We start from the raw sequence: 72,089 nt of genomic DNA on the forward strand, positions 1-72,089 counted from the left end.
GTTAGACGAGGTCTAACTCTTTCGAACGTGGTATGAAGGGATACGTAGTTAGACGAGGTCTAACTTCTTCAGACGCAGTCTAAAGGGATATGTAGTTAGACGAGGTCTAACTCCTTCAGACGGAGGGAAGCGTAGTTAGACGAGATCTAACTCCTTTAGACGGAGTCTGAAGAAGAACGTCTGATGCCTTGCTGTAGTAGCTGCCTAAAGGAAGCATCCATCTACCCATGATTTATTAGCTGCCTGCTCCACTATCTTCTGCTCCACTACCTTCTGCTCCACTTCTTTTAGTAATTTGACAAGCCAGCTAATTCCATCAATGAATGAACGTCACGTATGCAAATATCCCTCAATTATATTTCCAATATAAGATAAGATTAGAGGATATTTGGCGCACTACTCGTTCAGTACGACCACGATCAAATTATTCAGAGCCTAATGTACTCTCGTACTATAGGCGGTCTTCCAATGGACACATGCCACGTGTCCTCAAAGAATATTCGACCGTTAGAGTTTTTCTACTATATATGGAAGCCAAAGGACAACGGTTGAACTGCCAGTTTTCACACAAGTTTGAAATACACTCTACTTAACACTTACTGTCTAGCTGTGAATACATTGTAATTTCATATTGTCTTTTTTTGTGAGAAACTTCAGTGTTGTAAGTTGAACAAATGTTGTTTTGTTCAACAGAGAGTTAGCTAGATCAGTGAGCTATATTTTGTTTCAAAGTATTTAGTGGATATCTTTCTGGTTGTGGAAGAAGGGGTGACGTATGAGTTTTATCTCCGAACATCCATAAAATTCATTGTGTTCTTTATTTCTGCCATTTACATTCAGTTGTCTAAAGCTTCAAATCCGACGAACACTTCTGCACTTGAATTTGTTTTAAGAGTTTGGAGGATTTGCGAAGAATAAAAACAGATAATAATCCCCCACAAGATTATTAACGAAGAATTTATCATAAGCTGCTAATAATAGTTAGACCCTAGTCTCTATTGGTAGCACCGATCCCATCACAATCATAACAAAAAAACAAATTGTGACAAACGGTGTTAATATTTCATTTTTTATTATTAATTGTGTTTTTTTTTTTGGGAAATTTGATGAAATAACCCTAATAATAGGGTTATTTTTAAAAATAATATGGGGAATTATTTTTTTACAAAATTGACCTTTTTCCCATGACAAGTTCGACATGACCTTCATGAAATATTTCATGGGTGATGTTGAGAGATTCATGACTTGTTGGAATAATGTAGATATCATATATATTTCTATGAGCCTGAAGTTGAAACACTAGGTCCTATTCTAGGGGCATCTATAAGATTGGTGCATCAATATATATGACTGCGAACAAGGACTTTTCAAAATGTTCATTATGACAAGTTCATGAAACCACTATGTGAAATGCTTCCATATTTGTTTGAACATGGAATGACCCATGTTGACAAGTCTAGGTATCCTCGGTTCAAAATGGAAAGTCTACCATATATTGTAATACCACACTCAACAGTCCCAAAGTGCACTAAGAGTGGAGACTATGGTGTTTTTACAGTTATGTATATGGAGTACGTTACTGCCTCAATGGATGTATTAACCGTGATCACAGAAAACATGAATTTTTGGAGAAATAAATGGGCAGTAAGTGAGTGGAAAATATGAACTGCAATTGATAAAAATTCACAAAAGTGAGTGGAAAATATACTAATAGTTTGCAAAGTGCAGTTTGCGCCGGCGCAAAATCCACAAATAGCAATTTGAGACGATGCAAAGTGCAACAAAGTGAGCAAAGTGCATCTTGCGCCGACGGAGATTATACTTTGCATCGGCGCAAGTGCACTTTGCGATCCCAATTGATTAATAACAAATATTTTCAGCTATAACCAATCAATATCAAACTTGTGTTTGTTAGAAATCTAGCTTGATGGAATCGTCGGGGGCTACAGTTCGGCGTAGATGCTACAATCGTCGGGGGATAACAGACGTCGGGAGGGGAAACAGAAGAAGCAGACGTTCGACGTGCTTTGCTTGGACGACTCGTTGCTGGGGGAGAAGAAGAGAGAAAGTAGAAAGTAGCCGAAGAGAAAGAAGAAGATATTTATTAGAAGGGTAATTTGGTCTTTTGCCAGGTCAATTTTGCAAAAAATTAATTTAAAAAAATAAATTTTAAAAATAAATCTGTTATCAGGATTATTTAATGAAAAAACAAATACAGTCATAAATATGTTATAGGTGCCCGGACATCAATCTGCGTCCGGCGCAGATCTAATCGCCAGTTTAGGTTTCCAGCTCCTTAGTTGAATTTGTGATCATTTTTGACCTAGATTCTTTGAATTTATTTGGACTTAGAGAGAGGATAGTGAATCTCAGCGTTTTCCCTTTCGTGCCACCATCTGCGATCTTTGGTAACACATTCTATTCTCACTCCTCCAGCATGATTGCTAATTTTTTGTTAAATATCTTTGATTGCCTCTGCTAGTTTAAATCTTTATCTCGTTGATTCCCACTAAAGGGATAAGCCCCGATTTGGCCGATCGATGTTGATTTGGGTTTCATTGATTGGTGTGTCATTTGTTTCTTCATAATTTCTCAGACGAAAATCTTTCGGCGGGACAATGAGTTTTCTGCTGCGGTCATATCAACCGGCCGCAGTAGCATCATCTGGAATTGCATCGGAGTATCGTCCTACTGATGCAGTACTCAGTAGGTTGAACACTCTGGATGGTCTTACTGGTCAAGATTCAGTTTTGCTGAATTCAAATGAGGAAGATCAGGTTGCGGTTGAAAATGAGGTAGAGGGTGAGGATCAGGACGATGGTATGGGGATACATAGTTCTACTAATGATGTCTCTCCCGCTGTTCAAAATCACATTGAGGTCACTGAAGATGAAGGATTTATAACTATTCCAAAGAGTGAGTTTTTTCTACTGCTTTGTTCTCAGTTCTCACTCTGTTTAAGTGCAATTAGTGACGGTGGACTCATGCATAGGAGCATTTGATTTATGATCAGATGGTATTAACAGTTGAGTGGCAATCTAAGAAGTAGTAATTTTATATTCATGTATGAACATCCAAACATAGCATTTGATCAATAGATTCTGTTTTCCAAGCTTTCCTCTTAACCATGATTGTTGTTTGTAGATTCCAAACCCAATATTCTTAATGAAAAACTAAGTTAATAGATCCATCAGTTCGTTAATAAAATTTGATCTTACAGAAATGTATTCATTACTTACTTTAGAGCTTATTCATATTGGACCGTTTTGTTATAGATCCCTTTCCATGTTGATCATGAAGAAAAAATACATTTGTTATTTTGCTAAAATTCACTATGATCTAGAAAATAAAATGGATTAGTATAAAAAACTAATCTGATCATGATCGAGACAATGAAATATATACCAAATGAAGCAAAAATTTATACTATAATTTGGATCTTGATTAAGTAACTTGTATGTATACCAATTGAAACAATAAAAATCACACAATAATTTGGATCATGATCCAAAAATTATTTTGGATCTTAGAAAAACACCAATGTCCAAATAGGCGGCTCATTAGTATCCAGATTCTTTTGTTCCTTGCAGTCACTTGCCTTGAAATTGTCTGCATACACTCTGTAATTTTATGCTATTTTCTTACCCTCCATTTATTTGTAGCGGGTATGCCTAAACTGATGAAAGTTCCTTACTTCTCGATGTTCCTCTTAGAAAAAGTGATATTATTTTTCATTGATCCACGATAAACGTGAAATCACATTTACTGTGGAAAAAGTAAACCATTACAAAACAGGTTAGGACATTAATCAAAGAAGATGATTAGAAAAGGAAAACATCAAAATTAAGAGTCCCTAAAAAGACTCAAAGCTCTAAATCAAAGGAGCTTGGGACAACTTGAAGATCAGCTCTCTCGGAGGATGCTTCAGCATGATCAGCCTTGGCTCTCTTTTGACCGTCGTAGTTCACGTTGTTGTAGAGTTTGTTCATCTCTTTATCTAGCTTAGATAAAGTGATTCTAGCACTTGGATTGCTCACATAGAATTATCACCATATGATTTGTTTAGGTTACTCAGTTGAAGCAAAAGCTATGGATTGGATCAACTTATTTTATTTTCTAAATTTCCCGCTTTCATATGATTTATTTTCTAGAGGAACTACCTGATGATTGGATGGAGGCACTGGATATACATTCTTTTCACTCGCTAGATCGTGGTTTTGTTTTTCCTGGTAGGCTTTCTTCATTTTCTTTTGGGTGAACCATCCAGAATCATCGGATTTGAAATTTATGGAACTATATTTCCCCAGGTGAACAAGTCCACATTTTGGCATGCTTGTCGTCTTGTAAGCAGGATACAGAAATTATTACACCATTCAAGGTTGCTGCTATTATGAGCAAAAATAGAATTGGGCCAGGAACCAAGAAACAAAATGGTGATACAGGCTCTGAAAGTGACCTTGTTCCTGATACTGGAGAAAAACTTGATCATATTGGTGACAATGCGACAAAAGAGAAGATTGATAAGCAAAATAATGTCTCCGATGGTGAAATGCTCCTTAGAATGGAAGTCCAGAGAAGGAAGACAGAGACTTTGTTGCAAAAGATTGAAAACTCCCATTTCCTAGTTCGTATAGCAGAATTTGATGAACCACTTTGGGAAAAACGAAAAATTCCAAGAACTCCTATGGATGGTGCAGAAACTAGAACGACTACTAAAAATACAACCTCTATAAGTACACTTATTGAAAGACGGAACTTTGATCCAAGTGTTTCTGGTGGATTGGCTAGAAGTCTGAAGTGTTGCTCATTATCTAACGGAGATATAGTGGTATGCTTTCTGTGATCTTAAATGCCTTGAAAATTATCTTGTCTGTTTCCTTCATATGATTTCTTTGCCTTACATGCAGTAGGAATTTATTTTTTGTGACTCGGGTTTATTCCCGGGGTGGCTAGCATGACCCATCTCGGTCATGACCACCTTTAAATCAGAGTATTCTTAGGGAGAATTGAACCTGACACCTTTGATCTCTTAAGTATGATTTATTTCTCTCCATATCATTTCTTAAACTTTTGTAATTAGTTGTATTTTCATGCTTTAAATCTTTGACTACAGATCTCCTATTTCTCCTTGGAGGGCCGCCTATCAAAGAAATTGGAGAAAGTAAATAAGTAATTGATTCTAATATATTTTTCAAGTGGTAGAGTTCTGTGAAATGTGATTCCCCTATTGATTAGTTACTACAATTAGTACAATACACACGTGCTATTAAAACCTTTTATGTAACTGCTTATGGTCGGGCACTTGTAGGCTAAAATTTTCTTGTATATATTTGGAACTTGTAACTGGACCTCATTCTGATTTTTTATATTCTAATTAATTGGTTCATCAAGGGTAAAAATGTATCTTAGTTGCATGCCACTTCATTTAAATTTAATCTAAATAATTAAGTGCTTATTTGAATTGAGTTGATTTAATAATTATTATTTAATATCACTTAATTATTTAGATTCAGATCAAATTAAGCTTAATTTTTTGACATAATTCGGTAAAATATGAATGACATAACTCGGTAATATAATAAGAGCACACAAAAGACAACTTAAACCCCTCCGTACAAATCAAGACTAATATGCCTTGATTTGTCAAATAGATACCAAACCCTATCAAGAAGAAGAAGAGAGCACTTTAATTCATAAAAAAGTAGAAGTTACAATGTCTTTGGGTCGGTGATATACCCGACTCTGATATGTTTGGACTAAAAGTTTACTGAGGTTCCTATATTATTACAAATCATTCAATAAGTATTTAAAAATAAAGTACTGTCTAATTTAAACCTGCAATAACCAAATAGCTGCAATAATACCCATAATTGGTCAAATTAAACATATAGAAGTATTAAATCATACTTATCTTACTACTTCCTCTTCAAGATCAAAATCTTTCAAATAAAGTTTGGACCTGAGATAGTTAAACTGAGGAAAGTCCAAAGGCTTAGTAAATATACCATCAATCTGTCTTTTGGTTGCCAAGTATTTTAAACAAATAAAATCCACAAGAAATTGATTCCTTATTACATGACAATCAATGTCAAGATGCTTTGTCTTTTAATTATAGACAAAATTGTCAGTAATGTAGATAGCACCTTGATTTTCACTGTAAAGAGTGATAGGTAATGGAAGGATTATATGGAAAACCTTTAGTATGTATGGCATCCATTTGATTTCACAAACTGTTGCAGCCAAACTCCTATATTCTCATTCTGCATAAGAACGTGACACAATAGTTTGTTTCTTGGTTTTCCAAGAAACAATAGAAGAACCAAGTTAAGGCAATATCCAGAAAGTGATTTTCAGGTTCTGGAATGAAGCCCAACACAATTAGAATATGCTTCAAGTGTAATGTCATTGTCCAATGGATAGAAAATTCCCAGAGACACGGTTCCTCTTAAGTATTTTACTAAGTGAAGAGCTGCATCCCAATGGCAATCTATAGGATTATTTACAAACTGAGACAAATGTGATACAAGGGGAAAGAATATTAGGGCTATTACACTATGGTGGAAGTGACAGTTATTGATAGAATAGTATAAATATAATATTGGTTGTTAAGAATAGATATGAAATGATTTAGTTAAAACTTAAAAATTATTGTTAGAAATTCTCTCTCTTCCTTATTGTATTCTCCCTATCAGTTAGGGTTCTTTCTCCCTTCATCAATTCTTCACTCCTCATCTCAATATAATTCTTCTATCATTTTATATTCAAGATTTATACTTTTTTCCACTATAAGGTATAACAAAATGTTGTACGACAAATGTTATGTGTGGTCTAGTATAATTCAGATAAAGAAGTCTCCGAACGAGTCTTCTATATTTCGTAGAATCCACAATTAAAGTTTGAAGATCATTTGTAAATTTCATACCTTTGATCATGGGTGTTTTGGGTGGTTTACAATCCATATGACCAGCATCACAAACAAGATCAAGGATGTATTTTCGCTGGTTAACATAAAAACCATTATTAATTTGTGCTATTTTAAGGCCAAGAAATAATTTTGCTTTCCCAGGTCTTTTATAGGGAATTTAGAGTCAATAGACTTTTTAATAAAATAATTTTCTTTTAGATTATTCCCAGTAATAAGCATGTCATCGGCATAAATAAGAATTGCAGTTACATTTAAATCAATATGTTTGATATACAAACTTAACAAAACCAGTTTCAACGAGACTTTATGAAATCTCAGAATGCCACAGTCGCGAGGCTTGTTTTAAAACATGTCTTCCTATTAAGTCTACAAACTGGATCCTTTATATCAGAATTATAGCCTTCAGGAAGTTTCATATAGTTGTCCATGTCCTCATCCAGATGAACATTAAAAAATGCATTATCAACATCAATTTGATGTAAATGCCACCTTCTAGATGCAGCTAAGACAATAAATAATCTTACAGTAACCTGACTTTGCAACATGGGCAAAATATTGGCAGTGAGTAAAGAAAATGGCCAGAATTTAATAAGAAGTCCAGATTGAATCATTAGTGCTCTGGTCACATATGTTAATGCTTATATTTTCTCTCCACAACTCCATTTTGTTGTGGAGTATATATGTACAAGTTTTTTGGTGAATAATGCCAAGTGAGTTAAAAATCAGCACATTATGAGTTCACACACTCAGTGCCATTATCACTTCTCATTATCTTACACTGGAGTCAAATTGATTTTTAACCATAATAACAAAAAAAATTACTTTCTCAAAGACAAAATTTGTCTTTGAGAAGAAAAATCCATGTACATTTAGTATAATCATCAACTAAAGTCAACATGTAAAAAGTATGAATTAAAGAATGTTCTTTGTAGGGGTCCCCAAAGGTCTATATGAATCAAACAATTTTTAGAAATAGAAAAACTACTAGGAAGGTAATCTTGACATTTTAGATAATCAGTAAGTCTCACAATGCTTCATTTTACTGTCCATGTCAGGATAAATGCTATTCATGACTTTATTTGATGGATGCCCAAGTCTTTGGTGCATTCTAATACCGTCAGTAGCACAAAAAGAACTTTCACATGAAGTCATTGCAATATCTAAGGGAATATAAAGTAATTGATTCATCGATCCATACTAAAATGATCTCATTCTTTGTCATTGTTGGGAAGAATACAGGTGCTTTTACAGATCAATATTGGTGTTGATTTTGTTGAAGATCCTTTTCTGGAAATTTACCAGTTTGAGAAATTGCAAGACAGAAATTTATTAAGCAAGGATCATTCAAGTTTCTCATCTGTAAATGAAGACCCTTGTGGAGATCTATTAAAATGGTTACTTCCTGTGGATAATTCTATTCCTCCTCCTGCTCATCCTTTGGCACCATCTACCGCCCCAACTTCCAATCAATCCATGCGCAGCACCTCTACTAGATCCAATTTTTCTTCCACATCGAGCTCTCAGCTGTTTTCTTTTGGTCATTTTAGAAGTTATTCAATGTCTACTACATCCCCAACTGAGTTACAACCTCCTGCAGCAACCCATAGTATTAGACCAGATATTGAACTAGACGATTGGGACCTTTTCCCTACTGATAAGTTTCTGAAGAGTTCAGAACATGGCATTGATAATATTCTATCTTTCCGGGGTGTGACATTAGAACCAGATAGATTTTCTGTTCAATGCGGATTAGAAGGAATTTTCACTCCTGGAAGAAGGTGGAGGAGGAAAATTGAAGTTATTCAACCCATAGAGATTCATTCTTTTGCTGCTGATTGCAATGCCGATGACCTTCTTTGTGTACAGATAAAGGTGGGATTACCGTTGTTCTTTTGTAAATGGTATTCTCCTAGAGTTAGCAATTTATAAAGTATTTTTATTTATTTTTGCTTGGCAGAATGTAGCTCCTGAGAATGTGCCTGATATTGTGATATATGTTGATTCCATATCAATTGTTTATGAAGAGGCATCGAAAGGCGGGCCTCCGCCTTCATTACCAATTGCATGTATTGAAGCAGGGGATATGCATAGTCTGCCAAATCTCACCCTCAGGTTTTTAATCTCTGGACACGTTTTGCTTAATAACATGAGATTTCTTGACTTTGATGGTGTTTGATAATAATAACAACTTATCACTTAATCATTATATCACTTAATCTAAATGATTAAGTGCTTATTTGAATTACTTTCATTTAATAGTTGTTACTTAAAATCACTTTTTGATCTAGGTTATTTGAATAACCATGTGGTTATTCTAATTAATCTTGTTTGATGTATGTTATTAAAAAACTGTTTTTTTTTGGGTAAAATGACATTAGTTTTTTTTTTAAATAAGGAGAACTAGCATGACACCCCACAACCATGGTCCCCGTTTTCATTCAAAGCGCTTTCAGATGGAATAAAAAGACATTAGTGGTATAAATATATAATAATTTTTATTTAAATAGAGATACTTTGATATTAGTTGATGATTTGAATAATGTTATTGATGAGTAGATTGTTGATTGATGGATAGTGAGTTATTTAAAATTAGACTCAAATAACCCATATCGGACAAGGCCTTAAGATTCATCTCAAATTCAGCTAAAAGAGATTTAAGCTAAAAATTATGTCTTAATTCGGTAACTTATAAAAGACTTAACTCGGTAATATATTAAAAGCATCCAAGAGACAACTTTAACCCTGAAAATTAATAAACTAACTTATAAGGGTAAATGTTAAGTTTTTTTCCACATTAATTTCACATTTTATTAAATCAACTAACATATCAACTACATAAATTTTTATATTTATTATTTATTTTTTTTAACATTTATTTTTCTAATACTTGTTCATTCGACACTTAAAATTCAGTATTTGACATCTATCACTTTCTTTCCAGTTTATCTAACGCATCCTGTATATTATATTTTTCACTTGGCAGTTGGCATGCACATCAAAATGATGTAATGAGAATAATGAAGTATTTCCCATCATCTTGTGATGTTGAGATATCAATCACCATGCTCTGTTTTTAGTTTTATCAAACTTGGAACTTGATAGTGTAATTGTAGGATATCAATCGCCATGATCTTTTTATTTGGTCAAAGCACTATCAGCTGATTTCAGTATATTTAATTCTCTCTAATCTTGTCCTGTTTACGATTCATCATCCTTTTCTTACAGGAGAGGTGAAGAACACTCTTTTATTCTTAAACCAGTAACCTCAATGGGAATGACTGGCAAGGGTCACGGTCAAAAGATATCTCAGTTGTCACACTTGCATGAAGGTTCAATTTCCCGCATATCTACAAAAAGTTCTGAACTAAAAGAAAATTCTCCAGCGTTAGATCAGTTTGCTATTCTAGTCTCATGCCGGTGCAACTATACTGGTAAGAATGCTTCTATCTTTTTGCCAATTATTTCATTTCATTTCATTCAATAGGTTGTTTGAGCAACTACGACAAATAAAAGAAATATTTAATAAAAAAATTAAAAATCAAAGCACCAAGAGATAGACATAGCGAGGTACTCTTATACAAGACTCCTCTTGAGATGGTTATTGGGACAAACTGGGTTATATGTATCTCATACTAGGTGGGTAAATTATCTCGCTCTAAAATCTTCCAAAAACATGTGACTAAAAACGCATGGACATGTAAAAGATGTGCCAAGAGGCTTACACGTCGTTTATGTATAATTTTTTTATTAAAAGGGTGAACGAAAAATAGCATAAAGGGTTGTTTAAGCAAAACAAAAAAGAAACAAAGGACAAACAAAAGCGAAGGGAGACTGTCCCAAGAAAAGGCTATCTCGCCCTAAGGTCCACCAATAATTAAGTTAAAGCCCCTTTATTTAAAAAAGAAGTCAATTCAGGACATCACAATGGTCTTTAATAATTTGCTGAGGGCAAAATAGGAGAATGCAGATAACTGATCATGAAAAAATTAAGTTCTAGGCCTTTATTAAATCTCCATTGCAACCTACCTAGTTTAGCTGAAGTAAAAAAAAGAAAAAAAGAAAATGAGACCACTGGATTAAGCACATAACCCGCAAACACACTTAACCAATTAACCAGGCGAGCGGAGCTTGTCGCCTGACGGGTTCGAACCCAAGACCTCAGGGAGGCCGGGGAAAGCTCAAGTAGTAAGAGTGTTAAACTAAAGGTTGGAGGTCTGAAGTTTTTTTTGTTGAGAAAATGGAGGTCCGAGGTTTTACCCACCTTGAACGAAGTGGGGGGATCACGTGAAATTTTGTACTAGCCTTTTCATGTGAAACAAACCTTGGTCTCAAAAAAACTAAAGAATCGCCATTATAAATCTGATCCTTTTGTTTTATCATCAATGCAGAGTCAAGGTTATTCTTTAAGCAGTCAACGAGTTGGCGACCACGAATCTCCAGAGATCTTATGATATCGGTTGCGTCCGCGATGTCGAGTAAAAATCTTGTTTCTGATGGAATTGTTCCTCAGCTTCCTGTCCAGGTCTCATATGAGTAAATATTAATTCCTTAAGTTTCTTTTATAGGGTCTTGACTGAATTGTTTATATTGTCAGGTTTTAACTCTTCACGCTTCTAATCTGTCATCTGAAGACTTAACAATTACGGTTCATGCTCCAGCCTCATTTACATCGCCTCCTACAGTAGTATCCATAAATTCATGTCCATCTACACCCATGAGCCCATTTATTGGCCATTTTGATCCCTCAGGAAGATTGAGAAAGAATGGAGAAACTGATCCTCATTCAGTCGCCTTAAATGAAAATGGCATACCTAGCACAGACTCCAGCTGTACGCATTTGTGGTTACATAGTAGAGTCCCGTTGGGGTAAAAATGCAACTTTGTCCCCTTATCATGCCATTTTTTTTTCTGGTATTTGGATGTCCATGACAAACTTATTGTGATTTTACAGGTGCGTTCCTGCAAAATCTATGGCTACAATCAAGCTAGAGTTACTTCCTTTAACGGATGGGATCATCACACTGGATTCCTTGCAGATTCATGTTAAGGAAAGAGGTATCTATTATTGTTAGTATTTGTTTCTTCATTTATCTTGTCCCAGTTATTATTAGACTTAAGCTCCAACCATTTCAATGTTTATTTCTTTATTTTTTTGGTACTCTTTGAAACCCATTGAAGAAGAAAAAAAAGACCCTTTCCTGCCTTGAGCCTGTGATTTGAAAAAATTGACTCCATTTGGAAATGGAAAATCTTAGTGATATTTATCAAATTCAAATTAAAGCTTACACATGTCAATTTATTTTTCAATAATTGCTTCTCACACTCTAACCTTTTTTTTTTTTTTTTCATTTTAAACATGATCTAATATTTTTTACTTATATTTGTCAAAAAAGCACAATGACCTATCCAAAAAATAATTTGATCAGAATGGAGAAAAGAAAAAATTTCCAATAACTTTGGTGATTTTTTAATGAGATCGTAATTGTGACAAAATGCTAGTTTTCAAATGGGCTATATTCATTTGCACCATACTTTAGAATCAAACATACTTTATTTTACCCACCACAGGTAACATAGATGGTAAGAAACTGATACTAACCCTCAGTTGAGTTTATAGAAATTTTGAGAAAAATAGCAAAGACTTGAAGAATTTAGAAGGGAGAAAGCCAAAAAAACGCTACTCTTTATTATTCAAAACTTATCTTGCTTACAATGGTTCTATCTATCTATTTGCTAATATTATATTCTAAACATTCTTCTTGCATGTACTTGTCGCATTACTTTTAAACAATCAACCTTCCAATCTAAGTAAAGTTTAATAACCTTTCCTTAACCCCACCAAGGTAGCCCAGTGGTAAGAGTCGGCTTAAGAGACCAAAAAAGGGGTCACGGCTTCGATTCCATTTGAAAGTGCTTTGAGTTTAAGCGGGGGCCATGGCTAGTTCTCCTTTAGTTCCCCCCAAAAAAAACCTTTCCCTATTCCATGTGATAGACTTGGACTGAGGATTTCCGATTTCCCTCCCTGATCAAGTTCATTTCCCATTGAAAACACAGGTATTAAAGTGGGGTTCATGGCAGTGGGTTGTTGTGCTACCCTCTTTTAATGATTAGTCGAGGTGCCCAGACACCCATGCCATCCAAAAAATGAGAAAAATATCAACCTTTTTTCAAAATGGACTCAATGATGTGTAAAATAGTAGAATTTGTGGTAGGATATATTGATCTAAATTAGTAATTAACTTGACTCTACTAGAAGACAGCCCCAGACTTTGTATTGTTCTTACAGAAGGCAGTGGTTACTTATTTTACCAATTTGTTTCCCTTTAGTTATGATATACCGGATTCGGGACAGATAAATTAGAAGCACCTTAATTAATTTTTGCAGGATTGATCTATGTGCCAGAGCAGTCTCTAAAGATAAATGCAACTTTCAGCATCGCTACTGGGATCATGTAAGATTGCTGTTGCCAAGTTTCAAACAGATTTGCTCGGATTGCAGCAATCCTACTACAAACAGGTCTTGTGGTTGCCAGTTGTGTTGTATAGACAAGGTTACAATGCCATTTCCAATCCTCCTTTACTTTGAACAGAGTCTTCCTAGTATATTATTACTGCAGAATCTATGCAATTGAACCCTTTTTGTAAATCTGGGTTGTAAAAGTTTGTGAAAGTTGCTTAGTTTATTCATTTAGGCTTCTTTTAGCAACCATGCCAAAGGTGTCTTAACGTCGGCGGAGTCCCTGACGACAATATTATAGAATTATTGCAAATTTTGTTGCTTTTCGGGTTTCTGTTTGTACTATGATGAAAATTACACGTCATAGAGGGTCTTGTCAGGTATTGTAAGTTAGCTTGATTCAGAATCTTTGTTGATCAACAATTTCATGTTTGAGTGAGCAGGTTCACATAAAACCAATAATTTGTATTTGGGTGTGAGTTTTATGTAATGTTTTTATTTCAAAAAACTAGTTTTTGGAGGGTTATTGTATTCCCAAAGGAACAAAAAGATATAAAAATGGAAGTCAAACTCAATAGAATAAATCTATTGGTGGATTTTGTTTTGTAGATCCATAAACATTCCAAATAGTTATAATATTTTGTGTACTTCTAACAGTGTCTATGAAACTTGACTTATAGGATCAAAGAGTTATAGTTTGGTAAAAACACCTTAAAATTTTGAAAGTGGTCTAATTGAATAAATGATGTTTGGTTATTTTATCTTAAGCTTTGGTGGTTTTCTAGTGGTGGGTAAGATTATGAATATATGTTTTGGTGACACTTTGTTAACAATCATTATATTTTTATTTATTTTGAGTTGTTGGAAACTAGTATGACTTTTCATAGCTACCTTATTAGGTTAACAATTATTACAAAGTGTGAATATGAATAAAAGAATGATTAATAGTGTAATAGATTATTACTATTGTGCTTTTTTAAGATAAAATTTTTATTCAATGCAATTTTTTTTATATTAAGTTTGAGCCACTAAATATTTTCTTAAATTATATTTAAACTCTCTAACTCTACCTTCTGGCTCTTGAAATACTCTAATAAATTAAATATTTTTTTAAAAGGAATAAATACCCTTTTCTCTCTACTTTTAAATAAAAACAATCTCTGAGGATCCTCTAAGGTTTCTTTATCTTTCTATCTACAAATAAAAATATAAAATTAGAGATTTAATTATAATTGGATTGGGATAACATTTTCTAAATTAAATCTAGTTAGTTTATATTTTAAAATATTTATTCTCCTATAAAGACTAGATGTATCAATGTTATAAAAATAATATTATCAGTGACCCTAATCCTATTTCTCAGTTGAAACAGACTGTTTTTTCTATTTCTGTATTTCATCCTCAATCCCAATCCAAATTATTTTCTTTATGAGGGAATGAAAATAAATGGTCTTGATATTCCATAAATAAAATATGAATCCATGTCCCTACCATTGACAAAAAAAAAAAGAGATACTATTAAAAAGGCCAAAGTTTCATTAAATTATTACCTTAATAAGAGAAGAATCAATCAATGTACAACGTCCATTAATTCCATTAATTGCTAACAAATATCCTTTTTATACCTTTAATGAGTTGCAAATAAAATACATTTGTATTTAGGTTGACTATGTTTATTTTAGTTGTGGGAAGATTTTAAATGCTTGTTTTGTCACCACTTTTAGATAAAGCCAACATTTGGGATCTAAGTTCAGCTATTTTTTTTAATATTGTTATTATTTCATTTTCAATTTTAAGGATTTAGTATATTTTTTATTTGTATTTTAGAATTTAACATTAATGATCTCCAATTCATCTAAACACGTTTTAAACTGGAATCGAACTCATAACTTTTGATCTATTATAAAACACTCTTACAATTTGAGCTATCATTCTTACAATCAGGAAATCAGAAAAAGGAAGCTAAAAATAAAGATGCAATTGTAAATCAGAAAAAGGAAGCTAAAAATAAAGATGTAAAAGATGAGAACGATGAAGAATCGAAAGAAAGTAAAAATGAAAAAACAAAGGAGGAAGAAGAATTAGAGGACGAAGAGAAGAAGAATCAGAGAAAGGAAAATGGGAAAAATCAGGGAGTGAAAGTAAGGAAAATCAGATGAATGAAGTAATAAGAATGCAGTGAAGGAAAGTGAAGAGGAAACTTTAAAAGTAAACCAATGCAAATCAGACAAAAATGAAGCAAATGAATGTGTAGGTAAATGTGAAATTCCTAAAATACTAAAACAAAATTCTTTTTGTCAGATTAGTGATGGCTCCACTAAAGAAAAAACTAATTTAAGGGAATGAAGTCAATGCTCACAAACAGTCATCATCAAATGCAACAGTTCAATCACCAATAATGAAGCCTAAAGCCAAACAGGTGATTATGCAATGTAGGTGGGCTGCGAGAGCTACAGATTATGATCCGAAAGTAGAGAAAATGATATTGGCTAAATTGAATAAGAATGTTAAGTAATATGATTGATATGCTTTAATTGTCTGTAATCTTTATTTTTTGTTTGTTTTTAATTAGATACCCTATGGTCATTTAATACTTTTAATCAAAATTAAGATTTGTCTAGTTTTTATAAGTGACATTTTCTCTCACTTTTGGGTTCTTAATGAAATGACGTTAAACTGTTTTCCCAAAAAAATAGATCATTTCAAATTCAAATTGAATGAATTTTGATACCTCCAAAAAGTATGCAGCCTATTGACAAATTAAATAGTCTAACATTTTATTTTTTCTTTCTTTTTAAAAAATTCCTACAAAATATTAATACTGTTTAATTCAGGTAAATAATATACTTTTTTAAATTTCTACCAAAATAAAATTTTTATTTATTCAAATATATATATATATATATTGATAAACGCGCAACATTCCTAATAATATAAGTTCAACTTTTTAACTAACTAATATATAAATATATATATATATATAATAATGCTTAATTTAAATTTACTTGGTTTGCCGGGTCGAGAGCTATAAATAATTTGGATATATATGTGAGAGTATATGAATACTTGGGTCGGATTGTGGGTTTATCCGGCCATAAACTTGAAACGATTAAAAATAAAATTAAAAATTCTATATGTATGTTTCGAACTTACAACATAACAATATAAGTACAACCATTTAACCAACTAAACTAATAAAACTTTATATTTTATATTCAACACCAAATTTGATAAACGTGCGACATTCCTAACAATATAAGTTGAACTTTTTAACTAACTAATATATATATAATAATTTTTAATTTAAATTTTCTTGGTTTTTCGGGTCGAGAACTATGGTTAATTTGGATATATATGTGAGAGTAAATGGATACTTGGGTCCGTGGGTTGACCCACCCATAAAATTAAAATGATTTGAATATATATGTGAGAGTAAATAGATAATTGGGTTGAATCGTGGGTTGACCCGTCCATAAACTTGAAACGGCTAAAAATAAAATTAAAAATGGTATATGTATGTTTCAAACTTGCAACCTAAAAAAATAAGTACAACCCTTTAATCAAGTGTGATTGGGGTATGATTTTTTTAAGGGATAATAGGTCGGTAACAAATGAAAGTGGTTAAAAAATATGAATCAAATATTTAATTGACCAAAGTGTGAGGTCACGAGGTTAAATATCAATTGAGATTGGTGATTTATTTTTCCAAGGATAAGAGACGTGTGCAAATATGATTGTGATGTGGTTTGCCAATGGATAAGAGGTGTGTTGTAACTAAGGATCGTGATGTCACAAGATTATAAGTTGATTCAGTTTGGTGGTTGGTTTGCTAAAGAATAAGAGATGTGTAAATTGTGATCGAGATTAATGGTTGGTTTTCTGAGGAATAACAGGCGTTTGAAAGTGTGATTGAGATTGGTGGTTGATTTACTGAGAGATAAAAGGCGTGTGAAATATGATAAAGAGGCATATAAAAAAGTGTGTGTCATAAGATGTCGACTAATTAACTAATTAGTAATAAATATTAAATACAGAATATATATATACATACACAAAATTATAAAATTATTTCAACAATCTCAAATGCTCTAGCGGTTAATGTGTTCACATTCATGAGATTGATGATTGGTTTACCGAAGAATAAGAGGCGTGTGGAAATATGATAAAGTGATATATGAAAAGGTATGAGTCACAAGATATCGACTAATTAACTAATTGGTAATAAATACAAACTATATATACATACACAAAGTTATAAAATTATTTCAACAATCTCAAGTGGTCTAGCGGTTAAGGTGTTCACATTTCATGATTATGTCCAGAGTTCATACCCAAAAACTGGAAATTTAAAAGGGAGCATTATAAATATTTGAGAGATCGATGTTAAAGAATATATATTTTGAGTATAATATATGGTAGCACATCTTTTAAACAATGGATAAGAGGCATGTGAAAGTGTGAGGTCGGAATTATTGATTGGTTTAACGAGCATTAGAAAATGTGAGGTCACGAGATGGAGGTTGGGTAGTGGGTGGTTTGTCAGTCGAGGGGATAAAGAGGCATATGAAAAAGTGTGAGTCACAAGATTATGGTCAATTGAGGGGTTAGTGGTTGATAACAATGACAACGATCACTAAAGCCTTCTATTTTTGGGCTTAGATTTTTTGTTTTCCAACTAACCGCCAAGGAGTGTGGTCTGACGAGGTATAAGAGGTGTATGATCAATTGGTATTGGTTGTTGATTTGTTAAAGTGGGGGTAAAAGAGATCGTCTAAGATTAGTGAGTTATTTTCCGAGGGGATAAAGATGTATATGAAAAAGTGTGAGTCATAAGATGAGGGTCAATTGATGAATTAGTGGTTGGTTTGAAGAGATATAATATGTGTGTGATTGATTGAAATTAGTTGTTGATTTGTTGAAGTAGGGGTAAAAGAGGTTGACTAAGATTGGTGGGTGGTTTGTCAATGGGATAAAGAGACATATGAAAAAGTGTGAGTCACAAGAGGTCGACTAAGATTTGGTGGGTGATTTTTTGAGTGGATAAAGAGGCATATGAAAAAGTGTGAGTCACAAGAGTTCGACTAAGATTGGTGGGTGGTTTGTCGAGGGGATAAGAGGTGTGTGAGGTCACGAGATGAGATTTGGTGGTTGGTTTTCTAAAGTGAGGGTAAATAAAAGAGGTCTACATAACAAATTAGATATTAGTAGTTAAAAATTAGATGTTGATTGACAAAGTGATAGATTGATAGATTGGTTGTTGATTTGTTGAAGTGGGGGTAAAAGAAGTCGCGTTACGAGTAAATATGATGAGATGCAATGCGAAGATTTGTGGTTGATTTTTCGGGATAAGAAGCTGATAATAAAAGGAGACATCGAAGGTTAAAAATATATAAATGACATGTTGATTGACTGGAGTATAAACGTGTGTGAGGTCCCAAGATTAGAGGTCAAAATTAGGATTGATGAGTGGTTTTCCGATGGAATAAAGAGACATATGAAAAAGTGTGAGTCACAAGATGAGTGGTCGATTGGGGATATTGATGTTTGGTTGATAATGAATAAGTGGTGTGTGAAAGTGTGTGTAAGGTCATGCGATTAAATGATATGAGATGTTGATTGAGATTTGATAGTTGGTTTGTCGGAAATGAGGAATAATTTAAGAGGTTGGTAACAAATGAGATATTAGTGGTTAAAAATATATGAATGAGATGTTGATTAATCGAAATATAAAAGTGTGTGAGGTCATGAGATTAGAGGTCGATTGTGATTGGTGAGGTATTTGTCGAGGGACAAAGAGACATATGAAAAAGTGTGAGTCACAAAATGAGAGGTCGATTGAGGGATTGGTGTTAGTTTAACGAGGATAAGAGGTATGTGAAAGTGTGTGAGGTCACGAGATGAGAATCGATTGAAATTTGGTGGTTGGTTTACCGAAGTGGGGCTAAAAAGTTCTGCAATTGTATGATATCATATTATTACAAATTACATGGAAATAATATTTAATAATTTTGAAAACATTTATTAGTAATCTATTAGCAATAGGTTTCGTATTAAAAATTATAAATAATCTCTTAGCATTATAATGTGCATTAAACTATATAAATCTTTACTTAAAACATAATTTTTAAAATATAAATAAATATTCCATGCAAGAGTAGTTGCGAGTCTTATTAAATTAAGTCTCCTTAGTTCTCGTTTCACCATCAATTCGACCAACCATAAACGTCTTTTCCACTCCCACACGCCATCATTAAACTCTCTTCATCATTTCATCTTTTCATCCTTTCAAAAGATCTTCCATATCTTCAACATATTTTTATTTCTTCAACAAATTTTATCTTCAACCTATTTCTCTCTATATAACCTATTTCTTTTCATCATTTCATCATGGTTTTAACACGATCTACTCGTAAACAAATTCTTTCAAGGACTCAAAGCTCCTCTACTCCTTGCCACGACCTAAGCTCCAAAGATGAGAACAAAATGACACCGAAGATAACATCCAATGAGCTCCAAACCGTCAAGGCGGAGCTTGCAGCATCTATTTCAAAAATAGCAAGCTTGGAAGCTCAAATGAAGGCTACAAATGATGGAATACATAATGTCCTTAATGTTATGCGCAAAATAAATAATACAACTATCAAGGTTATCAATGACACGACCGCGAAGGTATGTCATATTTGTAGATCCTTTGATTTTTATTAAAATATTACCTTTTTCAAGTTTTGATACTTATTTTATTGTTTATATTCATTAGATCAAAGAAGTTTTGTTGGTGGAAAATACTTTTATTGAATATGTGATGGGTGTCATGGATGCAAAAAATATTGAAAGTAGCTTGGAAAGCAACAAAAGGAAGAACAGTTAATTAATGAACTTTTATTTCTTTTGATTGATATGTATAAAGCAACAAGGAGTGTGGGAAGCCGTAATGCTCGACGAGGTCGACGAACGGAAGGATAGAATGACTCTCGCTGCCATTTATCTAGTACTCCCTAAGGACGTCCTTCTCGTGGTGGTTGAGAAGGATTCTGCCAAGCTAGCATGGGAGACGCTAAAGACAATACATGTTGGAGTGGAGTCAATGAGGAAAAAGTGCAAACCTTGAAGACACAATTCGAGGCGATTCGCATGAAGAATGGGGAATCGGTGGATGATTTCGCCATGAAATTGACATCCATCGTGACTGGTATATGCTTGTTGGGAGATAAAGAGGAGGAGATCTCTGTCGTCAAGAAATTCATTAGAGACTTACCTCAAACATACATACAGATCGTTACAACGATCGAGCAATTTGGTGACCTCAAGAATATGACAGTCGAGGAGATCGTTAGTCATCTCAAAGTCCACGAGGAGAGACTTCACGGCTATGAAGACCAAGAGGAGGAGCACTTATTTCTCGCGCATGATGAATGGATGTCACGAATGAATAAAAATGGAGAAGCTAATTTTTCTTATAGATCGTCGAATCATAGCGGCAATGGTGGAGATAACCGAGGTCATGGAAAAGGGCAATGTTAAGGGCAAGGTTGTGTAGAAAGCTCACGTCGATAAGAAGACACCAAGCCCCGCAAAGACAAGAGCATATTGAAGTGTTATTCTTGTCAAAATTACGGGCACTACGCGTCTTAGTGCCCTAACAAAAGATCTGACGATGAGGCAAACCTCACTTCTATGACGAGGAGCCAACATTAATGTTTGTTGAGGTAGTGACGAATGTTTTGTCTGAAGACGATGATGCAAACATCACTAGCTTCTATGACGAGGAGCTAGTATTAATGTTTACTGAGTGAGTAAAAAATACTTTTCCTGGAGAAGAGAAGACAAACATTGAAAAGTTCATGCAAGAACCGTCCAATGAGGAATCAAAGGTGGTGTTTCTCAATAAAGATAAATTCATGGAGAAACTCCTCGCAAGTGGTGATGAGTGTAATCACACCAATGTGTGGTACCTTGACAATGGAGCAAGAAACCATATGATGGACCATTGAGAGAAGCTCAATGAGTTCGACGAGAAAATTACCGAAAATGTGAAGTTCGAAGATGGAAGCAAGGCGCACAAGTTTCCTAATCTAGCTTGCAGGAAAATCTATGTGAGTAGATATGTTGTTTTCAAGGAGGAGAAGAAGTAGGAGTGGTGCAATGACAACAACAAGCTCGTAAAAAATTCCATGGAGTTCGGAATCCTACGAGATGTCTATGTGGGGGCACCACTAGTAGAGATGGATCTTGATGAATTGTTGTTGCTCACCACCGATGAGCCAACAACATATCACGAGGTGGTAGTTGAAGAGTTGTGAATTGAGGTTATGAATAAAGAGTTCGAGTCTATCAAGAAGAATAAGATATAGGAGCTCACTGACTTACCACTCGGTCACAAGACCACCGGGTTAAATTGGGTTTTCAAATTGAAAAGTGGCAGCGAAGGCAGCATCCTCAAGCACAAAGCGAGATTGGTAGCGAAAGGCTATGTGTAAAAGCAAGGCGTTGACTTTGAAGAGACATTTGCACCGATGGCGAAACTTGACACAGTCAAGCTAATTCTTGACATCGCAGTTGACCATGGATGAGAGATTCACTACTTGGATGTCAAATCAATATTTCTCAATGGTGACATCGAAGAAGAAGTCTATGTCTCTCAATCTGATGGCTTCATCATCAAGAATAAAGAGCACAAGGTGTACAAATTATACAAGACTCTCTACGGACTACGTCAAACACCAAGGGCGTGGAACAATTTCCTCAACAAGAGAATGATGAGTCTCAACTTCTTAAATGTTCTCAAGAGTAGACTGTGTACACGAAAAACCATGGAGAAGAAGTACTCATTGTTGGCGTATACGTCGACGACTTGATCGTGACAAGATCAAGCATCAAAGGTGTTGAGGAGTTCAAAAAACAGATGATGAAGGAGTTCGAGATGAGTGATCTCGGGCTACTCTTGTAATATCTTGATATCGAGGTGGACCATAAGAAAGATAGCATCGAGGTGAAGCAAGAAACTTATGCAAAGAATGTGTTGAAACAGTTTGCAATGGATGATTGCAACTCGAGCAAGTATCCGATGGAAGCAAAGTTTTAGCTCAGAAAGGATGTGGAATGAGTATAGGTGTATCATTAGGTGTCTTAAGTACTTGACATACACTCGACCATGTATCTCTTATGTAGTTGGTATAGTGAGTCGATACATGGAGTAGCTTACCACCCTACACCAACAAGCAGTAAAACACATTCTTCATTACGTGAAGGGAACAACGAGCTATGGGATTCAGTTAAGAAGAGGATGAGAAATTGAAAAACTCGTTGGTTTTAATGACAATGACCTAGCCGGTGACACAGACGATAGAAAAAGCACCGGAGGGATGATGTTTTATCTCAACGGGAATTTGATCACTTACCAATCACAAAAGTAGCGAACTATTGCTTTATCTTCATGTGAGGTGGAGTTTATGGCAGCTACTGCAACTTCGTGTCAAGGACTTTGGCTGAGAAACTTGTTGAGCGAGGTGCTCGGATGCGAGTCGAGGCCAGTAACCCTTTATGTCGACAACAAGTCTGCAATAGCATTAATGAAGAATTCGATGTTTAATGGACGCAACAAATACATCGACACTCGGTTTCACTTCATCCGTGAATGCGTCGAGAACCGACAGATCGTTGTAGAGTTCGTAAGCACTAAAGAGAAGCGTGTAGACATTCTCGCCAAGGCACTAGCAAGAGTCAAATTTGCGGGGATGCGAGAGCTGCTCGGTGTGAAGAATCTCGAACCAAATCAAACTTACAGGGGATATTGTGAGTTTAAGCATTGATTGTCAAAAAATTGAAAGTTGTTGGTCTTTATTGTCTTTTATGCAATTAAGGTTTTTTTTAATTATTAATGGGTTTGGGAATGTATGTATATGTAATTTAGGGTTTCTAGGCTAATTACTCATTTATAAAGGTTGTTTGTAAATATTGATAATACAACACTTAAGACTCTCAAGACTTTTCCTCTTTAACAAAGATTATTGTCCTTATCATTTCTCAAAGTTTCATTTCTCTATAACTGTTCTTAGAAGATCCGATAGTCAAAAGTCAAAATTGTGCACGAGGGCGTTAGTCGGTCGTTGAGTAGGCGCATTAGTCGTAGACAAGGCTAGCGGACTAGGTCAACACACAAGTGGACCAGACGCGACTTCCCATAACTAGGGTAGCATATAAAATTTTAAACAATGCAAAGCGTAAGGAATTTTAAATACGGCCAAAATTAGTTAGTAGAGACTTTATGTGCGTTGTGCGATATAGCGTCTAAAAACCATTTCTCACACGTAACCAAACGTCGAACCCTATGTCACACTTCCCATTAAATATCTTAATCTCTTCCAGATTCGACGGGATAGTAAGTTATGGAGTTGTATATAAAGTCTCATTTTTATAAACCTTAAAAGAACTCAAATTTTCTTGTATGAAATTTAACTTTTGTTTGAAATTACGATTACAATGAGATTGATATATTTAAGAAATATATTTTGGGTAGATTAAAAGAGTATCTAACACTCTTGTTTGTCTAAAAATGTGAAGCTTTAAAGGTGTCCTTCAATGACGGTTCTTTTATAGTTGTTTGGGCCTCAGGATGTCCAAATTATTGTCTTCAATTTTGGCCAAAAGTCATTAATGGCAGATCACTTACTGACCACAATTTGCCTTCTCTAGTCATTACGACGCCTCTTAGAATCATCAGATTTTATACAGTATGAGCCAAGATAAGTTTTTTTTATATTTTTAAAAAAGTTGTGTTGATGTCCTGAGGAAGAAGATCCAATTAATGAAACATGGTCGTTTTTACCTTTGGGCGTTTCTTCAATAATAGGTGCGCGATGGGTGATGGGCATTCCTCTAGCATTTTTCCTTCCGGTTCTGCGGCTAGGCATGTGTTCACATCTGGTCCAGCCCTTCCGATTCACGTCTGGTCCAGCCCTTCTGATTCACGTCTGGTCCAGCCCTTCCGTGTTTGACCGACCTTGCCGAGAGAATTGGCGGTGGTCCGGTGGCTGCACACAGCTAGTGGCGGACCCATAAATGTTTTGTTGGGGGGCAAATACATGGTAACGTAGCATTTTTTGGCGATCAAATAAATGCATTTTTTAATTAAAATTTTACTCGGTAATTACATAAAAATACTAACAAGCACAATTACTAAATTATTCTTGTCCATGAGTCGGTACAAAAGAAGACAAAATCTCTTCATTATGTTGACTATACCAACCAATCAATCAATTCAAGAAAATTACCTTTATTTGATGAACTACTTGACTCATCATGTCCTCGAAAAGGTAATCCTTGCCTCAATAGAAAGCGTGTTACATCAAACATTGTCGTTAAACGGGTGCGATAATTTATTTTTATATCACGACCATGTGTACGTAAAACGTTTCTCACGCTATGTCTTTGATCTTGAAATGATTCAAATTGAATTTTAGCTTCATTATAACAACTATTTGAAGTTCCCATATGACGATTGAATCTTTCTAATGCCCTTTTCCAATTTTTGTACCCATCTCCTATAAATGTATCATTTACGTTTTCTCTATTTAAAGGCTTGAAAAGATAACGCCAAAAAAAAATGATGCATCTTTTGATATGCTATATTCTAACCATGTATATTTGATCAGTGACATTAGACTCATTAATAGGCTCATTAATTGATTGAGAAGGCTTAGGCTGGTCATGTGATGTAGAAGTACAAATTCGTTTATAAAACATCTCCATTATTTTATATTCTACATAAAATAAATAACTAAAAATAAATATGTGTCACAATCCTAGGCCCTTAAATAAAATCTAACAAATACATTTTTTTTGTTTAAATAGTTTAAAACTAATTTAAAATTAAGAAATATAAAATAATGTTTTATCCTTATATTTATATAAATTGTTATTTTACCCTTATATTTATATAAATTATTGTTTTAATCTTTATTTTAGAAGTAATTTGTATTATTAATTATATTGAAATTAATAATATATAATTATAATATAAATTTAGTTTTAAAATAAATAATAATATTATATTATTTCATTATTTTATATATAATTCTTTATATTTTAACTTATATAAATAAATCTTATTTATATATTAACTAAAATTTATGTATTATTATAAATATTGTATCTTAGAAAATATTGTTTGTATAAAATAAAATATTAATAATAATTACTTTAATAAAATTATATTTGAAATTAGAATATTATAATTATGAATTAGTTTTTTTATTAATTTTTATAAAAGAAAGTGTTAGTTTGTTATAAATATTTATATATTAAAAAATAGTGTTGGTATAAAATAAATAAAAAATTATTATTTTATAAAAAGAAGTGTGAGGTTATTATAAAGGAAATGTGAGAATCAAACCCTGACCTCCGTTATACATTTCAGCTTTAAAACCAACATGACAAAGCCATATTTGGTAAACTTAAAACTTTTACCCAATGGGGAGGCCCAGGCCCCAAAGCCCCTAGTAGGTCTGCCACTGCCCACAACGATTGTCGTCGGTCACTTCCAGTAACTTTTATTTGTTTCTTTCCTATAATACAAACATAATAATATTATGGCTAAATTTATCTCTTATTTTTTCATTCATTTAATTATAAATTTATATATTTTATTTAAAAATAATTTAGATTTTAATTATTTTAAAAATTAATTGATACGAAAACATTACCAAGTTATTTATTTTAAATTATCTGCAATGAACTCTTATAGAAATTTTAAAGAATAAAAAATTATAAATTAGAGATGTAAAAGATGAGTATCTATAAGAGCAATAATTTGATTATATTATAACTCACTATTAAAGTAGCTCAAGTGACAAGAATAATTTTTAAATAGATCAAAAATTACATATTCAATTTACACTTAAAAGTTGAAACATCTTAAGTTGAAGTGGATTTCAGAATTGTGAATCATACTAGCTTCTAACCTTCAAAATAATAATAATAATAATAATTTCTAAAGAGATCAAAAATCACATATTCGCTTTACATTTAAAAGTTAGAACATCTTAAGTTGAAGTGAATTTCAGGATTGTGGATAATACTAGCTTCCAACATTCAAAATAATAATAATAATAATTTGATTTTATTAGGAACTTTTATAAAATAAAATAAATCTTATTTAGCAGTTTAACAAATCAAAAATAAAATGAAAATTTTTAGTGATTCAAACAGAACTATTTATATATATTATAGAAGTAGACAGAATCCTATACTATGATGCCAAAGCCAAACTGCATTAATTGTGGTGGATGATTCTGACAATTGGCTACCACTACTAATTAATAATTTCAGCCATATTATGAATATATAAGCTATCTATAAATAAGTGTGTTCATAGCCTTATTCATTATCTATAAGTGAAAGAAGAACCAAAATCTTAGATAGATCATAATCCATAGAAATGGGTGCAGAGGTTTCTAGCATGCAACAGAAAATGACTAACAGCAATACAACTAGAGTAACTTCTAGATCCATTGGTGGTTCGGTTTACCCTATCTCCGGTCAAGTGATCAGTAATGTAACCGCCGGAAAGGTGCTTACATTTCACTCTCCAGCCAAATGGAGGGCACATTTTGAAGCTTCTAAGGCAAATGATAAGCTGGTAATTTTTTATTTTTTTTATGTTAGAAAACAAATTAATCTTAAATATATATATATATATATATATATATATATATATATATATATATTTTAAGAAGAACTAACATCACACTCCACGGAAATGAGTCATGACCCCGCTTAAACTCAAAATATTTTGAGATAAGAATCGAACTCGTGACATTTTAATCTTTTAAGCCAACTTTTACCATTAAATTAAAAGACTTATAAAAATATTCTCTTTAATTTTTATTTTGAGGTGAGATGTGTATTTGGTTAGTTTGACTTCCACTAATTAAGTAATGACTATGGAGTTCTTACTGGTTCTTACAAAATACTGGTTTTTAATATTTTTGAGATTCAAATAAAAAAAAAGCTTTCTTTTTGACATTTTGAAAAGAGAAAAAACATCTTTTATTTCTTCTGTGGAATCTTAGCTAAACATAGCCAGTTCAAACGCATCAAATAATGGTGGAATCAATTATATTTATCTTAAAGCAAACTTTTTCATCACTAAACTACCCATGATATTAAAAGTTCATCTAAGAATGTTTTTTTATTAAGGTTTTCATCTATTTCAAATAAACCCATTATTTAAATTTAGCCCATCTTGTTGTTCTAATTAATTAAACCCTAAAAGTTACCAAAGCCAATTTGTATCTAACATATCTGCAAATTAGGACATGCAGATTTTGATCATACAATTATAATTTTAGTAAATATTAATCTTAAAATTTCAGTCACAACTATAAGGGTCTAGATATTATTTTTAAAATGTTAATAACTAGTTTGTATTATTATTAAGTTGTAACTATTACAATTTCTTATAATTTCGTTCATTAAACATCACTTATTCAAAAGTTCAAACTTTTTCAAGAAAAACTAACTCAATTTACTCTATTGTATGGTAAAGATGGTGATCAATTTCACGGCTGTATGGTGTGTGCCTTGTCGCAACATAGAGCCCGCAATATCTGAGTTTGCCAACAGGTATCAAGATGTTGAGTTCATCAAGATTGATGCGGACGAACTGATGGTATATATTTCTAGTTCTCTATAATTATAGATTTATTTGCAGAAATAAATTAATCAATTCTCCTAACTATTTATTTTATACTTTAGGGTGTTGCAATGGAATTTGGGGTGCACATAATGCCAACATTCATATTAATGAAGAAAGGAAAAACAGTGGATGTGATCACAGGAGCCAAGAAGGAGGAACTGCAGAAGAAAATCGAGAAGAACCGAGGCCATTCCTATCGCGTTTTAGCCTAAATATTGTTTCATTGTCTTCTTCTAACTGGCCATACAACCGCTGTTAGCTGAAATTCACAGTTTTTTTATGGAACTATTATTGCAAAATAAATGTACACTCTATACCAAGTGTATAACTATGATTTGAATAACAAATACAACATTTGACATTGTTATATATATATATGTATCAAACCATGAGTAATGTCATTTACAAGAGGACAAGAGGAGATGAACAATAGACGATGAAGTTTCGACATATCAATTGTACACAAGAACTCACGACTAAATAGATCAAGAAACCCCACAAGAAAAAAAGAATGTTGCACAAAATCTTGGATATCTAAATCAGAGGACCATTCCTCGCCTTTCAAGGTCTCGGCCCACTGCAAACATAATAACCCAAAATTTTGGTGTTAAAATTATGATGATGTAAGGTACTACTAAGGTTCTAGAAAGCAAAATTCAACAAATTAAGGTGATAAATATTGTAAAACAATTAATATAAAACATACAAATTCTTTTACTTTTCTAATTTTAATTTTTAAATTTAGAAAGTTAACAAGATTTCAATATTTATAAATTTTAAGTAAAAAGTGTCGTTTGAGTTAAATCTATAATTATGTTTTATAAGTGTTATAAGTGAGAAAACTCGTACATATGACACTGAAGACGTGAGTTTTATGTTCTAAGTTGAAACTATTATGATTCAATAATCTAACCAATTAATTTATATATAATGTTTACCTTTTGAATCGGCCGGAACCACAATGAGGTGTAAGACGACACTTGCTGGAGGGAGTTGCAACATGAGAGGAAAGAGCTTTCCATTCAAAGGATTTCGGGAACAAACAATGAGATCCTCAATTCCAATCTCCTCCTCCAATTGTCGACTCAAGTCCTCTACTCCGTTTCCTCTAAATGTAAAACACATTTCCTCTACTTCATCTTCTATATTCCCCGATTCATCCGCTATTTTGTAATATATAGTCCGCCCATCAACTATTTTTACTTGTGCTTGTGTTTTAGCTTGTGCTTGTTCTTGTTCTTGTTCTTGTTCTTGTTCTTGTTCTTGTTCTTGTTCTTGTTCGACCACTGATTCCTAACATTTAAACGTAGATCAATCAATATCAATTTTTAAAAATCATAATTTAATTTTTAGAAAAGTCTAAAAGATATCTACCTCTTGTATTTTTGTGCTAGGAGTTTCATTGTTACTAATTTCTTGAGGACGAGTACTCTTTGGGAGGATCTCGAGAATATCTACAGACCAGAGGATCCAACCTTGGGTACTAGTTCGACGAGGAATATCATGTGTGACTGAATTTCTCCAATGTGGGAGACCATTGTTTGCGCGAAGGAACTGACCATATCGTGTTCGGAGTTTGACCTTGTTACCTTCATGTATTGGTTCCCATTCCACAGAGGAATCGAGGCGATGGGGAACCGTTAGAACTACCTTTCTTCCTGACAAACCGCGGAGGAAGGGAATGTTGGAGGCGGTTAGGTATTTGTTGTTGTAACTTCTAAGTCGGATAACTTTGTCGGCACCAGGAACAAACTCAACTGTCCAGCGGGCTGTCTTTGATGAACCATCTCGATCTTGTGTGATTGATTCTTGATCTTCGTCAGCATGAAGGTACTTTCCGTGGTGGCTAAGCAGGCGCACTGCCTTTGCGTTTTCAAATAAGTTTATTGCCTAATCAATTCAACCACAAAAAGAATACATATATTTGTTATTTTGTTTTTATATTTAATATTGAATTCAAATAATATTTGTAACATGGTCCACATTTCAATTGTCTTCTAGAAATTTCATATCAACAAGACTTTATATTATTTTATTTATATAAAAAACCATTTTATGTATTCAACTTGTTCAAACACTCTTTCACTTCTTTATTTTTTTTAATTTGGGTAGGCCAGAGTTATTTGAATATGTCTTTTAGTTATTTAAATAATTTATTATTTTATCCCTAATCTTTTTATTAATTAAATTAATTTAATTGATTTATTAATTAAAATAATATTATTTTTCTAAATAAATAATTTTTATTAAATATTAATATTTTTAAGTTTTTTCACTAATAATTTTTACGATCTTATACTAAACAAAACAAGATTATTTAAATAATTTTAAATAAATTATTTAAATAACTCAAATTCAAATGTCATAATATTTTTTTTTCTATTCTCGAATGTTGTTTAAATAGTTCATATAATTTATTATTGTAAGTTTTTTATTAACTCTATTAAATAATTTATATACTTTTAATCTAAAATATTTATTTTATTTAAATTTAATATAATAAAAAATTAACCTATTGATTTTAATTTAAAATATTATTAATAAAAACACATTTAATTACTAAAATAATATTATTTCCACTCAGATAATCTTATGGGTTTAAAATTGAAAAAAATATTCAAATTAGAATATGAGTTATTTTACAGTGAAAGAGTATCTTACAAAATACTATTAGTCTAAATTACATTAATTTAGTTTTAAATTGTTTTTAGATTTATTTTTTAATAATAATTTTTATTTATTGTTTATCTTGTTAATTAATTAAAAAAATAATAAACAGTCAAAATTCTCTTAAGATAATAGAAAGAATAGTCAAATAGGCACGTGAACATTCTTCAAATAAAATATTGCGGCTGAAATTTGTTTTTTCCAAAAAAGGGTTTAAAAAATCAAATTACTATTATCAGCCTGTTACAAAATTGAATTCAATAGGGTTTTTTGAAGTTTTACCAAAAATCCAATATTTTTCTTCAATTCACTTAATTTATTCTATCACTCTTTGTTATTCATTTAAATAAATAAATAAATAAAAAAAACAAATCTTGTTTGATATTATGTTTTTTAAATTTTTATCCAAAACTTAATTATTATTTTTTGCTATTTCACTTTATTTATGTCATGTACTTATAAAAAAAACTAATATTTAAAAAATTAAGTCAAAGATGAAACAAGCTCTAATTTTACTAGATAACCAAACATGGTAAAATGAAACTTACCTTGTTAATCGAAAATCTATGTGAGTTTTTCTCCATGAAAGACGGTCTAGGTGAATTATAGTTGGACCGAGGAGAGACCGGCGATCCAAGTTCCGACAATAAATCATCAGAAACTGAAGACACAGTCGACATCATCGACAAATACTCCTTCATCGATCCATTCTCAGGCACTTCAATTGGTTCCACATCCCACAAAACCCAATTCAAAGTTGAATTCATATGTGGTTCATCATGGGTCACTGAATTCCTCCATGGAGGTGGTCCACCATTAGCACGAAGACACTTTCCACCAAACGACCTTAACTCAACTTTAGGACCAACCCTTTTGGGTGTCCATTCAATAGGCAATTCTTTAAGACTATCCGGTTGTGATTGGATTACTTTGTTTCCAGTCATACCTAATAGAAAGGATTCACTTGTGGCTGTTAGATAGAACCCATGACAGCTTTTCAGTCTGATTGAAGATCCACCCTCCACTAGTTCGATAATCCATCGGGATTTAGTTGAGGAACTGTTTCGGCTTTGGCGGATTGTTTTTTGGTCGTCGTCTGCTACTAGGTATTTGTTGTTGTGGCTTCGGAGCTTGATGGCTCTGGCTTTGGTGAAAAATTCCATGGTTTTGGATGATGAGGGAATACAAAGGTGGGTTTTGGCTTGTGGCTTTTGTTTTCTCCTTTGGAGTTTGTATTTGTAGTGGGTAAAGTTTATAATAAGTGATATGGGTTTTTCTTTGGTCTATCGATTGAATAGAGTCTGGTTTCGTGGAAGGTTAGGTTGACATTTGAAAGAGAGATGCGTGGACGAAGAAACTTTCGACTATGGAGTCAAGTAAACTAATGAACAAGCCCATAAACTTTTAATGTATTCCAAATATTACACTTCAAATTTTTTAAGAGCAATATGATATTAGGTTTTTATTTTTTATTTTTAATAAATGATGTGTGGTTTCATTAATAAATTGAAAATTAAAAAAGAATTTTCACATTTTTATTCTACTCCTACAATCAAGATAGAGTAAGCCTATACTTTAAAGAGATGTGTATTATAGGACTGTTTTTCTTTGAGTTTTTTAAAAAATCAATCCAAATTAATTTTTTAATCAATCATTTCTTAATAATTTTATCACTCATTTAATTAATCAAAATACTAAAATACCCTCTATTTTAAATTATTATTTTTTATTTTATTCATATATATATATTAATACTCTTTAAGTCTTTTTATCAAAATAATCATCACCTTCTCAAAATTATCATCAATAATTACTTTTTTCCCTCTCTAGGTTTTTTCAAAAACCTCAATCCGTACAAAATCATATAAAGAGTTTATGGTTAGTTTTATACTTTCAATAGTGTTTATATAAAGTATTACATGTAAAAAAAAATAACAAATAAAAGAGGTGATATTTTTTTTTTTTATGTCATTTCATAAGATACAAGTTGAATTAACCGGATTTAAGCACACCTAACAATTTTTTATTATTATTATTTTATATATAGGGGTAAGATACTACATGAACATCATTATAAAATTATTACTTTTATCTCATGATAAAAGACAATTTTTTTTAACTCATATTTTCCTTGATTTCTTTAGCAGTATGTTATTTTTTTCTTTCAAACACATTCCAAAAATATTTTTTTTAACTCGTTCTATCTCTAATTTTCAGATCAATCCGTAGACTAGGGCAAATCCAACCCTAGGAAGCTCAATATCAAAATAGAAAAGAAAAAATTAAGTATCTTTCACATTTTATCTTTTTATTTTTCTTTCTCTCTTTATCTTTAAAAGAAAAGAAAAAAAATGTAGGATAAGAAAGTCTGTCGGTGCCAATTTTTCAAATTGAATGACACATCATTCTTAAAAAATGCTCAAACAAATTAAAACTATTTATTCGAAGTTAATTAATATTTGAGATTTTTTTCAAACATCACAATTTATGGCTCTTTACGGTTAAAATTATACTAAACAGGATTTTGAACGGTTACAAATATCGTTAACTTATTATTTTCTTAGAATTTATAAATAAACAAATAAAATATTTATATCACTAATTTAACTATCGAATTTCAGATAATCGATAGTCAAAAGACTCAATTCGCTGAAATTTGGTAGTTAAATTAGTGACATGAATATTTTATTTATAAATAACCCTTATAAATTAATTTAACGACGTTTAAATAGTAAAGAAGTTAAAAGATTTAAAAGAAGAATTCTAAAATATAAATTGACCCAAATAACCCAAATTTGACCACTAAACCTTTTTTAAATAGTTCAGTGCGAATCCTCATACTCATAAACCTTTTATATAGAGTTATTATTACTTTAATAATGAGCTATTAGTCTCTTAAAATTATTTTTACATGAGCAAAATATCCAGATTTATTCATTTTTTCTTATGATTTAGAGTTTGTTTGATCTTATTTTTTTTCAAAAATATCTTGATTTATTAAAAAAAAGGAAATAGGTTATTTGGATTTTTAATTATTAAATAGCTTCTTATATTTAAATTTTAAATTTAATGAAAATAAAGTTAATTATTTTAATTAATAAAATATGTAATTTTTTTAAAAACGATATAATGTCATTAAATAAAAAAGATAAGTGAAATATATAACATGCTTAGATACCAACTAATAACGAATATGAATCATTTAAAAAACTTTGATAAAAATTCTCAAAAGAAACCCGATCAAACGAGTTCTTAAAGTTGAAAATTTTTATTTTAACTATTTCAATATAAAATAGGGTACATGTTTCTTTATCGTTCTATTTCGAATGTGTTTGATAACGCTTTAAACATTAGTATTTTTATAATGTTTTATTGTTATACTTAAACGATTATCATTTATAATATATTACATTTATTTTAAAAAAAATATTTGGTACATATTTCTTTTTTTTTCTACCTGATACATGGGACGAAACTGTGGTTGATTTGTTCAATTTGTGTAGAATATTTATATTTCATTAGTTTGTTTTGTATTTCACAATATTGTATATGACATATCTCCCTTCGGATAGCTTGTCCTAAGTTTCATGTGTTTTGGGGTTGTGTTATTATTTTTAGATTAATTTTTCTTTAGTTAATTAAATCATAAAATAGGTTATGTTCTTTATTCTAGATGTGTGAATTGGACGAGGAAGTAGGTTGATCTATCATTTGATTTGTTTAGGTATTTCAATTGATAATTTTTTTGTCCTAGGCAAGTTGTATGTGTTTTGGGGTGATCTTATTATTATTATTATGAATATTGATGTTCATAATATTTGAATTTTGGGTTGTAAATTTGTTTGTTTTTGTTAAAATTATAGTGTTGAGTAATATTATAATTCAATGTTAAATACAAATATTTGATTACAAATTTGATTGAAGTAAGAGTACAATTTTATAGAAAAATAAAAATATGATTTATTTTAAGCTATATCACAAGATAATTTTGTAGTAACATATTATATTTCTTTAATTGTTAAATAGTAATTAGATTTTAAGTTAAATTACTTAGTCATGTGATTTAAAATACTTAAAAATTAAAAAAAAAACATGTAATTTTATTATAAATCATCTATCCAATTATAGTTTTAGTTTATATTTATTCAAATTGATTTTGCTAGGCTTATATATTACCATTATATGCATTAAGTGCTACGAAATTTTAAGTTTAATGCAAGTTTTTAAAATTTTAATAATATAAAATAAGATATAAATGGTTAATATATTATAATACAAAAATAAAAAAATTAAAAAAAGAGATAAAAAAATTATATATATATATATATATATATATATTATATAATATATATTTAATATTTAAGAAGAAAAAAAGAAAAAAAAAATAAGATGAAAGCCTATGCAACTGCATAGTATCTTACCTCAAGATCGACCCTATATAAACAAACAGTCTTAAATTAGAAACCTAGAAGTCTTTAGTTCTTTTTGCCCAAACCTTAAACTTGAATTTTGACGAGATTTTTATTCCCTTATTTGACCATTTCCAAACTTATCAAAAAAAGATTTGTCTCATAATGTCATAAATAAGTTATACTCAGGTTGAAATTGGGGTTTGACAGCTTTTAATCTTCTTAATTTTCGGTTTAAATTATTTAAATAATTAAATACTCAAATATCATTTTATTCATCCTCTAATTAATTATATTACTTTATTCCTTAATCAAAATATTAAAATATATTTTATTTTAAATTATTTTTTATTTTATTTTATTATATACTTGCTCAAAATCATTCTCAATAATTATTTATTTTTTTCTAACATATTAAAATAACTCAAACCAGAAGGTCATAATTAAGAGTCAACTTCTTCTTCTTTGTCACGCAAGCTTTTTTATTTAGGGTTTATAAATAAAATATTATATTTTTGAATAGTCAAGAAATTAATTATTTTTGGGAGTAACAAAGACAATCTTGATAGATCTTCTCCTTGTGAATGTAGAAAGGAAAATAGACAATCAATATGGAATTGATGATGAAATTGTTGGTTAAATGAGTTGAAAAGTTATAGAGTGAATTGTGTTGATTTCTTAAAATAAAGTTGTGTAAAATTAAAATATTTAACTTTAAAGACTAAAGATAAAATATAGTAATAGTTTATGGGCATATTATTAATTCAAATTTGAATAGATAGATACTCTCACGCGCTTGAAGGACCGTGAAGAGGTCAAATTTTTTGGCAAAATCGAGATAAGGACTGTTAGGCCTTGTTTGGTCTAACCTGTGATATATTTATATTAAGTATAATGAATATCAACATAATAGCATTGTACAAATTTTAAGAGTTTTGTTTATCTGAATAAAACTTTAGAGGTTAAATAACACTAAAAGATTAAATTTATAATGAAATATTCAATAATCACTCAATTTTTTAAGTCAATCTCAAAAACGAACTAATTTAAGTTTTATAACAATGAGTTATGAAGGAGAACAAATCGAGTAAATTAACAAAAAGGTGAGAATAATTTTTACCCAAAATTTTGATTGATAGTAAAATTTATCTTTTTCTGTTGGTGAGTAAGTAATGCCAGAAAAAAGTTTTATCAAATGATAACCAAACATTTATAAATATGATCAAATTAGCAAAAACTCGTAAATAACTTTAAAAATTGAATTTAAATATAAAAAATAACTTCAGATTTCATAACAAAATTTTATTTGTGCAAAGAAAGAGTTGGAGACATACTAAACAAATTATTTTTGGGAGACAACAAATCAAAACACAACATCATTTCAATTTTGAATTGTGAAAAAAAAATGACATCATCCCATTCCAAAAAAACCCATATATATAAAAGATGAGATCCTTTTCCATTTCTTCAACCCTAATCTATATATATATATATAATGATGCTTAATTTTGAAAGTGTTCGGATTGTCGGGTCAAGAACTGTGGTTAATTTGGATATATATGTGTGAGTAAATGGATACTTGGGTCGGATTGTGGGTTGACCCGCCCATAAATTTAAAATGGTTAAAAATAAAATTAAAAATGCCATAGGTATGGTTCGAACTCGCAACCTAACAAAACAAGTAGAACTCTTTAACCAACTAGGCTAATAACATTTTATATTTTAAATTCAAAACCAAATTTGATGAACGCGGAACGTTGTAACAATATAAGTTCAACTTTTTAACTAACTAATATATATATATATATATATATATATATATATAATGATGCTTAATTTTGAAAGTGTCCGGATTTCCGGGTCGAGAGCTGTGGTTAATTTGGATATATATGTGAGAGTAAATGGATCTTGGGTCAGATTGTGAGTTGACCCTACCATAAACTTAAAATCTATATATATGTAATGATGCTTAATTTTGAAAGTGTCGGGATTTCCGGGTTGAGAACTGTGGTTAATTTGGATATATATGTGAGAGTAAATGGATACTTGGGTCAGATTGTGGGTTGACCCGCCCATAAACTTAAAACTGTTAAAAATAAAATTAAAAATACTATAGGTATGGTTCGAACTCGCAACCTAACAAAACAAGTACAACTCTTTAATCAACTAGGCTAATAACATTTTATATTTTAAATTCAATACCAAATTTGATGAACGCAGAACGTTATAACAATATATTTTTATCTGTGTGCATCGCACAAGGATCTTCCTAGTTTATTATAACTTTACCAATTCCTTATTTATTTAATATTTTTAATTTGTTTAGATAGTATTAATTATTATTCTTATTTTCTTTACATTTATATTATGTCTAATTACAAAATATATAGAACTTTTTAAGTAAGAAAAAATGAAATTAATAAAATGGACAAATTTCACCCATTATAATTGATCTAAAGCAGCGACGATCATAAGAAATAACATTGATTAATATAAATGTAAGAGAATCATATAACCGAAATAATCAATTATAAATATTAGTTATTATTAGAGTCGTCCCAACCACAGGTTTGGTATTTTGAGTTTGTTTGATGTTTGGTTATTTAGATAAAATTCAGTTTTTATCTTAAAATCCAAACATATTATCAACGATCTAATAATAATTTTATATATTTAAATAATTAGATTATCCCTCTCTCTAATTCACATTATTCACTCTAATTCACAATATAAGATAAATTAATCTTAAAATTTTAAAAATTAATCTTTTTTCTAATTTTTTGTAAAAAAATATATATATATATATTTCCTCAAACAAGTCTATCTTCTTATAGACTGTTTTCTTATAATAAAGAAAATGATCTGAAATTTTTTATATTTATTATATTTAAAAAATGATTATTTAAAAGATAATGTCATGAGGCTGACCTTGGGAAGCAGAATACTTGTTGCCGTTCAGAAAAGTAATCCATATTAAATTAGGGAAAAAAATTAATATTATAATTTGATTGATTGTGATAAAAAATAATTTACATATCAAATATTAAACATTTGACTTTAAATTTATTGATTTTTTAATTATTAGTATTATTTTTTATTAAAATTTAAAAAACTATATAAATATAAATTAAATCAATTTACCAACTAAAATATTTTAATTCACACTTCATGATTTTTCTAATAACTAAAGTGCCTCATTTCTCTTTTTACAACTTAAATTTGAGTGAATTTTTTTTAGGTTCACTATCTTATTTAGTTGAACTAATTTATTTATTTATTTTTTTATTTTTTTTTTGTTAATAATCGTTTATTGTTCATACCCTCTGATTGTGTGATAAAAAAATTTTAAATTCGTGTTTATCATTTTCTTATCAACAAGTATTTTATCAAGAAGAGTTATTTGAAATATGAATGTCATCTTGCATGTATCATTTCATGATTTGTACGAGTTTTTCACATATTTGATAAAGGTAGATGATTAATTTTCTTTAAGCCCAAAAGGTACTAATCTATGGATCTGGTAAAAATGTGCATCGAAATGTCCTGAACATGCACATTTTCAAGAGAAAACGTCCCGAAATGTCCTTAAATGTACATATTTGGGAGAAAACATCTTGAAATGTCACAAACATGCACATTTTTGGGAGAAAACATTCCAAAAATGTTCATGTTTGGAACGTTTATGTCCCGAAAATATTCATGTTCAGGACCCAAATATGAACATTTTCGGGACATAAACGTCCCGAACATGAATATTTTCGGGACATTTTCTCCCAAAAATGTGCATGTTTGGGACGTTTATGTCCCGAACAATTGTTCAAATTGACATATTTTTTCAGTTACACTTATTTTCAATACAAAATGACCAATTTGGAACGATATTTTCATAGGCAAATTCCCATTGTTGGAATGATATTTTCCTCCTACGAAGAAGTTCGTTATTTCTACACATCATATGTCCAATCAACTAGATTCGTCGTTACAAGTTAGGGACCAAAAATGTATGCCAAGAGTTGTGCCAAGAGTTGTATGAAAGAATCGAGGGCCAAAATTAAGTTTTAACATAGACCTACGACTAAGAGAAACTGTAAAGATAATATTAATGTAGTTGTTCAGAATGAAGGGGACTATGCAATAATAAGTATATGTATTGAGCACAACCATACATTAAGCCCTAAGAAGATATGTCACATTAGATCCTACAATGTAATAGACGAAAATACAAAAAGGAGATTGGATACAAACGATGAAGCTGGAATAAATGTGTCAAAACATAGCAATCCCTTGTAGTGAAAGCTTGAGAGTATGATAACATGTCTTTCGATGAGAGAACATGTAGAAATTACATTATAAAAGTACAAAGGTTGAGGTTAGAGATTGGGATGCTGAAGTACTCACTAATTATTTCTTAAATAAAAACCAAGAACTCTATTTTTTTCTACTTGATTGATTTGGACGAGGAATCCCGATTTAAAAATGTGTTTTAGTTAGATGGAATGTGCAGGACTACTTATGAGTATTTCTCTGATGTTATCACTTTCGATACAATCCATTTAATAAATTGCTATGACATGTCCTTTTCTCCACTCACCGGGGTTAATCATCATGGTAAATCTATTTTACTTTGATGTGACTTATTGTCAAGTTAAGATTTACAATCTTTCACTTGGTTGCTCACAACTTGGTTGGAATGTATGCTTGATCTACCTTCAAATTCCATAATCACAGACCAATGTCAATCCATGACAATTGCAATTGAGAAGGTATTTTCTAAAGCTCATCGTCTTTTTTGTTTGTGGCATATCATGAAGAAACTTTCTACAAATTTGGAAGTCATGCTGAATATAAACTAACAAAAAAGGCTAAAAAACATTGTATACAACTCCATTACTATTTAACAATGCGAAGACGATTGTATGAGACTAATAAAAGATTTTCAGCTGGAAGATAATGACGGGTGACATTCTTTATTATTGGGAAGATCTGAGTGGATACCTATTTATGTGAAAGGGTGGTTTTGGGAAAGCATGTCTACATTTCAAAGGAGTGAAAGTATGAACGCCTTCTTTGATGACTACGTGCAATCCAAAACATCACTAAAACAATTCATCGAGCAATATGATAGAGCTCTATTGAGGAATATTGAGAAAAAAAGAAATTGAATTTTCAATCGTTTAATTTTATAATACCGATTGTTAGTGGTTATGCCTTTGAAAGGTAATTCTAAAGCTTCTACACTCAAAAAATATTTAGGTTATTCCAACAAGAAGTTAGAGTGATGTTGTTTTGCGTATTTTAGTATTTGAAGAGGAAAGGACAACTTTTATATTTAAAGTTGATGAACACATTTTAGGGGTAAATGGAGAACATTTTAGAGATACTTCTTACAAAGTATACTATACCGAATTGGACTACAATGTTTAATGTCAATACGTTACCATATCATGGTTGTGTTAAAAATTTTGGGTGAATGAGGTACCAATTTGTTATATCATGGACCAGTGACGTAAAGATATTAATCGTAAGTATCAAACTATCACCAACATTTACGATTCAGATATGTCATGGGAAGAAAAAAACTATATAACAGTCTAATCCCATTAATGCAAGAGGTTCAACACCTTGAGAAAAATCTAAAGAAAAATTTTCTTTTTTGCTCAACGATATAAAAGCCTTTAAGGAACATTTTATGTCCATGGAACATAATCATGGGGACAAAGTCACAAAAGCATCTCCAAAAAAAGGCACATAAGTATCTCCATCAATATGAATTTTGATACAGTCCCCTGTGAAAGTAAGGGCTCGAGATCAATTTCCAACTAAAAGAAAATAATCTTTCATCGAGAAAATTGTGTGAAAGTTGTCCTCGAGATCACGAAAGAAGGTTTGACTGACTGCATCATTGTTTGTCTTAATTATTTACCATATTATTAAAGTTTTGTAATTGTTTTTGTTTCAATCTACTACAATTTCAATTTCAATTCCAACTCCAACACCTGCTCCACAACATCCAAATTTCAGTATGCCCGACACTTCATTCATGCTTCTCTTATCATCCAAACTTTCGCAGATAGGGTCAACAACAAACGTGAATGCCCATTACCCCATTGACGACATAGAAGAATAATTATGTTAATTTGGTAACTTGTAAACATGTTGTAACTTAATTATTAACATAGTTAATTATGTTAATTTTTAACTAGTAAACATGTTGTAACTTGATTATTAACATAGTTTATTTTGTGTAACTAAGAAAAATATGTCAATTGTGTTAATGTTGTAACTTGATTATTAACATAGTTAATTATGTGTATCTAAAAAAATATGTCAATTTGAACAATTGTTCGGGACATAAACGTCCAAAAAATGAACATTTTCGATAGATAAATGTCCCGAAAATGTTCATGTTTAGGAGAAAACGTTCTGAAAATGTTCATAAACGTCCCAAAATGTTCATATTTGGGACGTTTTACTCCAAAAAATGAATATTTTCGGGACATTTTTCTCCCGAACTTGCACATTTTCAAGAGAATAACGTTCAAATTGACATATTTTTTCACATACACTTATTTTTAAGTTCAAATATAAGGATGACAATTTGAATCCACACCGCGATAACCGAATCGAATTTCCCTGTTTGAGGTTGTTTTTTCCCAAAACTAAACGGGGATGGGGCGGGGATGGTATTTGTGTCCCCAGCCTCGATTCGCCCCGATCTCACCCCAATTTTGCCCTGAACACTATAAACACAATTAAATATATAAATTCACCAATATATTTATTTATTTATTATATTTTATAAGAGTGATAAGTTTATTTCTTTATAATAATATAAAATTTTAATATATTACAATATATATTATATTAAAAAATTCATTTATAGAATTTTATTGTGTAATTTTTATTTTTATAAACAATGCCCTACGGGGATTCCCTGAAACCAAATGGGGCGAGGATAGTATTAAAATAAATCCAAAAATAAAAACGGAGCGGATATGGTAAATGCTTTCTCCGCCCCGAACCGCCCCATTGCCATCCCTATTCAAATACACTTATTTTTTAATATACATTCTATCAAATGTTCATCTATAAAATTATGTAAAATATTATAATTGTGTATATAATGTTACAATTGTTTATAATAATGTTCATCTACACATTCTCTTGCTCGTCATTTAGCATTTGACGATATTTTGTCGTAAACTGCGTAAACTTCATGTTGATAGATGACCTTAGGATCAACACATTGAATTTTATTCTAAAATCTTCAAGCATTCCCTTTGCATTTTTTTTGTTAAATTAGAATCTCACTTTACTTCATTTCCTCTATAAGTCTGTAGATGCATTATACGGTAGATTCCACAATCGATTTTATTTTTGGTATATTGCCAAGGAAATGCCAAAACTCTGAACGTGAATTGAGCTATTACAATGAAGATTCTTGAGTCGACAGTTCTCAAGAACTCCGCGAAGGAAATTTTTTGTTTTACCCATGAAATAATTTTTTTAAAAATAGATGTGAAATATAAATACTTTTAGAGAAAGTTCAGATTATTACCAATGGATGAGCTGTGACATATTTTTCTTCTCATTCTAAATCTTCTGGCAATGGAAGGTTGTCGATGATTTGGATTTCTATCTTTGCCATATTGAAATATAACAAATAAAAGTGATCGCTATTTAAAATTGGGAAGAAGATCTGCAAAGTACCATTCGAAGATGCGAGCTATCATTTCCTCATGAAGTGATGAATAAAAATATTATTGGTTCATATATGCACCATGCAAATTAACAACCCAATAAGACCATCAAATTCAAAAATAAAGATACTAAACAACCATAATAAGAACATCAAATATAAAAAACAGCTTACAGAAGAGACTAGAGTAAAGAAAATTATCCTCATAGATTTGATTTTATTTTTATTCCACAAATTGATAAGGTGTGCCCACGCATCGACAATGCCAGAATCCATATAGCATTCACTTTTCAATGTAAGCAAATGCAATATGTGTATCGTGATATGCTCGGTCTTCAATAACACTTCTTTACTGAAATTAAAATGAAGAAAACACATCATAATAAGAAAACACATTATAATGACTATGAAGAGTTCTATGGATGTTATCTTTCCGGTTCATTTGAAAAAATGAACTCCACTATGATTTTATCTTGGTCATCTATGTTGACCTTGTCAAAGTAAGTTAAATACTTTTTCATTTTGGTTGCCATATAGGGAGATTTAAGGGCCTTCAGAAGATACATTTTCCTTTTAGGATTTTTTGATTGAAACTAGCCCTAGCCCTTTTGTTATATGTTCTTCTTCTTTACCTCAAAATACCATCATTTACATAGAATTTTGTAATACAACCTCCACTTGGGGTCCATTTCTCCAACCACCACTTCAGGTGTTTTTTCAAGCACTACGACTTCAACCACCACTTTGGGTGTTCTTTCAAGCTCTACGGCTTCAACCACGACTTCAGGTATTTTTTCAAGTTTTGCAGCTTCAACCACTATTTGTGATCCCATTTCTTCAATCACCACTTAAGGTTTCTCTATAAAGAATTTTTGGTGGGCATCCCTAAGATATCCGTCTTTGCACATAACAGCGTATAACACTTGGATCGAGGACTCATACATTGGTCTTAGGTCCCATTTTTTGTGATGCTGACTCTCTTACACCTTCCAACGCTCGTGTGGCTTTTGAAATGTTTTGTGTAAATGTAGTAATCAACATGAATGCATCATTAACTATCTACCCTAACCATATCTCAACCTCATCCTCAATATGATGTGATGCCTTCTAATGCATTACCTTTTAAGGTGCTGCATTTTTAGTTACTACCACTATCTCATCCTAAGAAACCCCCTCATATTCCTTTGTCTCATGCATCTCAGACTCCTCATCTGACATCTGTTGGGTGTTTAATAAGTGGAGATGGAAGTGGAAGGCGTCCAACATTACTTCCAAATATGAATCATCCTTATGTCGATTCCTTGTCCAATCTACGCTTCATCTTATTGTTATTCCAACATGACAATATCATAAATTGTCATTCATGAGGTATTTGGAGTTCAGAGTTGCATATACAATACAAGTAGCAGATATGAAAACATATATATTCAATATGTTAGAAACATTTACATTTGAATAAACCACCAAAATAAAGTATTGATGATAAAGATTACTTACAAAGAGAAATTTATGTGGTCAATTTAAATGATTTTTTTTGTTTTTCTTCCACTTATCGTAGAAATCAGCTAATCTCTTAGGTACGAAATGACATCAATTAAACTTTGAGATATTATGAACGTTAAATATAGATTTGAGAATTTTAAACCTAGAGGAACAAAAATAGATTTTAGGATTATTAATAATGCATAAAAGTGTATATAATAATCCTTAAAACTTTTATGTCCTGAATATGAACATTTTCTCCCGAAAATGCACATTTTCACCAGCTCTAACCAAAAAATCTATTAAAAAGTTAATCGCAAACCTCAATCGCAAAACCTTAATCGCTAAACAAAAACGTCTTGAAAATAGACATTTTGGGGACACATCTAAATAAGAGCAGATCAAACATGTAAGAATATTCAGGAATTTATCTTCGAGTCTTTTCGACATATTTAGTGATGCAGTTGTGGGAAAAATCTTCTCCTAAAACGAAGAGACATAGGTTTAGAAACAAAGAGAAATTAAGAGAAACAAAAACAAAGAGAAGACGGATGATAGTAGAAATGAAGACTTACTATTTTGAACTTTTAAGCTGAAGAAGAAGGAAGAAGACGCTCAATCACTAAAGAAGACACTAAATCGCCGAATTGCGGAAAGGAAGAAATCACCGGAGATGGAGCTGAAGAGACGCCAAAGAGGGAACTAAAGATAAGAGAGTGAAAGAATGGGAGAAAATATAAAAATAATATAAAAAATATATAATATCTTTTTTATATGGTCGACGTGGGGCGACGTGGCCTGCCACGTAAGATTCGTGGAATTGATTTCATTGCCCTTACGCTGGCCAATAATTTTTCTCATATTTTATAGAAGTAGACAGAATTATATATTATACTAAAGCCAAACTGCATTCATCGTGGTGGGTGATGCTGACATTTGGTTACCGCCACTACTAATTACTAATTTCAGCCATATTATGAATATAAGCTATCTATAAATAAGTGTGTTCATAGCGTTAATCATTATCTATAAGTGAAAGAAGAAGTAAAAACATAGATAGATCATAATCCATAGATATGGGAGCAGATGTTTCTAGCATGCAACATAAAATAAGTTACATCAATACAACTAGAGTAAGTTCTAGATCCACTAGTCGTTCGGTTTTCCCAATCTCCGGTCAAGTGATCTGTAATAAAATCGTTGGAAATGTGCTTACATTTCACTCTTCGGCCAAATGGTGGGTGTTGATTCTGATTCGGATCTTCTAAAAACGATTATGAAGAAATAAACTTTAGAAAATTAGGAAGGACAATAATATTTTATAAAAGAGGAAAAATCTGAAGATTCTCAAGTGTTGTGTATCGACCTTTACAAACAACCCTTATAAATGAGCAAATTAGTCTAGAAACCATAAAATATTTATATATACAAGCCCAAGCCCATTAATAATTAAATAAGCCCTAATTGCATAAAACACAATAAAGACCCAAAATTTTTAATTTGCTTACAATCAATACTTAGACTCATAATCTGCCCCGTAAGTTTGATTTGGTTTGAGATTTTTCACATCGAACAACGCTCGTATTTCGGAAAACTTGACTCTTGCTAACGCCTTGGTGAAAATGTCTACACGTCGCTCTCTAGAGCTTACGAACTCTACGATGATCTATCGGTTCTCGACACATTCACGGATCTAATGGAACCGAGTGTCGATGTATTTGTTGCATCCATGAAACACCGGGTTCTTCATTAATGCTATTGCAGACTTATTTTCGACATAGAGGGTTACCAACCTCGGCTCGCATCCAAGTACCTCTCTCAACAAGTTTCTTAGCCAATGTCCTTGACACAACGTTGTAGTAGTTTCCATAAACTCCGCCTCACATGAAGATAAAACAACAGTTTGTTGCTTTTGATATTGCCAAGCGATCAGATTCACGTTGAGATAAAACATCATCCCTCCCGTGCTTTTCTGTCGTTTGTGTCACCGGCTATGTCGTTGTTAGTCAAACCAACGAGTTCTTCAACTTCTCATCCTTTTCTCAATAGAATCATATAGCTCGTTATTCCCTTCACATAAATAATATTGTGTTTTACTGCCTGTTGGTGTTCGAATCCCATCCTTCCATCAAATACTTGCTCGAGTTGCAATCCTCCATTGCAAATTATTTCAACACCTTCTTTGCATAAGTTGCATGCTTTACCTTGATTCTATCTTTCTTCTGGTCCACCTCGATACCAAAATAGTATGAAAGTAGCCCGATATCACTCATATCGAACTCCTTCATCATCTATGTTTGAACTTCTCAACACCCTTGATACTTGATCCTATAACAATTAAGCCGTCAACGTATACGCCAACAATGAGTACTTCTCCATGATTTCTCGTGTACACAACCTGTTCTTGAGAACACTTCACAAAGCCGAAACTCATTATTCTTTTGTTGAGACAAGTGTTCCATAACCTTAGTGCTTGACGTAGTCCGTAGAAATCCTTGTATAAGTTGTACACCTTGTGCTCTTTATTCTTGATGATGAAGCCTTTATGTTGTGCACCATAGAATTCTTCTTCGATGTCACCATTGAGAAATGCTGATTTGACATCCAAGTGGTGAATCTCCCATCCACGATGAGCTGCGATGGTAAGAATTAGCCTAACTGTGTCAAGTTTTACCACCGGTACAAAAGTCTCCTCAAAGTCAACGCCTTGCTTCTGCACATAACCTTTCGCTACCAATCTCACTTTGTGCTTGAGGATGTTGTCTTGTGACCGGGTGGTAAGCCGGTGAGCTCGCATGTCTTGTTCTTCCCAATACACTCGAGCTCTTTGTTCATGGCCTCATTCCACGACTCTTCGATTGTCGCCTCGTGATATGTTATGGCTCTTCGGTGGTCAGCAACAACAATTCATCAAGATTCATCTCTACTAGTGGTGCCTCCACATATACATCAGCGAGGAAACGAAGTTTGATGGGACAAGCTTTGGTTGTGAACTTATCCGAGCTCTTTTGATGACGATGGGAGTTTGGTGTACATGTTCTGTTTTCCAACTCCGCTAGGTTTTCGTCATCTTGTAAGATTCTGAACTCCAAGGAATTTTGTACAAGCTCCTTGTCATCTTTGTACTACTCCCACTTCTTCTCCTCTTCAAACACGACATCTCTACTCACACGGATTTTCCCATAAGATGGATCAAGAAACCTGCGCGCCTTGCTTCCGTCTTCGAACTTCACATTTCTGGTGATTTTCTCGTCGAGCTCATTGAGCTTCTCTCGATGGTTCGTCATATGGTTGCTTGCCCCATTGTCAAGGTATCACACGTCGATGTGATTATACTCATTGCCACTTGTAATGTGTTTCTCCATGACTTTCTCTTTATTGAGCAACACCATATCTAATTCCTAATTGGATGGTTCTTGCATTATCTCTTCAAGGTTTCTCTCATCGTCTTCAGGAAAAGCATTTGTCACTCCCTCAACAAATATTATTGATGGCTCCTCGTCATAGAAGGTGGTGAAGTTTGTGTCATCATCGTGCCTTTTATTGGGGGCACTCGGACGTGTAGTGCTCATACTTTTGACAAGCGTAACACTTCACTATGCTCTTGTCTTTGCGGGGCTTGATGTTTTCTTGTCGAGATGAGCTTTCTACACGACCTTGCCCTTTTCCACAACCTCGGTTATCTCCACAGTTGCCACTATGACTCGACGATCTTGAAGAAAAATTGGCTTCTCCGTTTTTCTTCATTCGTGACATCCATTCATCATGCATGAGAAATAAGCTCCTCCACTTGTTCTCCGTACCCGCGAAGTCTCTCTTTGTGGATTTTGAGACGACCGACGATCTCCTCAACAATCATATTCTTGAGGTCATCAAATTGTTCGATCACTGTAACGATCTGCATGCAGGGGCGGAGCCACCCATGGGCTAGGGTGGGCTCTAGCCCCACCACCTAAGTTAAAATATTTTTTTGATTATGGTGGGCTCCACCCAATTAAATTAAAAAAAATAAAACAAAGTGAATAAAAGTCTCTTTAAAGAATGATCAAACTTCTCATCCGGTTATTGTTATATTATATTATTATTATATTATATTATAGTTTTCTTATAAAGATGCACACAATTATTCTTTTTTTCTTAAACGTTTAATACATCCATCAAATCTTCCGAGCACATATGATCGATGATTGTTACCGAAGGAAGTGGAAGTTGAACTAATGTTACGCATTGCAAGATCGGCTTAACTCTCCTCCTCCATTACATGTTTCATTCTCTTAATCTCTTTTATCTGTAATCTGTTCTGTTATATTTTAAATTCTGATCAACAATCAATCGAAAACTGATCGAAGCATTATGTAATTTGTTCTGTTATATTTCAAATTATATTATGTGTGTTTTATTTAAATTTTGTTAGGGTTATAATGGAACTATCAAGTATGGAAGCTAAAAGAAAAACTATTAACTCATTTTTTAAACCAAAAGGTCAGTCATGTCCAAGTCAAGGGAGTAATCAATCAACTATCGATATCTCAAATATCCATGTTCAAGAACCTAACAAATCTCCTAGAATTGATGTTGATGTAAGTTCTCTTGAACCTGATCCATCATTACGTATTCCGATGTGGAAATATCCTTTTAATCAAAGGGATGAAATTAGACGAACTTATATCAAGATGGGGCCATATCAACCTATTAAGGATGAGTACCCGCCGACCAAATTTGGAAATCAAAATCGACGATTCCAAAGTCATTGGTTTAAGAAATTTACTTGGTTAGAATACTCTTTTTTGAAAGATGCTGCTTTTTGTTTCCCATGTTTCTTGTTTGAACATAAGCAACCCCAAAACCCTACATTTACAATAAATGGATTCAAATATTGGAAGCGAGTTAATGATAAGGATAGATACTCTTTTGTTATGCATATAGGATGTAATACTTCACCACATAATAGGACAGTTGAATATCTTGATAATCTAATGAATATCCCTTGTCATATTGACAAAGTACTAAATGCACAGTCTTCAGATGAAAAACAAAATAACAGATTACGACTTACAACAACTATTGAAAGCATTCGGTGGCTCACTTTGCAAGCGTGTGCATTGAGAGGGCATGACGAGTCTCCATCTTATAATAATCGTGGAAATTTTATTGAGATGATAAAATTTATGGGAAAATTGAATGAGAGTATTGGAAACACTATCTTAGAAAAAGCTCCAAAAAAATGCAAAGTATACTTCTCCGGATATTCAGAAAGATGTATTGAATGTTATTGTCAACCAAGTGAGAACAAAGATTCGCTAGGAAATCGGGGATGTCAAATTCTGCATTGACGAAGCAAGAGATGCATCTAACAAGGAGAAGATGGCTATTGTGTTAAGATTTGTGGATATTGATGGGGTTTTACGAGAACGGTTCTTTGCCATTGTAAATGTGGCTGATATAATTGCTACAACACTTAAGAAAGAAATATCTGATGTTCTTGGTCGTTATGACTTGCATATCCATAACATGAGGGGAAAAGGATACGATGGTGCTAGATTTTGATGCACAAGATTTACACCACTTGAGAACACAATTGGCTCACTATGAGCTTGACATGCCCGTCAATGAAAGATTTCAGAATTTATCAACTATTTCAGAATTATGTCGAAAATTAGTTGAGACAAATAAGTCAAAAACCTACAATTTGATCGATAGGTAATTTTATCATTTGTTATAATCTATGAAATATAGCTATATTGTTTACTTATACTAATATATTTATTTAATTGGCAGGTTGATTCGTCTTGTTTTAACTCTTCCCGTTTCTACAGCAACAACGGAACGAGCATTTTCAGCTATGAAGCTCGTGAAAACAACTCTTCGTAACAAGATGGAAGAAGAGTTTTTAACAAATTCTATGATCGTCTATATTGAACGAGTGTTGTCTGAAAACATTGATAATAATACAATAATTAAAGAATTTTATTCTAAAAAGAATAGAAGGGCACAACTTCAATAATGTGTATGCTAAATGTTTTGAATGTACTATTTTGTTTCATAATTTCATAAAGTAAACGTTCATACATATTTTATTTTATATGTTTGAATTTATTAATTTATTGTATCAATTACATGAAAAAAAACGGAGCATAGAAAGTTATATCTGAGGTGCAAGTTGGAGTCAGCCCCATGTAATTTTTCATCCTGGCTCCGCCCCTGTCTGCATGTATGTTTGTAGTACGGCTCTAAGGAACATCTTGACGACGAAGATATACTCTACCTTCTCTCCCAATGAGTGGATACCAGTAACAATGGATGTCAATTTCATGGCAAAATTATCCACTGATTCCCCATTCTTCATGCGAATCGCCTCGAATTGTGTCTTCAAGGTTTGCACTTTTACCTCCTTGACTCACTCCATTCCAACATGCATTATCTTTAGCGTCTCCCACTCTAGATGACAGAATCCTTCTCGGTCACCATGAGAAGAACGTCCTCGGGGAGCGCTTGATAGATGGCGGCGAGAGCCATTCTATATATCCTTCCGTTTGTTGACCTTGTCGAGCATCACAATTTCCCACACTCCTTGTGCTTGTAAGTTTACACGCATCTTTAACGCTCACACCGAGTAGTTACTCTTCATGAGTAACGAATATGAGAGTGTCACGTTCCATTCTCTTCTGATCTTCATTGTCGTCGCATCTCTGGTTGATCTTATCGACGACATGTTCTTCAGATAGGCTCTGATACCAAATGTTGGTTCTGATTATCGGATTTTCTAAGAACGGTTATGAAGAAATGAAACTTTGGCAATTGGAAAGGACAATAATATTTATTAAAAGAGAAAATGTCTTAAAATTTTCAAGTGTTGTGTATCAACCTTTACAAACAACCCTTATAAGGAGTAAATTAGCATAGAAACCCTAAAATATTTATACATAAAATCCCAAGCCCATTAATAATTAAATAAGTTTTAATTGTATAAAAGACAGTAAAGACTCACAATTTTTAATTTGTTGATAATCAAAGCTTAAACTCATTTAGGACACATTTTGAAGATTCTAAGGTAAATGATAAGTTGGTGAATATTATTTTTTTTTGCTTTAGGTTAGAAAACAAATTAATCTTATTTTAATTTTAAAGTATTAAATTAAAAAAACTTACAAACATATTCCTTTTTTAGGTGAGATGTGTATTTGGTTAGGTTTGATTTCCACTAAGAAGTGATGACTATGGAGTTCTTACTTACTCTTAAATTCAAACCCTAATGAAAGATTTTTAATATTTTGAGATTCAAATAAAAAAATGCTTTCTTTTGTACATTTTGAAAAGACAAGGAACATATTTCTTTGGAATCTTAGCTAAACATAGACAGTTCAAAAGCATCAAATAATGGTGAAATAAACTATTTTATCTTAAAGCAAAACTTTTTCTTCACTAAAATACCGATGATATATGAATCCTTTTTATTAAGGTTTTCATCTGTTTCAAAGCCCATCTCTTTGTTCTAATAAAACTCTAAAAGTTATCAAAGTCAAATTGTAACTAAAATATCTACAAATAAGTACATGCAGAGATTTTCATCATAAAATTATAATCTTATTAAATATATGGTTTGATCTTCCAAAAATAAACTAAATAGATCTTGAAATTTCATTCTCAACTATAAAGGTCTAGAAATTGTTTTTAAAATGTTTACAAGAGGAGATGAACAATGACAAAGTTTCGACATATCAATTGTACACAAGAATTCACAATTAAATAGATCAAGAAATCCCACAAGGAAAAAAGAATGTTGCTCAAAATCTTTGATATCTAAATCAGAGGACCATTCCTAGCCTTTCAAGGTCTCGGCCCACTGCAAACATAATAACCCAAAATTTTGGTGTTAAAATTATGATGATGAAAGGTACTACTAAGGTTTTAGAAAGCAAAATTCAATAAATTAAGGTGATAAATATTGCAATTAATGTAAACAAATAATATAAAACATATAAATTCTTCTACTTTTTTCATTTGAATTTTTAAATTTAGAAAGTTAACAATGATTTCTAGATTTTAAGTAAAACTATGTCATTTGACTAGCATCAATATTTATGATTTATAAATGTTATAAGTGTGTAAACTCGGACATATAATAATGAAGACATGAGTTTTATGTTCTACATTCATTTATATAAAAGGTTTACCCTTTGAATCGGCCGGAACCACAATAAGGTGTAAGACGATAGTTGTCGGAGGGAGTTGCAACATGAGAGGAAAGAGCTTTCCATTCAAAGGATTTCGGCAACAAACAATGAGATCCTCAATTCCAATCTCCTCCTCCAATTGTCGACTCAATTCCTCTACCCCATTTCCTCTAAATGTAAAACTCATCTCCTCTCCTTCATCTTCTATATTCCCCGATTCATCCGCTATTTTGTAATATATAGTCCGCCCATCAACTATTTTTGTTTGTGTTTGTGCTTGTGGAAATTCGACCACCTGTTCCTAACATTTAAACGTAGATCAATCATAATCATTTTTTAAAAAACAGAATTTAATTTTTAGAAAAGTCTAAAAGCATATCTACCTCTCGTATTTTCGTGCTAGGAGTTTCATTGTTACTAATTTCTTGAGGACTTGTACTCTTTGGGAGGATGTCAAGAATATCTACAGACCAGAGGATCCAACCTTGGGTACTACTCCGACGAGGAATATCATGCGTGACAGAATTTCTCCAATGTGGGAGACCATTGTTTGCGCGAAGGAACTGACCATATAGTGTTCGGAGTTTGACCTTGTTACCTTCATGTATCGCCTCCCATTCTACAGAGGAATCGAGGCGATGGGGAACCGTTTGAACTACCTTTCTTCCTGACAAACCAAGGTAGAAGGGAATGTTGGAGGCGGTTAGATATTTGTTGTTGTAACTTTTAAGTCGGATCATATTGTCGGCACCAGGAACAAACTCAACTGTCCAACGGGCTGTCTTTGATGAACCGTCTCGATCTTGTGTGATCGATTCTTCATCTTCTTCAGCATGAAGGTACTTTCCGTGGTGGCTAAGCAGGCGCACTGCCTTTGCGTTTTCAAATAAGTTGATTGCCTAATCAATTCAACCACAAAAGAATACATATTGTTATTTTGTTCTTTTTATTTAATATTGAATTCATATATAGAAAATCATTTGATGTATTCAAACACTCTTTTACTTCTTCAATTGGCTCCACATCCCACAAAACCCAATTCATAGTTGAATTCATATGCGGTTCATCATGGGTCACTGAATTCCTCCACGGCGGCGGGCCACCATTAGCACGAAGAAACTTTCCAATGAACGACCTTAACTCAACTTTAGTACCGACCCTTTTGGGTGTCCATTCAATAGGAAATTCTTTAAAACTAGCCGGTTGTGATTGGATTACTTTGTTTCCAGTCATACCTAATAGAAAGGATTCACATGTGGCTGTTAGATAGAACCCATGACAGCTTTTGAGTCTGATTGAAGATCCACCGTCCACTGGTTCGACAATCCATCGGGATTTAGTTGAGGATACGTTTCGGCTTTGGCGGATTGTTTTTTGGTCGTCGTCTGCTACTAGGTATTTGTTGTTGTGGCTTCGGAGCTTGATGGCTCTGGCTTTGGTGAAGAATTCCATGGTTTTGGATGATGAGGAAATACAAAGGTGGGTTTTGGCCTGTGGCTTTTGTTTTCTCCTTTGGAGTTTGTATTTGTAGTGGGTATAGTTTATAATAAGTGATATGGGTTTTTCTTTGGTCTATCGATTGAACAGAGTCTGGTTTCGTGGAAGGTTAGGTTGGCATTTGAAAGAGAGATGCGTGGACGAAGAAACTTCGACTACAAGAGTCAAGTAAACTAATGAAACAAGTCTTAACTTGTAAGTTGTAATCTTTTCCAAATTTTACATTTCAAATTTAAGGTTAGGAATTATTTAAACAAAGAGTAAAAAAAAATAATAATTATGTATAATTTTGAAAAAATAATAATTATTTTTTATATTAATATAAATAAATAAATAAAAAATTAATAATTTAAAATATAAGATATTTTAGTATTTTTAGTAAATGATTTGAGTGATTTAATAGATAAGAAAAAATAAAATAATATTTGATTTTGTTTAATTTATTTAAAAAATTTTAATCACACCAAACTTAAGAGAAATATGATATTAAATTTTTATTTTTTATTTTTAAGAAATGAGGTGTGATTTAATTAATAAATTTAAAATTAAAAAAAAAAAATCATTTCCTAAAATCAAAATCAGGGTAAACCTAGCATAGAGACGTCTATATTGCATGAACAAAAGATTGGAATTGGTCCAATTTTAATTTTATGAGAATTTAGTTTAATTAAAGTTTAATTGTATGAAAATTGATATTTAATTACAATTTAATTCAATTCTTATATTTAGGAAAATTATAAAATTGTAATTAAATTTCAATTGCTATGTTGGTAATTAATATAATATTTTTTTTAATATATATTATTTATTTTATTAAAATATTGATTTAACACAACCTATTAAAATAACTCAAAGGTAAAAAAAAATATATATATATTTTTATATAAAAAATATTGGTTAAACATCTTAACTTCATATATTAAAAATAAAAATATCGGTTTAACAATTTAACTTCTTAAATCTAAAAAACAAAATATCGATTTAATATGTAACTTTTTTAATTATATATATATATATATATTATCTAACTAAACTAAAAAAATACATTGCTTTTATATTTTAACATCCTAAATTCCAAAAAAGTATTATCAATTTAAACTTTAATCGTGTTTTAAATAACAAAATAATAATTTTAAAAAAGTATAAAACAAAAAAACAAAATTGAAATTACAATTCTGATTTTTAAAAAAAATGAAATTTAGAACTATAAAATTACTTTATATTGAATTATATTAAAATTTTAATTATAATTCTTAATATTAAATGGTCTATTAAACTTAATTACAAACTTAATTACAAACTATCAAACACAATCTAATCTAATGAGACATTTTTTTTAACTCATACATTCTTTAATTTCTTTAGTTGTATGTTATTATTTTTTCTTTATTTTGTTTAAACTCACCCTCAAAATATTTTTTTAAACTTGTTCTCTCTCTCATTTTCAAATCAATTTGTAGACTACGGCAAATCCAACCCTTAGGGCTTAGAAGCTCATTGGTCTCAATTAATTAGAAAAAAGAAATGCCTTTCATTTTATTTCTCTCTTTATTTCTCTCTTTATTTCTCTCTCTCCCTTCACCTCTTAAAAAGAAAAGAAAAACAAAGTGTGCGATAGAAAAATGTATTCTTCATGGCTGATTTTCCATCAAATTGTACATCATTCTTTATAAAATTCTACAAACTGTGTTAATACTCATTTTTTAAATTGTCAAACGATTAAATTATGACTTTTTATTTGGAGCCAATAGAGATTTTAGACTTTTTTTTTTTTTTTAAACATTAAAATTTAGACTTCTTATTTTTAAAATTATATGAAACGAGGTTTTATAACAGTTTCAAACATCGTTAACTTATTATTTTTGTAAACTTTATAAATAAAAAAATAAAAAATTAATAATATTATTTTAACTACCAAATTTCAGAGAATGGATAGTTAAAACATTCAATTCACTGAAATTCGATAATTAAATTTGTGAGATGATTTTTTTTTATAAATGTCACGTACAAATATATATATATATATATATAATAATAGTAATACTTAATTTTAAAGTGTCTAAATTGTCGGGTCGAAAGCGGTGGTTAATTTGGATATATAAGTGAAAGTAAATGGATATTTCGGTCTGATTGTGGGTTAACCAATAAACTTAAAACGGTTAAAAATAAAATTAAAAATGTGATATGCATGTTTCAAATTTGCAACCTTACAAAACAAGTACAACTATTTAACCAACTAAGTTAATAAAACTTTATATTTTAAATTCAACATCAAATTTAATGAACGTGTGACATTCTTAACAATATAATATCAACTTTTTAACTAACTAATATATATATATATAATAATAATAATAATAATAATAATAATAATAATAATAATAATGCTTAATTTCAAAGTGTTCGAATTACCAAATCGAAGCTATGGTTTATTTGAATATATATGTGAGAATAAATGAATACTTCGGTCGGGTTATGGGTTGACCCGCCCATAAACTTAAAACGGGTAAAAATAAAATTAAAAATATTATATGTATATTTTGAACTTGCAACCTAACAAAAACAAATACAATTATTTAACCAACTAGACTAATAAGATTTTATATTTTAAATTCAACACCAAATTTGATGAACACGGGACATTCTGAACCAAATTTAATTAACATATATATATATATAATATAACAATGCTTAATTTCAAAGTGTTCGGATTGTTGGTTCGAAAATTCTAGATAATTTGGATATATATGTGAGAGTAAATGGATATTTGGGTCGGATTATGAGTTGACCCGTCTATAAACTTAAAACGGTTAAAAAATGTTATATGTATGTTTCGAACATGCAACCTAACAAAATAAGTACTACATTTTAACCAACTAGACTAATAAGACTTTATATTTTAAAATGAGAAAAATTTGATGAACGGGAGACATTCTTAACAATATAAGTTCAACTTTTTAACTAACTAATTTATATATATATATAATGATGCTTAATTTTCAAAGTGTCTGGATTGCCGGGTCGAGAGTTGTGATTAATTTGGATATATATGTGAGAGTAAATGGATACTTGAGTCGGATTATGGGTTGACCCGCCTATAAACTTAAAACGGTTAAAATAAAATTAAAAATGCTAAATGTATGTTTCGAATTTGCAAGATAGCAAAATATGTACAACTATTTAACCAACTAGGCTAATAAGACTTTATATTTTAAATTCAACACCAAATTTGATGAATGCGGAACAATGTTAACAACATAAGTTCAACTTTGTAACTAACTAATATATATATATATATAATGCTTAATTTCAAAGTGTTCGAATTATCGAGTCAAGAGTTATGGTTAATTTGGATATATATATGAGAGTAAATGGATACTTGGGTCGGATTGTGGGTTGATCCGCCAATAACCCCCGGAGATTAGTCTCTTTGGCCCTGTATCTTAGCACGTGTCGGATGACACGTGGCGATACGGGGGAATCTAGAGTGGCTCTAGGTTCGATACGTTTCAACATTGGTTTGTGTGCCTAACATTTTTTTAAATGAAACATTATTTGAAAAGATTTTGATAGTACCTTGGAGTTTTTGAAATTAACTAGGTAAAAATAATTATTTTTATTCAAATTTTAATAATTTGGGGATTTGTTACTTGACTTGTAATCCGGTTTAAATTAATCAAACATGATTAATTTAAGCGAAGATTATTTATTTAAAAAATAGAGTCACCAAATAATTTTAGAAAAATCAGTAAATTGTACATGTATAAACGTAATTTATACTAGAGTTTCCATAAGGGTTCGTTATTTGATTATCCTTAGGAAAGGGCTTTCGCGCTATGTCATCCGCGCCCGTTGAAAATAGTTTTATTTTTTAAAATTCTGGCTAGTGAAATATTTATTTATAACATTTATTTTATTTAATTAGTAGTTTAGGGTCCTAAACAAGGATAAGTGTAGACTATGTAAATAATTGTAAAAAATTATTTAGGAATGCATACATGTGATTGCGGTTAACAAATATGAAGTACAGACCTGAAAAATATCAGAAAAATATTAGAATTTAAAAATAAATTCCAAACGGGGACTTAGTCAAAATATTTGTTTAAGAAATATCCTAAAAATATTTTGAAATTCTTTTGTGATCTTTCGGGATTATTTGAAAATGGATTGGGGTTCCAAAATTACAAAAATAATTTTAAATTTTGAAAAGTGGAACCAAGCAGGCTTTGGATTGGCTTTTGGGGGTTTACTCCGGTTCTTTTTTCAAAAACCTTCCATACAGAGTTAATTTCCTAGATAATTGCATAGCACGAAAACGAGCTTATTAAGGATTTAATTTGATTAGAGTTTTCTTGAGACTCTGAGGTTATATTCGAGAGACTAATCACTATTTGATTAACAGAGATGCCTTTGACTTTTGCCACTACTTATTTCCTAAATCCTTGTCACCAATTGGCGGAAAGAATCAAGGTTTCCACTGGCTTCAGACTTTATGTGAGACAGAGCTAGGAATTTTCTATATCTTTTGTTTATTATTATTGAGTTTATTGAGACCGAACCTATATATAGGCTGCCTATGTATATTTCTTTTGTCCTTAATATTTTTCTTTTATTCTTTTGGAAGAATCAGGTCTCACGTAGTTCTCCCTTGTAAATGACGTAGTTATAAAAAAACTAGAGGTCGATTAGTCCATTCGAGGTTGGGGACTAATTTCGTTTAAATCATGTTAGGGCTGGATTAGAGTCATCATAATCCCAGTAAGGCTAGATTGTGAGTCGTTATTTGCACATGTTGATATTACACATAATATCGTTTTAGTGCGTCTAGATTGCTTGGAGCAATAAACTCTTCACCTTCAACGGTAGATAGGTGAACTGCACCTCCAAAGAGGATTTTCTTAATCAGGAAGGGTCCTTCCCATCGTGGTCAGAACTTGCCCCTAGGGTCTAACCGTTCTCGGGTTTATTTGAGCACCAAATCACCTTCTTTCAGGTTCATAGACTTGACCTTTCTATTAAAGGTATCGGCAATTCATTTTTGGTAAACCTGAGTTTCGCATAACGAGTCTAACATGTGGTCTTCCATCAAAGTCAACTAATCATATCAAGATTTTACCCATCTTCTTCGATGACATAGGATTCCAAAAGGACTATTAGTGTATTTCCATCTCTATAGGTTGTACGACATTCATACCGTATACTAGAGAATAGGGAGTTTTGTCTGTCGATGTTCGAGCAGTCGTACGATATCCCCATAAGGAAAATGACAACTTCTCATGACAATCCTTATATGTACTAGTCATTTTTTTTATGTTCATAATCACATTTTTGTTTCCCGCTTCAACCGCTCCGTTAGTTTGAGGTCGATAAGGCGATGATTTGTGATGTTCAATTTTGAACTCTTTGAGTAAGGCTAAAACATTTCCCTAAAAGTGTCTCCCATTATCTGAAATAATGGCATGAGGTACTTCATATCTAGAGATAATATTGATGCAGATGAACTTTGCCACTTGAGTAGATTTCAAAATCTTATAAGACGCTGCCTCGACCCATTTTAAAAAATAGTCGATGTCTACGAGTATGAACTCATGTCTATTTGACGCATGGGGATAAATTTTCCCAATGACATCAATGCTCCATGTACAAAAGGGCCATTGTTATGTCATAGTGTAAATAAAAGTTGTCGGGGTATATTTTAGGTTAGCATAAACCTGGCATTGGTGGCAGCTTCTTACATAGCTAACATATTCATGTTCCATATTTTACTAGTAATATTCGAGACAGGGTATTTTCTTGGTAAGGGCTAGTACATTCATGTGTGAACCACATACTGCTGCATGTACTTCCTTTATGATTCGTCGTGCTTCAGAACCATCAACACAGAGCATGTTTTGACCATCAAAAGATCGTTTGTATAGATTGTTATTTATCCAAGCATAGTTTGTTGAATACTAGCGTAGGGCTCTTCATTCCTTAGCTCGAAAATGTGACGGATATTCTCCATACTCAATTTATTTTTGAAGAATATCGAACCATGGTTTGGTGGGCACTTGAATGGAGGCTACCACTCCGATTTCGAAATTAGAATTCTGTTTCTGCCGAATTTTCAAAGGTTTGACCTTAATTTCAACAGGGATTTGGGTCATAGCGGCTAGCGTAGCCAAAACATCGGCAAACGATTTTGGCTTCTTGGCGCGAGAACAAAAGACACGTGATCGAACTTGTTGGTAAACTAGTGTAGGCAAGTATGATAGGGTTTAAGATTTTACCCTCATACTTGCCAAGTATCGTTAACTTGGGAAATAACCAGGTTAGAGTCACCAACTACATCTAGTTTAGTTTCTCCTCTTTCATATGCAATTTTGAGACCTGAGAGGCATACCTCATATTTAGCCTCGTTGTTGGTCACATAATATTCTAACTTAATAGAGATGGGGTTATACGTTCTCTTGGGATCTATCAAGAGAATTCCAATTCCATAGCCATGCTTAGATGAAACTTCATCAAACATTAACTTCCACATGTCCGAAGTTACAAACATTATGTTGTCATTTGAAAAATAGAGTTCATAGAAAGGCTCGATCTTGATGGATTGATATACTATGAAGTCTGCAACAATGCTTCCTTTTACGGATTTCCGAACCATATATATAATATTGTATTCAGAAATCATCATCATCCATTTAGCGAGTATGGGCGATAGCAGCGTTCGTTGAAAAAAATAATGTATTGGATCCAACCTGGATAGTAGTTTGATAGGTTGGGCTTGCATATAATGTCACAATCTTTTGATGATCCGTGCAAGTGTCCAACACACTTTTTCGGGTGTCGAATAGTTTAATTCGCATTTGGTCATTCTCTTACTCAGATAATAAACGATGATCTGGAATTTATTCTCGATTTCTTGAGCCAACAGGCTTCCCATAGTTGAGTCTGTTTTTGTGAGGTATAGAATTAAAGGAACGCAGGGCCTTGGTGGCATAAGGACCGATGGTGACTTTAGTTAGTTCTTGATTCTGTCAAATGCTTATTGACAAGTTTCATCACACTGAAATTTCTGATCTTTTTTTAATAACTTTAAGAGGAGATCACAAGTGATGGTCAGTTTTCTAATGAATCGACTAATAAACTAAATTTTTCCAAGGAAGACTCGGACTTCTCTTTCATTTCGAGGGATAGGCATAGTCGTAATTACCTCGACTTTGGATGGGTCAACTTCTATTCCTCATTGGGTAATAAGAAAGTCTAGCATCTTACCAGTAGTGACTCCGAACGTACATTTTTTCGGGTTTAATCAAAGTCGGTATTTTCTAATTCTCTATAAGAATTTGTCTAGATTGAGAATATGTCCCTGGCGATCTTTGAACTTCACGATCTTGTTGTCTATATAGACTTTCACTTCTTTGTGGAACATGTCGTGCAAGATCTTAGTTACTACTCTTTGGTAAGTAACCCCAACATTTGTAAGATCGAAGGGCATGACCCTCAAACAGAACGTGCCTACCTCTATTATAAAGGTGATATTTTCTTTGTCTTTTTCAGTGATTAGGATCTGAGTATATCATGAAAAACTATCCATGAAAGACAACAACTAATTTCCAGCGACATTATCGACTAGAATGTCGATATGAGGTAAAGTAAAGTTATCCTTATGACTGACTTTGTTCAGATCGCAGTAGTCTACACACACACATCCTTCCGTCTTTCTTTAAGACAAGAACCATATTGGCTATCCATGTGGGGTAATCCACCGTTTCAAGGAATACTGCTTTCAACTACTTTTGAACTTCTTTTTTTAATTTTGGCTACAGCCTCAATTTTCATTCGTCTTATCTTCTATTTGACAGGTTTAGCCTCTAGATAGCGGAGAATCTGATGTCGAACAATGTCAGGATCTACGACGAGAATATCCTTGTAAGACTAGGAAAATACGTCTTTGTTGGTTGTTAACAATTCTATCATCTCATGACGTTCGTCATCACTCAGACTTTGTCCAATTAATACAATTTGAGGATCGTGTGGCGTATTGAGGTTTACTTCGATCGTTGTTTTAGTAGCGAAAACGATTTCGACCTCATGTTCCAAGAAGTTTTCATTTTGAAATTAATAGCAGATTGAATAGAGACATCATTATCTAAAATGTATTCGAAATTGTACTTTAGTGTTTTATTGGGCTCTTTATTACAAAGAGAAGATGGCATCTCATCAAGAGTGTCGTTACAAATTTTTTTATTTATTACAATATCAGACACTTTTTCACAGTGAAAAAGAGGGTGTTGTTGCTATCAACTCTCAGATTGATCACATGAGTTTTATCAACTGCTTATAGATTTGTAGAAACGTTCTTATAAGAACTTTCATCTTCCAAGTCTTCTTCCATTACAGAAGGATTGTTTCTGACCAGCCTCTCCAGGATTTCATGCTAATAAATGGTCCTTTTTGTAATCATATTAATAGATTAATTAGGATTATAAGATCAATTTAAAAAGATTTCGAAACATGGAGAGCGAATTTTCAAAATTTGATTGAAAAATGGCTCGAAAAAATTAAAACACAATGTTGCTTCCCCTTCTCGCACAAACTGTCCATTTAAGGTTGGAGAGATATGTATATATTACTTAAATATTTTACCTTTTCTAAAACCTTCATAATCTGTTGGAGTATATCCAATATCAAAATTCTTCGAGTTATAATAGAACCAAGGAAAAGAAGGCATGTCAGTAGCATATGGTCTTAAACCCATTCTTGGGAAATATCTCATTTTTTACATGAAACACATGGATATGATATTGTATAGTGTAAAGTTAGGAATGTGAGACGAATCATGGCCTTGCCTAAATATAGGACAAATATCGAATCGACTTAACTCAACCCTTGAGTTGCTGGAATGAGTTGAACCAACGATGGTTGTGACATACTTTTCACCTTCTATGGTGATTAGTTTATCGTTGGCCATGAACCATATTTTCTGATGCGGGGTGGAGGCCAAAGTCATAGACTGATTCAACCAAGGTCTTCCTAAGATTAAGTTGTATGAGGATCGCATATTTATTACGCAGAATTCTACCTCAAATGGTATATCGGTTACGTAAATCATTGTTCAAAAGCTACCCATAATTTATTGACGAGAATTATCAAAACTTCGGACACACAGGTCTGATGGGTGGATTTTATCAGCAGAGACTCTGATTTCTTAAAGAGTCCTCCATGGACATATGTTTAGTGTTGAACCATTGTCGATTAGAGTAATGAGAATGACTTTATCGGCAATTTTATATAAATGTAAAATGCCTTAACATGGGTTTCATTAAGAGTAGGTAAATCTTTATCCTCGACTCCTATCATGTTGATTTTTTGGAGTTGTTGAAATAATTCCAACAAACTCTTCAAAGGTTGTCTTGGCTGGTATACTAGCCTTGCTTAACTCATTTAGCACGCTCTTTTTATGTTCTATAGAATACATCAGGATTTCTCAAATGGAAATATTGACATTTGTCTTCTTTAATTGAATAAGAAGACTATCGCTCGGGTTTTGAGCTCTGGGCTCATTTCCTTTCTTAGTCCATTAGATGGTCCAAGAAGGTTAGTCGTATTGGTAGGGACTGTTTTCATAAAACTGGGTTAGAAGTTAGATCTGCTTTGGGTTGCTAAGAATTAATGTCGCGTATCTCTTGGAGAATTTATGCTAGTACTATGAGGGATCCACCAATTTCGAGGTACTATGGGTGGAGGTGGAATTCTTTGATCCTTCTTTTTAGACCTTGAATTGACCATATTAACTTCAAGGTTGTCAATAGGTTTATGTTGTAGGTCCTAGGTCTTAGGGGTTTATACCCGAGCTAGGTTGGTTTTAAAGTCGAATTCAACTTCAATTTTTTCTTTTAAAATCTTATCCTTTGAATTCAATTTTATCCTCGACATCCTAGATCTAGGGTAGTATTTGGCTTAGATTTTTAGGGGTAATGATGGAGAGGGAGAGATGTGCACGTTGGTGAAAGAATGGAGGGATAAGGTTAAGAAACGAAGAAGATATAGTTTTTGGAAGGTCGACAACGGCCATCGCAGGCCTCTAGAGTTCGCGAAGAAGAAGAATAAAACGACATTGTTTTGTTTAATTGGACGCTCCGTTGGCTTTCCGTCCATCGATAGGCATTCTGTTTGGCGTTTGGGCATTTGGGGTAACATGGTTAGCGTTCCCATTGGTCGATCTAGTGTAAACCCGGGCACGCGCGTGCTTGGTTACAACCTACATGTGTGGTTTCCTCCTGGCTAATCCAATGGACAAGAATACTTCTGTAACTGATTTCTTCGAAACAAGAATACTTCTGCAACTGATTTCTTCATTTTCGACTGCACTGGATTATCAGTTTTTATTTTTTATTAAAAGGGTTATTTGAAATTAAATTTTTAACATTTTTTTGCATTTTTATTCACCAAATTAATACACAAAAATATTTTTGGCAATATAATAAAAATTGTGTTTATTTATTTTAATTTTGGGTATTTATTTAATTGTTTTAAGCCATAAATTGTATATAATTTATGTTTAAAATCATAATTAAATTATTTCAACCCCTTTTTGGATCTAATTAGAGTAAAATAAATACAATATTTGAACCTCAAATCATTTTTGGTTTTTAATTAATTTTTTTAATTAGGGTTTAATTATTACAATACTTAATCCTGATCTACTTTTAATCCCTCCTTTGGATTATTTTGAATATAAAATTCAAACTATTATTTTAAAAATATAAATTGGGGTATGTCAATTTTCATGATTACACCACTCATAAATTTAAAACGATTTAAAATAAAATTAAAAATAATATATATATTTTGAACTTGTAACCTAACAAAAACAAGTTCAATTCTTTAACAAACCCTTTAATTCATTCATATATATATATATATATATATATATATATATATATATATATATAATAAATCTTAGTGAAAAAATTAATAAATTTTAAAAATAAAAATTTAATTTAAATATATTACAATAATAAGTATTTATTAAATATTTTAAAAATACAAATATTAAATATATATATTAATTGTTAGTCATATAAATTATATATGCATACATAAAATTATAAATATAAATCAACAATTTTAAGTGATCTAGTGGTTGAAATGTTAATACTACATAATAGAGACCATTGTTCAAATCATGTTAGACACAATTTTTAAACTATTAAAAAACATTGATGGTTAATTTGTGAAATAAAAATGTTGGTTTATCGAAATGAGAAGATGGTTGGATGCCAATGATATTGGTTAAAATTTGCAATGAAATTGGCGGGTGGGTAAATGATATTCACAAAATTAGAGGGCGACTGTGATGATTGGTTAAATTATGCGATGAAATTGATGGTTGGGTAAATGACATTCACGATATGGAAGGAGATGGTTTGTTAATTTGACCGAAGTGAAAATGTAAGGTCACAAGATTAGAGGTCAATTGAGGTGGTGGATAAAAATATGGAATGAGATGATTGGTTAGTCAAAGTGAGTATGCTACACGATTAAAGGTCAATTGAGGTGGATAAAAATATAGAATGAGATGGTTGTTTAGTCAAAGTGGGTAAAATAGTGGTAATGTACCAAAGTGAATGTTTAAGGTCATAGTATGAGATGTATGATTAGGGTGGTATGAAATAAGATGAGTTGGTCAATCAAAGTGAGGATAAGTAAGTCGGGATATTTATTGTATAATATGTGAGGAAATGGATTGTTTGACCGAAATAGAAGTAAAGTCTCGAGATAAGAGGTCGATTGATATTAGTGGGATAAAAATGTTCAATGAGACTGTTTTGGATAATCGAAATAAGTAAGGTCACGCTATGAGAGGTCGATTGGAGGATTAATGGTTCAAAGTGAGGGTAAAATAGATTGGTAACGTTGAAGATGATTGATTTGACCGAAATGAAATTGTGTAAGGTCACACAATATAAGAGGTTGATTAGGGTGAGGATAAATGTGGAATAAGATGATTAGTTATCCGAAATGAGGATAAAAAAAGTCAGGTTATATATTGTAAAATATGTGAGGAGATGGGTCACGATAAGATGTCAGTTAGGGATTGGTGACCAAAGTGAAGAGTAAAAGATATTTGTGATATTTGTGATATTACATATGGTTGATTTAACCGAAGTGAAAGTATAAGGTCACATATGAGAGGTTGATTATTGGGGTGGATAAATATGGAATGAGATGGATGGAGTTAGATTTCTTGAATTGATAAAATAAACAAGAACTATTTGATTGAGTTCTTGAAGAGAAAGATTGAAATAATATTATTGATTGAATGAATAATCTTTACAATAGTTTATCTATTTATAATAGTAATAGAGAAATAACTAAATTGAGAAAATATAGGATTTGGTTATTATATTTAGCCTAATTAATAGGAGATAAAATATAGGATTTGGTTATTATATTTAGCCAAATTAATAGGAGATAAATAAATAATTTCTCTTATTTATTTAATACTTTATCATCCCCCTTCAAGCGAAAAGGTGAGGCACAAACCGTGAGCTTGCTACGTAAAAGAGCAAATCGATGAGAAGAAAGACCTTTGGTGAAGATATCAGCCACTTGATCTTCAGTAGGAATATATTGGATGAGTAGTTGTTTACGAGCAACTTTTTCCCGAACAAAGTGAAAATCGATTTCAATATGTTTTGTGCGAGCATGAAATACCGGGTTTGCTGATAAAAATGCGGCACCAATATTATCACACCATAGAACCGGAGAAGAAGAAAGTGAAACTCGAAGTTCACTAAGTAGAGATTGAATCCAACAAAGATCAGCAGTTGTATATGCAAGAGCACGGTATTCAGATTCAGTACTAGAGCGAGCAACTACTTGTTGTTTCTTAGAATTCCAAGAAACGAGGTTGTCACCTAAAAAAATATAAAATCCAGTTGTTGAACGACGATCATCGGGACATCCTGCCCAGTCAGCATCAGAGTAGGCAGCAAGAGTGAATTGTGAATTTGGACGAAGAAAGATCCCATGACGAGGAGTATGACGAAGATATCGAAGAATACGTTTAACCGCTCCCCAATGAGAAGATGTGGGAGTTTGCATGAATTGACAAGCTCGATTGACAGCAAAGGCTAACTCAGGACGAGTTAGTGTAAGATATTGTAGAGCCCCTACTATACTACGATAGAGAAACGGATCAGATAAAGGATCACCATCATGTTTAGAAAGGGATGAGCCAGCAGAGACGGGAGTGTGTAATGGCTTTGCTTGAATCATATCAGCCCGAGTGAGAATATCGTCAATATACTTGGATTGAGAAAGAAATAAGCCATCTTTGGTACGAGTGGCTTCCATTCCAAGAAAGTAATGTAATTGACCTAAATCTTTAACAGGGAATAATTTATTTAATTGAAATATAATTTTTGTTAGAAACGATTTAGAGTTGCCTGTGAGAATAATATCGTCCACATATACTAAAAAGTATGTTGTTATTTGAGGTGCATGATACGTGAAGAGAGCCGTGTCAGATTTTGATTCTATGAAATCAAAAGATAGTAGAGCAGTCCGGAGAGTAGCATACCAGGCACGAGGAGACTGTTTAAGACCGTATATTGCTTTATGAAGTTTGCATATATGATTAGGAAAATCTGGATGGACAAAACCGGGTGGTTGTGCCATGTAAACTTCTTCTTGTAGAGACCCATGAAGAAATGCATTGCTAATATCAAGTTGATGAATGAACCATTGATAAGATATTGCCAAAGAAAGAATAACACGAATAGTAGTGGGTTTCATAATCAATACCTTGTTGTTGATGGAATCCTTTAGCCACGAGACGTGCTTTATGTCGATCAATAGACCCGTCAACTTTATGCTTGAGTTTGAAAACCCATTTACATCCAACAATATTATGAGATTGTGTACGAGGAATAAGAGACCATGTTTTATTCTGAATAAGAGCATTATATTCATTTGTCATGGCAAGACGCCATTGCGGATCCTTATTAGCTTTGGTAAAACATGTAGGTGTAGTAGCGGAAGAAGTAGCAATGAGAGCTGATGAGGACATAGATCGTGCTTTATTGCGTGTGATCATCTGATGAGTAGAAGATGTAGGTGCATTAACTGTTGTGATAACTGGTTGTGTTGAAGGAACAGTAATAGTAGTAGAAGAAGATGTTATAGTGTTTGGTGATGTTGTTGAGGTCGAAGAGGGTGATGATGAAGACGATGAAGTGATATGAGATAATAGAGGTGGTATTGGTAAATTAAGTATAGTTGTTGGAAGAGATGTCTCGTTATCTTCTTGTGGTTTAGATAAGCGCACAAGGTCCTTATTTTTGAAAGGAAAAGTGAGTTCGTCAAAAGTGACATGTCGAGAGATAAATATTCGTCCAGACGGAATGTGAAGACACTTATAACCTTTATGAGATGAGCTGTAACCAAGGAAACTGCATTCAGTAGTATGAAAATCGAGTTTGTGTTGATTGTACGGCCGTGTGAGTGGATAACAAAACACCCAAATGTCTTCAAAAAACCATAATCAGGAGAAGAGTTAAATATAGTCTCGAATGGTGAACGTTGATGTAATGTCGGAGTAGGAAGACGATTGATAAGATATGTGGCTGTTTCAAAAGCTTCACTCCAATAATGTAGTGGCATAGATGCATGAGCCAATAAAGTGAGACCAGTTTCCGTAATATGACGAATTTTTCGTTCAGCAATGCCATTTTGCTCACTAGTATGTGGGCAAGATAAACGATGTAAAATACCATGATTATCTGTTAATGATTTGAAATTTCTATATTCTCCTCCCCAATCAGTTTGCAATATTTTTATTTTACGACTAAATAAATTTTCAACAAGTCGAAAAAAGTTGATAAACGTATTCAAAACATCCGACTTTTTCATTAGCGGATATATCCACGTGAATTTGCTAAAATCATCCACAAAATGTACGAAATAACGACAACCATTAGATGAAAATTCAGGAGCAGGTCCCCAAATATCTGAATGAATTAGGTCTAAAGGAGCCATAGATGTAGATTTTGAAGCTGAAAAAGGTAGTTTATGTGCTTTCCCATATTGACATGATCCACAAAAAGAAATAGTATTACTACCTGAAACTGGTAATTTAAAGTGTGATATAACTAAAGATGTAGTAGCGCTAGAAGGATGTCCAAGTCGTGAATGCCAAATTTGAGCCGGAGATCTAATACCAATAAATGCTTGTTTATTAGAACATGTTGAAAATGAACTTTCAGTAGGTTCAACGCAATAAAGTCCGTCCTTGAGTAATCCCTTAAGAAGCACTATCTTCGTATCTCGGTCTTTAATAAGACAAATATTTGGGTGGAATTCAAAAAATACGTTATTATCTGATGAAAATCTCGCGACACTCATCAAATTTTTAGTAATATTCGTAACGTGTAAGATATTACGTAAGTAGAGAGATTTTTGTTGATTTAAAATTTTAGTCGTACCAATATTATAAATATTCAGAGGCATACCGTTTCCGACTTTGATAGTTTGAGTACCTGTATAAGGAGCATGTACATGTAGATTATTAAGATCGGAAGTAATATGGTCGGTAGCACCTGAATCTGGACACCAAGTGGGATCTACAATAGTAGACGATGTAACTAACATTGTCGTAGGATTTGTAGAAGGATTAAAACGAGGGCACTCGAGAGCACTATGTCCTTGTACATTACATATTTGACAAGATGGATTATAAAAACAACTTTCGGAGCGATGACCAATTTTATGACAAAAATTACATTGCGGACGATTATTGTCTCGGTTCTGTCTTTGGTTCTTTCCGCCTCCATGCCTATAAATATAAGCAACATTCGCCGAAACGTTTGAGCGCGAAATATTTTCATAATGGAATTTTCTTTTCTTGAATATGAGTCGTTGTTCATAATTTAGAAGTATGTCTGTCATCTCATTAAACAATAGATCTTGTCCGAAAGTTAGAGCACATATCATCGGCTCGAACTCCTCTCCAAGCCCGTTGAGTAGAGTTAGTTGCAGATCTTGATCAGAAACATATTGTCCGGCAGCAATAAGTGCATCTGATAGGTTTTTGATGTGTTGAATGAAGTTAAGAAGAGAATCACTACCTTTGTGTGCGTTTAGGAGTTGACTCCGTAACTCAAATAGTCGGCTCTTTGATTGAGAAACATAGATTTTCTCTAAGGTTTTCCAAAGTTCTTGTGCCGAAGATGATTTTGAGACTTGTTGACGAATCTCGTCGGTCAATGTTGAAAAGAGCCATGCAAGTACCCTTTGATCTTGGATACGCCATTGTTTAAACTTTGGATTCTTGATTTGAATTGCATTATTTTGACCATCTGTTTCTTGAAGAAATTTGGAGGAGTTTCAAGATTTCCTTGTACTATATCCATAAAATCATAACCTATCATGATTGGAGTAACTTGTGATTTCCAATAGATATAATTATATTTATCAAGCTTTACGCTTCCAGATATTATTGGTAGAACTGAGGAGTGATATTGTTCTTCCATTGAAATCGTTTTCGGGAGTTTTCCCTTATACGCTCTGATACCAAGTTAGATTTCTTGAATTGATAAAATAAACAAGAACTATTTGATTGAGTTCTTGAAGAGAAAGATTGAAATAATATTATTGATTGAATGAATAATCTTTACAATAGTTTATCTATTTATAATAGTAATAGAGAAATAACTAAATTGAGAAAATATAGGATTTGGTTATTATATTTAGCCTAATTAATAGGAGATAAAATATAGGATTTGGTTATTATATTTAGCCTAATTAATAGGAGATAAATAAATAATTTCTCTTATTTATTTAATACTTTATCAGATGGTTAGCCAAATTGAGGATAAAGAAGGTCGGGTTGTATGTAAATGATATTGGTTAAATTTGCGATGAATTTTTTTTTGGAAAAAAACGACTTAGCGTCGTTTCATTAAAAATTCCTAAAAATGGAAGAAAAGAAAAACGAGTTTACGGGATCATTCTAGACATGCCTAAAACGATTTTGAGTTCGTAACAGTTTCTGAATAAACGCTAAAAAACTAAAAATGTAAATATATTATTTCATTACAATTCATTCAATTCTAGTGATTTCTGTAAAAAGTATATTTCAATATCTACATATGTTCCAGTTCTGCTCAATGCGATGAAATTAGTGGGTGGGTAAATGAGAGTGTTTTATTTTTTATTTTATTATATTATTTATGATTTATTAAAAATTTTAAATACTGAAATACATATTATTCATAATTTTTTATAGTCATTTATTTTATTTATATGCATCGTATGAAAATTTTTCTAATTAAGTTAACGACATTTAAACTAAACTGTAAATAAAAACTTATATGCTATAATTTTAGCAATATTGAGTCCAACTTATCAGATTTAAAAAAATCTAAAATCATAAATGGACCCAAATAACCCAAATTTGACCATTCAGCATTTTTTTATATATTTGTAGTGGGAATGCTCGGACTTATAAAGCTTTTTTATATATAGAGTTCTTATGCTTTAATAATGAGCTATTAGTCTCTTAAAATTAAAGTTTCATGTATCAAATATCAATATTTATTCATTTTTTCTGAGTTTTTAATTATTAAAATATCTTCTTATATTTAAATTTTAAATTTAATAAAAATAAAGTAAATTATTTTAATTAATGAAATAAGTGATTTAATTGTTAAAATGATAGTAATTTAATAAGAATCATTTAAAAAACTTTGATAAAAATTCAAAAATGATCAGAAGAAACCTGATCAAACGAGCTCTTAAGGTTATGAATTTTTATTTTAACTATTTCAATAATAAAATAGGGTACATTTTCTTTATCCTTCTATTTGAATGTTTTTTTATGTCATATTTTTTTGTAATGTTTTATTTATATTTAAACGATTATCATTTATATCTTATTACATTGATTTAATAAAAAGATTGGGTTCATCTTTTTTTTCTACATGTTACATTGGACAAAAGTGTGGTTGATTTGTTCAATTTTTGTAGAATATTTATGTTTCAGTATTAGTTTGTTTTGTATTTAACAATATTTGTCTTTGTTAACATAACTTG

At 31.9% G+C, this 72,089-nt stretch overlaps 4 protein-coding genes across 4 annotated transcripts; 2 read left to right on the forward strand and 2 right to left on the reverse strand.

Moving 5' to 3' along the window:
• The first annotated feature begins 2,244 nt into the window (after positions 1 to 2,244).
• Positions 2,245 to 13,990, forward strand: LOC124911273. The gene is made up of 11 exons (XM_047451732.1): positions 2,245 to 2,408; positions 2,597 to 2,916; positions 4,152 to 4,229; positions 4,308 to 4,828; positions 8,165 to 8,797; positions 8,883 to 9,037; positions 10,151 to 10,356; positions 11,314 to 11,447; positions 11,520 to 11,791; positions 11,877 to 11,980; positions 13,311 to 13,990. Exons 2-11 carry the CDS (start codon positions 2,619 to 2,621, stop codon positions 13,379 to 13,381), a joined length of 2,472 nt encoding a protein of 823 aa, XP_047307688.1. The 5' UTR covers positions 2,245 to 2,408; positions 2,597 to 2,618; the 3' UTR covers positions 13,382 to 13,990.
• A 12,787-nt stretch (positions 13,991 to 26,777) lies between these two features.
• LOC124912497 (thioredoxin H2-like) lies at positions 26,778 to 28,440 on the forward strand. Its single transcript, XM_047453129.1, has 3 exons — positions 26,778 to 27,018; positions 27,928 to 28,050; positions 28,137 to 28,440. The coding sequence occupies exons 1-3, from the start codon at positions 26,818 to 26,820 to the stop codon at positions 28,287 to 28,289; spliced, it is 477 nt and encodes a 158-aa protein (XP_047309085.1). The 5' UTR covers positions 26,778 to 26,817; the 3' UTR covers positions 28,290 to 28,440.
• On the reverse strand, positions 28,412 to 32,176 carry LOC124913158. Its single transcript, XM_047453769.1, has 4 exons — positions 31,293 to 32,176; positions 29,452 to 29,967; positions 29,016 to 29,325; positions 28,412 to 28,654 (listed from the first exon to the last, which is right to left on the reverse strand). Exons 1-4 carry the CDS (start codon positions 31,905 to 31,907, stop codon positions 28,617 to 28,619), a joined length of 1,479 nt encoding a protein of 492 aa, XP_047309725.1. The 5' UTR covers positions 31,908 to 32,176; the 3' UTR covers positions 28,412 to 28,616.
• Positions 32,177 to 52,024: 19,848 nt separating this feature from the next.
• On the reverse strand, positions 52,025 to 54,071 carry LOC124912496. The gene is made up of 4 exons (XM_047453128.1): positions 53,514 to 54,071; positions 52,892 to 53,407; positions 52,509 to 52,809; positions 52,025 to 52,177 (listed from the first exon to the last, which is right to left on the reverse strand). Exons 1-4 carry the CDS (start codon positions 53,958 to 53,960, stop codon positions 52,140 to 52,142), a joined length of 1,302 nt encoding a protein of 433 aa, XP_047309084.1. The 5' UTR covers positions 53,961 to 54,071; the 3' UTR covers positions 52,025 to 52,139.
• Between the last annotated feature and the right edge of the window lie 18,018 nt (positions 54,072 to 72,089).

The sequence above is a fragment of the Impatiens glandulifera genome, chromosome 8 (genome assembly GCF_907164915.1).
Source record: "Impatiens glandulifera chromosome 8, dImpGla2.1, whole genome shotgun sequence".
In the NCBI taxonomy this organism is placed as follows: Eukaryota; Viridiplantae; Streptophyta; class Magnoliopsida; order Ericales; family Balsaminaceae; genus Impatiens; species Impatiens glandulifera.

Bases quoted from the DNA above. Each gene is read 5' to 3' on its own strand.
- LOC124911273 (XM_047451732.1), top strand. From the start codon at position 2,619: ATGAGTTTTCTGCTGCGGTCATATCAACCGGCCGCAGTAGCATCATCT. The intron at 2,917-4,151 runs GTGAGTTTTTTC...TTTATTTTCTAG, and splicing joins ATTTATAACTATTCCAAAGA to AGGAACTACCTGATGATTGG. The intron at 11,448-11,519 runs GTCTCATATGAG...TTATATTGTCAG, and splicing joins TTCCTCAGCTTCCTGTCCAG to GTTTTAACTCTTCACGCTTC.
- LOC124912497 (XM_047453129.1), top strand. From the start codon at position 26,818: ATGGGTGCAGAGGTTTCTAGCATGCAACAGAAAATGACTAACAGCAAT. The intron at 27,019-27,927 runs GTAATTTTTTAT...TGTATGGTAAAG, and splicing joins CTAAGGCAAATGATAAGCTG to ATGGTGATCAATTTCACGGC. The intron at 28,051-28,136 runs GTATATATTTCT...TTTATACTTTAG, and splicing joins TTGATGCGGACGAACTGATG to GGTGTTGCAATGGAATTTGG.
- LOC124913158 (XM_047453769.1), bottom strand. From the start codon at position 31,907: ATGGAATTTTTCACCAAAGCCAGAGCCATCAAGCTCCGAAGCCACAAC. The intron at 29,968-31,292 runs GTAAGTTTCATT...TGAATTGATTAG, and splicing joins ATAGATTTTCGATTAACAAG to GCAATAAACTTATTTGAAAA. The intron at 29,326-29,451 runs GTAGATATCTTT...CAAGAACAAGAA, and splicing joins CTAGCACAAAAATACAAGAG to CAAGAACAAGAACAAGAACA.
- LOC124912496 (XM_047453128.1), bottom strand. From the start codon at position 53,960: ATGGAATTCTTCACCAAAGCCAGAGCCATCAAGCTCCGAAGCCACAAC. The intron at 52,810-52,891 runs GTAGATATGCTT...TTTAAATGTTAG, and splicing joins CTAGCACGAAAATACGAGAG to GAACAGGTGGTCGAATTTCC. The intron at 52,178-52,508 runs GTAAACCTTTTA...TTATGTTTGCAG, and splicing joins GGTTCCGGCCGATTCAAAGG to TGGGCCGAGACCTTGAAAGG.